The sequence below is a fragment of the Eumetopias jubatus genome, unplaced genomic scaffold (genome assembly GCF_037043125.1).
Source record: "Eumetopias jubatus isolate StellerSeaLion01/CBP00866 unplaced genomic scaffold, mEumJub1_p1.0 scaffold_10, whole genome shotgun sequence".
Classification (NCBI taxonomy): domain Eukaryota; kingdom Metazoa; phylum Chordata; class Mammalia; order Carnivora; family Otariidae; genus Eumetopias; species Eumetopias jubatus.
In genome coordinates, this window is record NW_028274816.1 from 58,991,900 (window position 1) to 59,043,793 (window position 51,894).

At 50.3% G+C, this 51,894-nt stretch overlaps 3 protein-coding genes across 6 annotated transcripts; 1 reads left to right on the plus strand and 2 right to left on the minus strand.

Annotated features, from left to right (window-relative positions):
• Positions 1 to 3,302: 3,302 nt before the first annotated feature.
• Positions 3,303 to 7,735, minus strand: KLK14 (kallikrein related peptidase 14). The gene is made up of 5 exons (XM_028091557.2): positions 7,696 to 7,735; positions 6,701 to 6,872; positions 4,332 to 4,585; positions 4,058 to 4,194; positions 3,303 to 3,455 (listed from the first exon to the last, which is right to left on the minus strand). Exons 1-5 carry the CDS (start codon positions 7,733 to 7,735, stop codon positions 3,303 to 3,305), a joined length of 756 nt encoding a protein of 251 aa, XP_027947358.1.
• Positions 7,736 to 17,985: 10,250 nt separating this feature from the next.
• CTU1 (cytosolic thiouridylase subunit 1) lies at positions 17,986 to 24,926 on the minus strand. 4 transcript variants are annotated; one of them, XM_028091518.2, is made up of 4 exons: positions 24,872 to 24,926; positions 23,227 to 23,543; positions 21,203 to 21,747; positions 17,986 to 19,541 (listed from the first exon to the last, which is right to left on the minus strand). In XM_028091518.2, exons 3-4 carry the CDS (start codon positions 21,708 to 21,710, stop codon positions 18,976 to 18,978), a joined length of 1,074 nt encoding a protein of 357 aa, XP_027947319.1. In that variant the 5' UTR covers positions 21,711 to 21,747; positions 23,227 to 23,543; positions 24,872 to 24,926; the 3' UTR covers positions 17,986 to 18,975. The 4 variants fall into 4 exon arrangements, with proteins under 4 accessions (XP_027947319.1, XP_027947318.1, XP_027947321.1 ...); XM_028091517.2 differs by having other exon boundaries at positions 21,203 to 22,438; XM_028091520.2 differs by having other exon boundaries at positions 17,986 to 18,547; positions 18,996 to 19,541; positions 21,203 to 23,543.
• A 9,516-nt stretch (positions 24,927 to 34,442) lies between these two features.
• LOC114199562 (sialic acid-binding Ig-like lectin 8) lies at positions 34,443 to 44,024 on the plus strand. The gene is given in 8 exon segments (XM_088026956.1): positions 34,443 to 34,520; positions 34,523 to 34,886; positions 35,089 to 35,367; positions 35,595 to 35,642; positions 36,506 to 36,778; positions 37,415 to 37,511; positions 37,840 to 37,936; positions 43,848 to 44,024. Coding segments are annotated over 8 exon segments (1,413 nt in total).
• Positions 44,025 to 51,894: the final 7,870 nt, after the last annotated feature.

Genomic DNA, 51,894 nt, shown 5'->3' on the forward strand with positions numbered 1-51,894 from the left:
CTTCTCAAACTTTAATATAGATTGTGTCCCCCGAGGATCCTATTAAAATGCAGATTCTGGTTCATTTGGCCTGGGGTGGGGCCCAAGACTCTGACCTCTACTAAGCTCCAGGTAATTCCAATGCTGCTGTTCCCTAGACCGCACTTTGAGAAGCAAGGGTATAGACTAGAGTAGTGCTCGCCAATAGAACTTTGTGTGATGGTGGAAATATTCTATTTATCTGCACTGTCCAAAATGGCAGCCACTAGCCACATCAGTTATTGAGCACTGGGAATGTGGCGAGAGCAGCTAAGGAATGGAATCTTAACATGTATTAAATTTAGCTAATTTTAATTTAAAAATTAAAGGACCACGTGTGGCTAATGGCTACCATATTGGACAGCAACCATATTGGACAGCACAGATGGAGAACACTCTGTAGCAGTGAGAAGCAATAAACTAAATGAGCAAACAGCAACATGGAGAGAGTGTTTGGTGAAAGAAGATCCCGTATTTTATACCTCAACTTTGGGGCACCTGGCTGGCTTAGTCGGTAGAGCATGTGACTCTTGATCTCAGGGTTGTGAGTTCGAGCCCCATGTTGGCACAGAGCCAACTTACAAAAAAATACCTCAACCTGACTCCTCACCAGCACCCACCTTCCATGTACCCTATATCACCCAACTTAAGATGCTAGTGATTGTATTTGCACTATTATTTTGCATACCTCTGAGACAGAGAAAGAAGCTGTCAATCAAATTATGATATAATGCTGGGGCGCCTGGGTGGCTCAGTTGTTAAGCGTCTGCCTTCGGCTCAGGTCATGATCCCAGGGTCCTGGGATCCAGCCCCACATCCATCCGGCTCCCTGCTCCACGGGAAGGCTGCTTCTCCCTCTCCCAATCCCCCTGCTTGTGTTCCCTCTCCCTGCGTCTCTCTCTGTCAAATAAATAAATAAAATCTTAAAAAAAACCCTACTTTTATTAGCTTTATAGGATGCAGGCTAAGAATCACAGCATGGGCTGTATCTTCATCTTCCTGGGGGCCTGAATCTACCCCAATACACAGCTGCTCTCGTCCCCTTTCCTCCACAGAGCTTGTATGGCTGTTACATATGAGAGCCAAGGTGTGTCCGCTTCACCTGGACAGAAGGTGCAGCCTCATGTCCCAGCAATCTTTGGAGCTGCCGTGGGATCCCAGAACCAGCGCCTGAGAATTCTCGGATCCTGTGCTGCCCCACAAGAGAGCAAGTGAACCCTGGTGAGACTGCATTGCCTTCTACTCTAGCTGAGCTTCACAGTATCCCAGAGCAGAACCATGAAGAGACAACGCTACGATCATCGGGTCATTCCTAGGCAGACCTGTCATGTGCTGTGCTGGAAAGGATTTAACCAAAAAAGCTTTTGCCAATTTCTATGGTGTAATACTCCTGCTTGGACTGATATCAACCTACCGGTGCAATGTCACTGGGCACAGAGTTGGAAAGAGATGTGAAGAGCTCATGGTTATAGACATAATGCAACAGACAAACATAAATTCAAAACATAACCATTAGTGAAAATAATTAGGAATTGATGAATGTTGGGTACTTATTGACCTTCTTTTTAATATTCATTATTTAATTGTAAGTTTATGTAATTTAATTTTTAATAATGGTTGTGTTTACCACCTGGCTCTCACAATTCCTAAAAATTGGCCAATCGGCTCTTTGGGGCTGGTACTGAGCTGGTTCTGGCACTCTCTTCTTTACTTTACTTTTATTTTATTTTTTAGAGGTTTTATTTTTAAGTAATCTCTACACCCAATGTGGGGCTTGAGCCTACAACCTCCAGATGAAGAGCAGCATGCTCCACCGACTGAGCCAGCCAGGTGCCCCTCTACTTTATTCTTAAATTGTGTTTGTTGTTTCTTGTCTGTCACCTCCTGCTGGAGCCTAAGCTCTGTGAGGGGAAGCATTTAGATTCATCTGGCTTCTTCACAGCTCAATTCCCAGCACCTAGAACAATGCCTGGTGCACTGTAGGAGCCTAATAAATAGTCTTGATGAATGAAAGTAAGAAAGAGAATGAGATTCATAACACAATGGCTTCATGTAAATTAGAAGCAACAGCTTGTGATGAGGCGTGTTTTGCAAGGATGCACGGTATTCAAGGCCATTTGTGTTGGTGCCTGTGGGGAGGGAGGGGACTGGAGCCAGGGATGACAGATGGAATAAAGAAATAAAATGAGAGCAGGTCTCTGCCAGGACTTGAATTCCAGAGGGTGATTGACTCAACTCTCCTCACCTGAGATCTGATTAGGAAAAAGAGGACCTTTTTATTTGCATAGGGTTTTCCAAGAAACAAGGTGAGTCTTTGCCTTCCCTGCCCTGGACCTCAGCAGTCCCTGCTCACAGGAACCGGAGCTGAGCTGAGGCTCAGGGAGGGCAGTCTGGCTCAGGGTCAGGCTGCAAGGCTGGGTGTTTTCTTCTGTCACACCAGACAATGTGGCTGGGGAGTGCCCCCAGGGAGCAGCATGCACCCCACTCAGCCACTTGTCAAGAACAATTTAGCCACGGTAGGCATATCCGTAGGATGAATTAAATGAACTGACGAATGGAATTTAGGATTCTCCGGGTTTTGTTTTTATTTTATTTGTTTATTTATTTTTAAAGATTTTATTTATTTATTTGACAGAGAGCGAGAGAGAGCACAAGCAGGGGGAGAGGCAGAGGGAGGGAGAAGCAGACTCCCTGCTGAGCAGGGAGCCCGATGTGGGGCTCCATCCCAGCATCCCTATTTATCTGTTTTTGTTTTTTTAAAGATTTTATTTATTTATTTGACACAGAGAGACACAGTGAGGGAGGGAACACAAGCAGGGGGAGTGGGAGAGGGAGAAGCAGGCCTCTTGCTGAGCAGGGAGCCCAATGAGGAGCTCGATCCCAGGACCCTGGGACCATGACCCGAGCCGAGGCAGACGCCCAACGACTGAGCCACCCAGGAGCCCCTATTTATCTGGTTTTTAGAGACACTAAGAGTTTTGAAAAATGTCTTCTTTGGGCTATGATGCCAGTTTTGCGCTTTCATGTTCCTGTTCCGTACCTAAGGGGCCTTGAATAATGATGTTGTAGGGGTGTGGAGAAAAATCCTGAAGGAACATCTCTGAGAAAGGAGAGTTCGGGGCCAGGGGTCCGGATCAAGAGGCTGGGGGCCAGGACTCCTGGGTCTGAGGGAGGAGGGGGCTGGGCGCTTGGAGGGGGCTGGGGGCTGGGACCCCTGGTTCTTGAGTGGAGAGAGCAAGGTCTGGGGAAGCAGGTGGGCAGCTGATACTCAGTTACACCAGCAATCATTTGCTCCGTATGGTTTTCTGGATCCAGGTTTGGTACTTGCACAGGTTGGTGTAGACTCCGGGATAGCCGGGCAGGGCACAACGTTCCATCCCCCAGGACACAAGACCTTGGAGCTGTCCTTTGCACACCAGGGGTCCCCCTGAGTCACCCTGAAGGGAAGAGGCAGAGATGGAAACACCCATGGACAGATGGTCAGAGCCACGGGTGTGGAAAACCCAAGAGGCAAAGATGAAGAAGGAGGTGGGCTGAGACCACCCCCCCCGCCCCACAGGGCTCTGGAGATATCAGCCCGAAGAGTTGGGGTCACTGCCTTCCCTCTTCACAGTTTCCTGCTGTCTCTGCCTCTTGGGCCTCACTGCGCCGCTCTAGAAAACTGTGTATGCCTCTTTATCTCCCCGTCTCTCGGGTCACCTCTCAGGAAAGGTCTCTAGAGTCCCTTAGCACAGATTTCCCAGTGCCCATATGTAATAGCAGCAACGAGAGCCACGCTCTGCACTCTTTCCATGGACTACCATCTCATTCCACTACCTGCCCTAAGAGGTGCTACCCCCATCTGACAGATGAGAAAACTTAGGCACAGAGGGATTAGGTCTGTTATCCAAGGGTGGACAGCAAGGAGGCAGCCCAGCCATTACAATCTCTCTCAGTCTCTGGGGAGGCCTCCGCTGATTTTCATGCTCCTGAGATCCTTTGATACCCAAGTTCCAGCCCCAAACAATCCCCCTCCTCCAGCTCTGCCCCTGGGCCTCACCTGACAGGAGTCCTTCCCACCTTGGGGGACACCTGCACAGACCATGCCAGCAGTGATAGCTTGGGAATAAGCCTGCCGACACTCCTGATCCGAGGAGATGTTGATGTTCACACATTGCAGGGAGTTGGGGTACCTGGCTGGAGGGCACAGAAGGGTTACAAGTGGGGGTCTACATTCCAGCAGGACCAGGAGTCTGGGGGCCCACCTCCTCCTCCCTCAGACCCAGGAGTCCAGGCCCTCCAACCCTTCCTTCCCAGGATGCAGGAGTACTCACCAATGGGGCTAGATGTGGTGCCCCAGCCTGACACATGACAAGGAGTCCCTGGGCTGGCACAGGAACTGGCTATGGTGATGGGCCTCACCGCCCTCCCCAGCCGAACAGGCCGCTCCAGCTGCAGCAGCATCAGGTCGTTATTGTGGGTCCGGGAGTTGTACTGGGGGTGTGGCACCTGGCGAACCACACGCAGCACCTGCTGGGTGGCCTCCCAATTCCTCAGGTTGTGCTTGCCCAGGGCTACGTGAAGGATCCTGGCCCATAACCCCCAAAAGTAGCACTGCTCAGGATCTGACCTGGAGACCCCTCTCCACCCTCTGGCCCCATTCCCTTACCTGGTGATGAATTTTCCACAAGTCTGAACTGCTTATGGAGCATTCAATGGACTCCTGTGCTCTTTCCCATGGCCTGGGCATTCTCTCTTGGGCCAATCCCACCATCCACCCCTTCCTCTCTTGAGCTATGCTCTGGTTTCTGGCTTGGGTGTAAGGTGATAGTTGGGAGCTCTTGGCTCAGTGCTGGGTTCTAGGCTCTGAGTTCCAAGTGAGACTCTGGGCTATGGCTGTAGGCTCTAAATAAGGATTGATATCCTGGAGTAGGCTCCAGGGAGGCTACATCCTGGTTCCAGCCTGGCCCCTGGGTTCTAGATATTTTGAACGTTTGAGTCTAAGCTAGGATCTGGGCTCTCTAGTTTGAGCTTGGATCACGGCATACTTTCTAGATATGAGTGTGAGATTCTGGTGTTAGGATAGGCTGCAGGTTCTATTTTGAGCTCTGTGTTATGGTTTGAGTCTGGGTTCTAGATGTTGGTTTGAGCTTTTAGTCTTAGTGTAGTCTCAATTCTATATTGAGCAATAGATTCTGGACATGGATACGAGCTTCAGTTTCTAGGTTGAATTCTGGGTTCTTGCTTAAGTTCTGATTTATGACCTGGGTTTTAGACAATGGTTTGAGCTCCGTGTTTGAGCTTAGGGTCCTAAACATCAGTCTGAGTTCTTAATTCTTGGCTAGGCTCAGTTTCATATTGAATTACAGTTATGATCTGGGCTCTTGCTTCTAGACTCTGGTCTGAGCCCTTGACCTCAGACTGAGCTCTGGGTTCTAGATGGAGCTCCAGGTTATGGCTTGGATCCAAGTTTCTAGATGTTGGCTTGCATTCTGAGCTTTGCATTCTAGACTCTGGGCTGAGTTCTGGGCTCTAGGTTCTACATCAAACTTTAGTTTATGGCATTAGATCTGATTTATAGGCTCTGGGTGGGCTCTTGTCTGGGATCTGGGTTCTAGGTTTAGGTCTAGACTCTTGGAGGGGTTCTGAGTTCTGTATGGGACTTCAGATTATGGTCTGCATTCTGGGATTTAGACACTGGGTTGAAGGTTGGGTTCCAGACTGCTAAAAAAGGAGCTGTAGACCAGACTCTGAATTGAACATTGCATCTAGAATAGGTTCTGGTTCTGTCTATCCTACACTCTGAACTATATGTTCTAGCTGTAAGCAGGGTTCTGGATTTATGGTTGGACTACAGGTCTGGACTAGACTTTGAATTCTAAGTTTTGAGAGGGGTCCTGAGTTTCTGAATATAGACTGTACCCTAAACTGAACCACCAATCTGGAATGGGCTCCTAAATCTTAGTCTCTATGTAGAGCTTGGCCTCTAGATAGATCTCCAGATTATGTTAGGTTCTAGGTTTTGTGTGGGACTCTAAGCTGGCATATGGGTTCTAAACTGCCAATCTGCTTTCAGAATCTAAACTGAGGGGCACCTGGGTGGCTCATTCAGTTGAGCATCAGATTCTTGATTTTGCCTGGGGTTGTGGGATTGTGGAGTCCAGCCCCACATTGGGCTCTGCTCCTCAGCTTGGAGTCTGCTGGAGATTCTGTCTTTCCCTCTGCCCCTCCCCCTACTCATGCTCAATCTCTCTCTAGATAAATAAATAAATAAAATCTTTTTTTTTAAAGATTTTATTCATTTATTTGACACAGGGAGAGAGACAGCTAGAGAGGGAACACAAGCAGGGGGAGCGGGAGAGGGAGAAGCAGGCTCCTGGCCGAGCAGGGAGCCCGATGTGGGGCTTGATCCCAGGACCCTGGGATCATGACCCGAGCAGAAGGCAGATGCCTAATGACTGAGCCACCCAGGCACCCCAAAAAATAAATCTTAAAAAAAAAAAGAATCTAAACTGAGCTCAAGATTTATGGCTGGATTCCATATTCTGAGCTGTGTTGGTAATTCTAGGCTATTATCTAGACCCCAAACCAGGACCCAGCTACTACATCAGGTTCAACACAATGCTCCAGGTTCTTAGCTGAGCTCTGGGGCTCTAGACTCTGGAATCCATTTGGCACAAGAATAGGGGAGGGGGGTACTCACGGGCGTGCACAGTGAGCAGCAGTGATGGCCCACTGGCCTGACAGCAGGGCCCCTCCACAGAGGAAACGACGAAAGGGACCTGCCAGTAGGGCCGCCTGCCATGGCTGGGAGTTCTGGATGCATGTATAACCACCAATTATCTTGTTCTCATCCTCTTGGCTCTGTGCCATGGCTAGGAACAGGCAGGGGTGGGGTGGGGAAAGCAGATGAACAGATGTTCTCCACCCTTCAACTCTCTAGGATGTCTGGGACCCACAAATCACCTTTCTTTACCTACCCCCTAAACCACCCACCTCTATCTGCCCCACGCAGTATGAGATATGCCCAGTGTTGCCCCCATTATTACCCCAACACGATCAGGGAGTTTTCTGACAATCCCCCCATCACCTCCATAGTATATTACTGGATCCCACGGCCACCTCATCCAGGGCACTGACATATCTACTACCCTTGACTTTACTCTCCCACTTCTCATCAACATCACTTCTCACAACATACCACAATCCCCCCCATTAATCCTTCTCCAACACATTCAAGGAGCTCCCTGTTCTTTTTCCAACCTTCCCACCCCTATGGCCCCCCAGGACCCACCGTCTCGCCCCACACCCACTGCATCTGCCAATCCACGCCCCTCCCCATGAGCCTCCCTCCCTACATCGCACCCACCCCCCTTCACCGCCAACAACATGCTGTCTTTCCATTAGTTCTGCAGCCCTCCTTTTAAATAAAACCCAGACAGGCCTGGACACTTCTCCACAATTCCTCACTTATTTCTCCCCATCTCCTTCAACTCCTGTACCCTGATATCTCCTGATATCTCCACAACTCAGAACCCAGGCCCCCTCCTAAGGGCTCCTCAGCCACGACCCCCAAAACCACACCCATGCCTTCTCACCAGGTCACCCTTGAGCACACTGGGTCCCTGGGAACCCTCCCTGTCTCTTCTCAGCATCTCCAGGGGACTGTCCATACCCCGGACCCCACTGCTGTCTTACCTAGAGCCACGATCTGGAGTGTTGTTAGCAGGAGGAACATTCTGGGGGCTGGGGTTGGGTTCTGGCAAATGCAGAGAGAAAGTGAGAGAGAAGCAGGCTGCAAGAGACCCAGAGTTTGAGGGACAGAGACAGAGAGGGCTTTAAACAGAGACCAAGACCCTTAGAAACGTGGATGTGCCTCTGTGTGTAGAGGAGGTGGGGGTGGTGTCTTGCCTCCCTGTCACTCCATGGAGGCCTTTTATCCTTGGTCTGGGCAACTGGCCCTGCCCCCGCCCTTCTCCTGACATTTTTTTTTTATAGTCCAGTTCTCATTCCAGGGCTCCCTGGTCCTATCTCCTCCCTCCCCTCTCTGGCCAGAGAAGCAGCCACCACATTAATGAGAACCCGCCCAGTGAAGGTGTTTAATCTGGGAGGAACCCAGGGAGGGGGGACCCCAGGGCAGGGTGGACAAAGTGGGGGGCTCAGGAGAAGGTGCTGGGAGGGGTGGGGTGAGGGTGGGGAGCAGAGACACAGAGAAGGCTGGGAAGTGAAAAAGAAGTCACATATGTAGGTGGAGAGCTAGAGACAGGGTCAGAGAAAAACAGGCTGGAGACACAAGAGTCAGAGGGAGAGAGACTAGAGAAAGATGGGGAAGGGAAGGAAGATGAATGTGGACATGGGGACAGAGGAGGCAGATGGGGGGAAAGACAAGGGAACAGGGGAGGCCCAGAGACAGAGATTCATGGAGAGGGCAGGGTGGGGAAGCCAAGGGGGCGGGGCGGAACCGAGGGAATAGGCTGGGGGTGGGGGAGCAGGGATGGCCCCGACGAAATGCTGATACACTGGAGAGGACCGGGAGGAAGATGCCGGACGAGACAGAGGAGGGGGAGACAGAGGGAGCGACATGTACACAGGTGATGGGGACACAGAGGAGACCGGGAGGCGGGAGGCAGACGTGGAAGGTGCCAGCCGCCAGGAAGAGGGCGGCAGGGGGAGGGGCTGGGAACTGGCAGGAGACAGGAGGGGCAGGAGGCACCTGGGACAGTCTTGTCCCCTAGGCTTTCTCACTTTGTGGCTCTCACAGTCCTGGGATTTGGGGGAGCAAGGGCCCCAGCAGGGAGGAGGAGGGTCAGTGCAGAACTGGGGTGCCCCAGCTGGGGCTTTGCAGAAGGGCGGGGGCAGAGTGGGGGACAGAGACAGAGACGGAGACCCAGAGAGAGGGAGAGAGACAGCGGTGAGGTGGGGAGGGGCTCCAGGCGGCCGAGAAGGGGCCCTGGGTTCAAGGGACCCCTCCTAACTTGGGCCAGGGCCCGGGCCCTCAGCACCTCCCCAGCCTCTTAAATTCCCTAATGACTGCAATTTGTCCCTGGGCCTGAGCAGGGAACAGTGACTCAGGAGGCAGCCTCAGCACTCTCCCTCTCCCAACACCCCAGCACCGCCCCCCACCCTCCACCCAATCTGGCTCCCAAACCACTTTCCTCCCTGTCTGCCTGGGCTGCTGCTTAGCCCTGTCTCTGTCCCTGGGGACTCATTCTGCGCGTTTGAATCCACATGCCCACCTCCCTGTGTGCACTTCTGTTTCCTGTGACCCGGCTCTGAGGGGCTGAAGGCCTCAGCTCTGGCCCTGGCAAACCAGAAGGGTGGGATGCTGAACAGAAGGAAAGACCTCCCCGTCCCCCCCAACCCCCACCCGGGGCCACAGGGGGACTGGGAAGGGGCTGCTCTGCGTCTGGGGGCCCCTTGTGGTGACACAGATCTACAGATGAGGTAACATTACATGGAAACACCTGTGCAGGAGCATCTAGGTGGCTCAGTTGGTTAAGAGTCGGCCTTTGGCTCAGGGCTCAGATCGTGATCCCAGGACCTCGGGGAGCCTGCTTCTCCCTCTCCCTTTGCCTGCCACTCCCCCTGCTTGTGCTCTCTCTCTCTCTCTCTCTCTGTCAAATAAATAAATAAAAATCTTAAAAAAAAAAAAAGAAACACCTGTGCATACACACACATAGGCAAACAGATGCACAGAGATGCGGAACTAGACCTGTAGTCTAGCTAATGGCCCTCGGGGATTTCCTGGGGGCAGATACGTCCTGCGATTATTTATCTATGACAACATTACCACCAGGGGAAGCTGAGGGAAGGAGCCCATTTGAGCAACTTCTTAGAGTCCATAAGTATTTCTTTTTTTTTCTTCATAATTTATTTCAAAATAAACAGCAACAAAACAGAATTTCCTGGTAAAGACAAACCCACCGCCTCCATCTGAGCATAAACCTTGATTTGATGGACTCAGGGGGACCCTCCGCTGAGCTGGAAGACTCTGGTAAGCATGAGGCCTCCCTCCGCCTAAAAAGAAGGCTCTGAGGGGCGCCTGGGTGGCTCAGTCGGCTGGGTATCTACCTTCGGCTCAGGTCATGATCCTGGGGTCCTGGGATCAAGGCCTGGGTCGGGCTCCGTGCTCAGCGTGGAGTCTGCTTCTCCCTTCCCCTCAGCCCCTCCCTCTGTTCATACTCTTTCTCTCTCAAATAAATAAAATCTTAAAAAAAAAATTAAAAAATATAAAAAGAAGGCTCTGCTTATGCAGAAGGCTTCAGTGAATCCAAGGGAGCCCTAGTGAAAGGCTGGCCATGCACCACAAATATGCTCCTTTCACCTCCTTCTTGCTCCCCAGCCCAGCCCCCAGCCCCTGCAGGCTCCCACCAGGTTACTCAGTGCCTTCTGCCAGAATCCAAAACCTGGGCCACCTGCTCACCCCTCCACCCACCACCTTAGCAGTGTTGTTTGCCCTGACATGGGTGTGCAAAAGATATTTAATGAATAAGTGAATGAATGAATGAACAGATGGCCAGAGTCCTTGCTTTCAAGGAGCTCATGGTCTGGTGGGAAACATCAATGGGGCAATAGGAAACTCGGTCCGGGGTGATGTGCCCTCTGACAAGGAATGTGGAACAGCCTGATGGAACCCCAGGAGTGGGGAAGGGTTCCCAAAGGGCGGGCTGTCTAAGCTGGGGCCTGCGGTGGATGAGTAGGAGTTCGCCAGGGGGATGGAGGGAGTGTAGGGTTGGGCGGGGGGTGGGAAGAGGGAAGGGGCCTGAGTAGGGACCTTCAGGCAGGACGATGGTGACAGAGCTCAGGGGGCAGGAGGAAAAAGTGGCTGGGAGAAGCAGAAGCCCAGGGTGATTCTGAGCAGGGGAGAGAAGAGCCCTTAGGGTCCTCAGTGGAGACCTAGGTCCGGAGCTTAGGACAGCTGCCTGGTTAGAGACAGAGGTGGGGCCCCTGCGGCCCACGCGGGGAGACTATATCTAGTGAGAGGACCAAGGACATCTGCCCAGGACCCTAAGGAAGACCCCGGTTTAGGGGGCAGGGGGCTGAGAAGGAGCAAACAGAGAGCTAGAAAGAAGGTCAGGGAAGGGTGGTAGCGTGGAAGTTGAGATAACTTTTTAGGAAGGAAGAGACATGAGGGTGGGACACAGCTGGGTGGCCACTGGGAAAAAGGACAGAGGGGAGACTGGAACGTTTCTGTGGCCGGTGGGACCGGAAGCAGGGGAGGAGGTGGTGAGTGCAGACAGCTCTTAGATGTGGTGGGGCGAGAGGTTGTGACCAGCTGAAGTTGGTGAGGAGAGAGGGAAGGACAAAAGCAGCTCCCATGTACTGAGGGCTTGGCACAGCCAGGTGTGGTGCTGTGTTCTTTTATTTTGTGCTTTAATGTTCAAAACTTTAAAGATAAATTGATTTGCAGGATCACAGCTATCTGGCTTAGTCGGTGGAACAAGGGACTCTAGATGTTGGGGTAGTAAGTTCGAGCCCCGTGTTGGGTGTAGAGATTACCTAAAAATAAAATCTTTTTTTAAAAAAAGACTTTATTTATTTATCTGACAGAGTGAGAGACAGCAGGAGAGGGAACACAAGCAGGGGGAGTGGGAGAGGGAGAAGCAGGCTTCCCGCGGAGCAGGGAGCCCGATGCGGGGCTCGATCCCAGGACCTGGGATCATGACCAGAGCCGAAGGCAGAGGCTTAACTACTGAGCCACCCAGGCGCCTCCAAAATAAAATCTTTAAAAATAAAAAAATTGAGGTGGCTCGGTCAGTTAAGCAGCCGGCTCTTGATTTCAGCTCAGGTCATGATCTCAGGGTCCTGCGACCTGGCTCTGTGCTCCCTCCCTCCCTCTCTCCCTCCTGCTTTCCTTCACTCTCCCTCCTTCCATTCAACAACACAGAGCACCCACTATGCTTGAGTCACAGTTCCAAGCACTGAGGATATAGCCATGAACAAAACGGGCAGAAATCCCTGCCCTGCTGAAGCTTACATTCTGGAATCAGGAGCAATCAAGAGAAAATTAAGTAAGTACAACACATAATATTACAATTTATCCGTGCTATGAAAAATAGTAAGAAAGTAGGGAATGGAGTAGGGTCAGGGAAGTCCCAACCAAGGTGACCTTCAGGCAAAGACCTAAAGGTAGACAGGGATCTCTGGGGGAAGACTATTCCAGACAGGAGGAGCAACAGTGCCAAAGCCCTGAGGTGTGTCTGGGGACCAGTGAGGAGGCCAGCATGGCTGGAGCAGAGTGAGTCATGGAAAATGTGGACCCTATGGGATAGGTACTATCTTGTCCCCATTTTACAGGCTGAGAAACTGAGGCTGAGGGGACGTGGCTGGTCCAAGGTCACCTAGCTGGTCAGCGCAAGAGGAAACGTACAAACTCCAGGACTATAGGAATCTCCGCTCCACTACCAGAATCTTCTATTGTCTCCCAAGGCGATTTGAGGGTCAATTCCATTTACACACGGATTTGGGTGTCCAGCACTGTTTTAGTGCATTTTTCATAAATTAACACACCAAACCCTTCCCATGGTTTCGTGAGAAAGATGCTCTTATTATCTTCAATGTACAGACGAGGAAGAGAAGTCGCCCGCCCAAGTTTACACAACGCTGAGTGGTGGCACCATGATTCCATGATTTGAACCCAGGCGGAGAGCTCTTAACAACCGCAGGGAGCGAGATGCCCAAGAACAAAGGGGCGGATGGTGCAACCGCCAGAGTGGTGGGATTAGCTCCAGACAGGAGGAAAAACGCCTCTTCCATTGTTCCAGGAAGGAAGAAGGAAAGGGCGGGTGAGGTTTCGGGTGGGGTGTGAGTCCTGTGGTAGGAAGAGGAGGGAGGGCGCTTGGGTTGGCTTCTGTTTCCTCCCGGAAGATCGATGCCAGCTCACCTCAAGGGGCACCTGGGTGGGTGGGGTTGGGGAGGTGAGGGTGGTGGAGGAGGTGCCCAGGTGAAGTTGGTGATCAGGAATTTAAAGGGGCATCATTTGAGCAGTTGGACAGTTTTGTTTTGTTTTTTTCCAGCGAAGAGCAGGCAGTGTAGGGCTGGGTGGTGGTGAGAGGGATGCTAAGACAAGGGAGCTGAGGATTCTAGGGAGGGAAAGGGGTGGACTGTGGGGTGTAGGAAGTGCAGACAGAAGTGGCTTGGCAGGAGGCTGCATGAGGGGGTCAGGGTGCCTTTGAGGTGGAAGAACAGGTATGGCAGAGCCACCCACAGCTCTGGAAGCATGGGAGGCTGTGGTCAGGGAGTGGGATGTGGGTTTCGTGGCTTCAGAGGTGGAGCCTTTCTGGATGGAGATAGGGAGCTACCGTGGGAATGGGTGACAGGGGAGGTCTCAGACCATGTGGAGGCTGGGGGACTGCAAAACCAGGGGGTCCTCTCTCTTCAATGCTCCTGGGTCCTTGTTGTCAGGGAATGCCTGTCTCTGTCTTCGCTTATAATAAACATCAAGCTGGTTGCCAAAGACCTCATAAACATCATCACATTTAATCCCCATAGCAGCTTTATGAGGCTTAGATACTCTTATTAGTACCATGTTGCAGGTGAGGAAATGGGGTCTCAGACAAAAGTCACTGGTAAAAGTGGCAGAGCCAGGATTGGAACCTGGGTCATTCAGCCCCTGGGACAACCTAGCATGCAATGAATGCTTGTGGGGTGAGCACACAGACCCTTACCTCTGCCTTGTTGGGCCCCTGACCGGCTCTTGGTTGGCAATTTTTCTAGTACCTCCATGTGCCACACCTCTCTGAATCTCCCCACTGGTTTTTCGTGGTGCACACATAATTGCTCCCATTCTATAGATGGAGAAAACCCAGAGAAATGAGGTTAGTTGCCCAACATTGCATCGTGAGCGAGTGGTGTCGCTGGGGTTCAAACCTCAGCCTGTCTGACTCGATGCCCCTCTGCTGCTGATCTCACGTGTCTCTTTGATTACCCAAACTTTCTGGGTAATCTGTCCGATGTCTCTGACTCAGCACCTGTATCTGCTACGTGCCAGGCAGCCTCTGGATGCACACCTGGGCACCCCTGATGCCAGGTCAACAGGCAGCAAACATTTCTGCCCCACCTCCTTCCATCTTTATTATCTCCCACTTATTTCTGTTTAAAAAGTGGGAGAATATGGGTCCACCCCCACCACCCCCTTCGTGTTCCCCTTATTAGTAAATGACACCATCATTTTCCCTGTTGCTCAGGTCAAAAGCTGGGAATGGTCTTTGATCCCTCCCTCACTCCCACCTCCCACTTTGGCAATTCCTATAACCTTAGCGCCAAAATAGTCATGGAATCCACCCACTTTTTTTTAAAGATTTTATTTATTTCTTTTGATATATAGAGAGAGACAGCGAGAGAGGGAACACAAGCGGGGGAGGGGGGTGGGAAAGGGAGAAGCAGGCTTCCCGCAGAGCAGGGAGCCCGATGTGGAACTCGATCCCAGGACCCTGGGATCGTGACTTGAGCGAAGGCAGACGCTTAACGACTGAGCCACCCAGGCGCCCCGGAATCCACCTACTTCTTTCCTCTCATACCAAGCCACATTTATTTCTCACCTGGACAGGTGCAGTAGCATCCTAACTAGTCTCACTGCTTCCACATTTGACCCCTGTTCCCACCTTCCCTCACCCCATGCCAAGTTCAAGTCCAGCAGCCAACGTGTTCCTAAAATATAAAACAGATTCATGTTAAAAACTGCTTAAAACCCATCTATGATTCCCCACTGCAAATAGAATAAAACCCAAATGCCTCCAAGGCATTCTGTCTGGCTTATGTCCATCCCTCCAACCATATCACTCCATCATGCACTGTGCCTCAGCTCCCCTGGACTTCTTTGATTTTCTCAGCATGGTAGTTGCCTTCCCAATTTAGGGTCTTTGTCTTTGCTGTTCCCTTTGCCTGGGACACCCCTTCACTATGCCTATGATCACCTTGTCTGGAGCAGACATCCCCCTTTAGTTTCTATCTCAGACCTTTGTTGGTTTCCTTTCTATGCCTTATTTCAAACTACAATTGCTTTATGTGTTTGCTTCCTTGTTTATTGTCTTTTTTTCCCCCTCTATGGCATTTATCACCGTCAGATGTCCCTCATGTTTTATTTACTTGCTTTCTTGTGGATTCTGTTCCCATAACTTGAGTGTCATCTCTGACAGTGCGGGGGTTTTTGCCTTCTTTATCCGATCTGTGCCCTGGCACATAGTAGGTACACAGTAAACATTTGTGGAATGAAGTAACATCTCTCTCATTTGAACTGAAGCTTCATGGGGGCCGGGACCAGGTTCACTGCTGAATCCCGAGACTAGTCTGCTACCTGACATGCAGTGAGGTTCTGTATAAACAGGCCGAAAGGGTGAGATGATCTCAAAGCCTCCTTCTCTCCAGAATCTCTGCTTCTATCAAAAAATCCACTTCCCTCCAGAATTCCTGATTCCCTCCAGAATCTCTGCTTCTCTCCAGAAATCTGATTTCCTCCAGAATCTCTCTACCCAATGCTTCTACCTCTTCAGACCTGACACCAATCTCCAACACACAGGGGGAAGATGGGAAAGCCCATCTTTCTGAGACTGGGTTTGAAATCCCTAAGGGGAAGAAAGCTTCTGACTCTGGGGGATGAGGTTTCTGCATTATCAGCCTTGATCCTTTCACAGATCCACTGCCATACTCAACAAGAATTAAGGATCCCTTGTGTTTATGTAGGGGCTGCAGTTTACCAAGGCCAAAGACCACAGCAAAAGTCCCCCTCCACAATGACTAGGGCTTCTGTCTCAGCAACACCCCTACTCTGCCCTCCATGCTTACTATGGCTTTCTCCCTCAGCAAAAGACTGTCCCGTGTTTACTATGGCCATCTGCCTAATTGGCAAACATCTTTATTTCTGTTCAGTCTGTTTAGGACAGACTTCTCTTGTACTGGGGTTCATGTGGGAACTCTCACACTTACAAAACACACCCTAGAGTTTGGTAGGATTTCCAGCCCTTGGTGAGTGCTTCTTAAATAGCCCTCACATCCATTCCCACCATCCCACCCCCTTGCTGCTGCTCTGTTTTGGCTTCTCCCTGCAGTCTTCCGGGACATGGCCCCAGAAGGAGCTTTCTGATACCCAGAGCTAGTCCTGTCTGCTCTGAACCCTTCCTAAGGCCCCCATTACCTCCAGCAGGCAGCCCTCAGTGTGCAGCAGCTTTTCACTCTTCTCAGGGGCCCAGCCTCCTGGGCTAGCTCTTCCCCAGCCATCTTGCCCAGGGAGCAGCCATTCCACACAGCTTCTAGGTGCTTCGTTACCTGCAGACCCCTGCACCTGCTGCTGTTCTCTCAGCTTTGTCTCCCTCCCACCGCTTTCTCGCGCTCGTTCTTCTTCTTCTTCTTCTTCTTTTTAAGATTTTATTTATTTGAGAGAGAGAGAGAAGGAGTGGGGGCAGGGGCAGAGGGAGAAGCAGACTCCCAGCTGAGCAGGGAGCCCGATGCGGGACTCGATCCCAGGACTCCGGGATCATGACCTGGGCCAAAGGCAGACACTTAACCGACTGAGCCACCCAGGGGCCCCATCTCATGCTCATTCTTACTCACCTTCTGGGGCCCGGTTGAAACACTACCTCCTTCAGAAGGCATTCTATGACACCTCATGCTGAGCTGGGCTCCCCACCTCTAGGCTCCCCTGTGTCCTTGCTAACTCCCCACTGTGGCATGTATCCTCTGTGTCCATGCCTGCCTTCCCACCAGATGGGAAGCCCACTGAGGGCAGGGACTGAGGCTGACTCAGCTATTTCTCCACTGCTCCCTGCAGGGCCTGGCTCCTGGGAGGTGCCAGCAAATGTTTGCTGTGTGAATAAAGGGATGATCGTTATCATTCCTCTGCTCTTCTCACAAATCTGCAGAGCTCGCTGCCTCACCTTGGATAGGTCTTTGCTCCATTGTCACCTCCTCGAGGCCTGTTTTGTGTGTGTCTCAGCCTATCGATAACCAACGTTGTATGTGGACCGGCCCTTGTGGTTCTCATGATTGCAAGATGCCCTCAACAATAACCATCAGGAAATTAAAAAAAAAAAATTTTTTTTAATTGGGGGCCATAAAGCGAGGTCACGGTGGATGGTGGGTGCATGGGTCTCTGGGGTTTTCTTTTACTGGGGCCCAGGGGGGTACCTAGGGTTTCACAGGCTCACTCTGTGAATTTAAAACACGAGTGGGGGAATTTAAAGCATGGGAAGAGGGAAAACAAGCTGCGGGGTGATTTTGATTTACAGAAATCAACTAAGGTCTTTAAAACAAAGGAGCCTGGGAGACGGGAAGGCGGCCTGGCTCTTTATCTAGTCGTGTGCCTGGCATCCTGTTTACTGAGATACCCATCTTTGAAGTGGATGCTTTGGCAAGCAAAGCTCAAGTCAGGCACTTGCATTACAAAAAAGAGAAAACCCAACGTCAGGGCTTCCACTACACCTACTTAAATGTTGGCCTGTTTCCATCCCCTGATTTATTGCCACCTGACATACTACATATTCAACTTATTTTTCTCCTTTCTTTTTTGGCCTTTCCCATTCGGGCAGGTGTTTGTTCACTGCTGTCACGGATGAAGTGCTCAATAAATATTTGCGGAATGAATGGATGCATGAATACACGAGTCTTGAGGTCAAGGAAGGTTTCCAGTGGGGCCTTAATCTTTCTGCCAGACTGTGCCTGTGCCTCTCGCCCTTGCGCCTGGCTCAGACCAGGGAGGCCCGGGAGGAGGTGGCTGCGGAGAGCAGAGCTCCCACCTGGGCGGCAGAGAGAAACAATTGCCCCCTGATGCACAAGTGTGGGTACAGTGACCTCTTGTGGCCAAGGCCTAGGATAGCATCTTCCTAGTTCCCCTGTGGGGCCCTCAGTTCCCGTGTGAGGTCTGAACAGTGGTTGAATCCGAATGGAGATGGGCTGTAAGCACAACATACATACTGTATTTCAAAGGCTTAATACAAAAAAAAAAAAGATTGTAAAATCTTTTAAAGTTTTAAAACTTTTTTAGTTTTTTTTTTTTTTTAAGATTTTATTTATTCATTTGACAGAGACACAGCCAGAGAGGGAACACAAGCAGAGGGAGCGGGAGAGGGAGAAGCAGGCTTCCCGGAGCAGGGAGCCCGATGCGGGGCTGGATCCCAGGACTCTGGGATCATGACCTGAGCCAAAGGCAGACGCTTAATGACTGAGTCACCCAGGCGCCCCTAAAACTTTTTTAGTTTTAAAATAACAACATGTTAAAACTGTAATATGTGGGGTATTTAGGTCAAATATATTTATTTGGGTCAAGTAAAATATATTATTAAAAGTTCACCTGTTCCCTCCCCCTTTAAAAAATATGGCTCTTAGAAAACTTAAAATTACACATTTGACTCACATTATATTTCTATAGGATAATGCTGAACCACGGGCGAACTCTAACCATCCACCCACCGCCTGGTGTGGAGGGACAAACTCCAGCTAGGTGACCTCAGGCCAGTTATCGAGCCTCAGGCTACAGCCAATGGGACCGTGGTGTGGATGAAATCAGATGGTGCAGCCTCCGCGGTATGCACAGCACTCGATGAGAAGCATGCTGATTCTGTAAATGAGAGAGCCCATCGAATGAAGCGGTTTTGCTTATCCTGCTACCGGCAAACATGACACATAGTAGGTCCTAAAGAAGGGTTAGGACTCTCCCGAGCATGCCCAGAACCCGGCAGAGTACTAGGCAGGCAGCCCCCTAGTTTCTACTGGCTCTGGAAAGGAAAGTTGTCCAGTTCTTTCCTTTCTGACACCAGAGTTCTGGTCTCCAGACCCTCCTTCCTCAGACCCTGGAGTCCTGGCCCCAGTTCCTCCTTCTCCAGCCCCCCAACCCTCCTCCCTCAGACCTCGGAGTCCTGGCCCACAGCCCCCCAGGCCCTCCTCCCTCAAACCCAGGAGTCCAGGCCTCAGCTTCTGCGGGGTCACGGGTAACCGGTCCCGTCCGTCCCCCTCCCAACCTCACACCGAAGCCCGGGCGGAGGGGGTTTATTCGCAGCGCTCCTTACAGGCCGCCCCGCACTCCCCGTCGGCGGGGCCCGGCGCAGAACCGGGGTCGCTGGGCGGCGGGGGTGGCGGCCCCTCCTCGTCGCGCGCCCCGCCGCCCTTGCCGATGGCCAGGCGGGGCCGGCCGCGCTGCAGGCCGTCCAGGAGGGCGCAGGCCTGGCAGAGCGCGCGGCTGGCCAGCGCCCCGCAGCGGGAGCAGGCGCCGGGGGGCGGCGGCCGCGCGGCCGGGGCCAGGGCCAGGCGCTCGGCCGAGTGCACCAGGTCCAGCGCCGCCGACGGCCGCGCCGCCTCCAGGAGCTTGAGCAGGTGGCGCGCGTGGCCGCGGAAGGCCTCGGGCGCGTAGACGCACTCCTCCGAGAAGTAGTCGAGGCGGCGGAAGTGCGCGTACAGCACCACCTCCTTCTGCGAGGCCAGCTGCAGGGGGCGGCAGCGCGGCAGTGCGCCCCCCTCGCCCCGCGAGCCCAGGCCCCCGCCCCGGGCCAGCCGCCCCGCGTCGCCCCGCAGGAAGTTCATGAGCACGGTCTCTGCCATGTCGTCGGCGTTGTGGCCTGGGGGAGAGGGGAGAGAGGGAGAGCAGGTGAGGTGGGGGCGCCACCGTGGGGCAGCCAGGACCCAGCCAGACGGGGAGGGGCCTGCAGAGTGGCACGGAGTGTGCCACCCGGCCAGGGAGACCCCACCCCCAGGACCCAGAGAGAGATGGGGAGGGGATGGAAAGTGGCAGAAGGTGACCAGGCCCTGGAGGCCTCACACCCCAGACCCTGTGGGGCAGCCAGGACCCAGAGAGATGCAGAGGGGTGTGGGGAACAGCACGGAGGGCCACACAGGGCCATGGAGACCCCTGGGCACCATGGCACAGCCAGGTGGAGGCTGGAGGTGGTCACAGTGAGAAACAAGAGGAGAACACACACAGACTTCCGGGGAGCAACTCGGGGTGCCCTCCTTTGCCACCCACTTATGGCCAACCAGGCCCTGTGCTAGTTGCCTTCTCACGAAGGTAGTAAAAGTGCTTTACGCTACAAGTACCATTTCAGTCTCAGAAGTGTGCTTCCTACTGCACAGAAGTCAAAATGGCATTTAACCGTTAATGGAGATTCTCAAGCGAGCCCTTGTCTCAGTGCCTCTGGGAATGCAGATCGCGGAATTTAGAAAGACCAGGGAGGAAGTAAGGGAATATTTACACAACAATCACCATAAAAACATAAGCTAAATCTCTACTTATTCTGCATCTTGTCATCTTATACTTGAGTCTGTATAGTCCAGACAGTAAAACACTGGTCTTCTTAGGGCTTCTCCAACTGGCCATACTAACCCTCCTCAGGGCCTTTGTATAAGCTGTTTCCTCTGCTCAGAACCCGACCCTCTGTCCGACCTTCACTGGTTACTTGGGTGGCCTTCAGGTCTTCGCTCACTCTGGAAATGCTTCCTAACCCCTACTCTTCTCCCTTCACTGGGTGCTCCGGCTATAACCTGGCAAAGTGTGATTTTCTTTAGTAGCACTTCTCAGGTTATAATTATGCATGTGACAGAAGAGCAGGAACAGAGACTGTCTTGTGTGTCATCACGATGGCAAACATTTCTGTAATGCCTCCTGTTTCCAGTCTCTGGTCTAAGTGCCTACACATAACTCATCTAATTCCCAACAACCCTGGGACCTCGATATTATTAATAAGCCCATTTTACAGAAGAGGTAACTGCGGTTAGGTAATGCTCTGGGCTACGTAGCTTGTATCTGGTACGCAGTAAATGGTCAAGGATTATGTGTGGAAGTAATGACCGGGAGAGAATAAGGGTTAGCAGAGAGGAGAGGCCGACAGAGAAAAGCAGTTCAAAGATAGTTGCGTTTCAGACTACAGTTGGCTTCCGATGGGTGGTACCACTTCACTCGCCTCCTTTTGTGAGGGGAGACACAAAGAATGCCATTTTTTAAAATGCAGGGAACCACAGCCCCCAGAGAGTACCCCTCCACCCTTCTAGCTGCCAATGTGATGGCAGTGACTCAAAAGCATGCAGCGCCCATCCCAGGCATGCACGCGTACTGTGCCCGTACTTCACTTCACACACCTTCAGCGGGCATGCATATCCCCTTCACCTCGTGGACAGCCTCCACCCAGGGCACACCCAGCGTCTCCTTCACCACTTCTTGGACCCGGGCCCAGGCCCTTTTTTAGGTGCCGGCCCCTCGCCCCTCGGCTGCAGTGCCTGCGCTCACCCGTCACGATGTGCGTGGCTCCCACGAGGCGCGCCCCTTCCTCCAGCGCGCGGCGCCGCAGCACCCCGCAGAAGGTGCAGCAGGCGCGGCTGCGGCCGGAGCCGGCCGTGCTGCGGGCCACGGCGTCCATCGTCCAGCCCCCGAAGAGGTCTGCGTAGGCCACGACGGTGAGCGGGAGGTCCCAGCGCGCCGCCTGGCGTCGCACGGCCGCCAGCGCCGCGTCGCGGTAGCCGCTGATGCCCTCGTCCACGGCCACCAGGCGCAGCGAGACGCCCAGGCGCGGCGCTAGTTCGCGCAGCACGTGCGCCAGCACCGTGGAGTCCTTGCCGCCGGAGGCCCCCACGGCCACCACCGCGCCGGGCGGCAGCAGGCGGCCCGCCAGCACCGTGTGCAGCACCTCGGCCTCGAAGGCGGTGCAGAAGCAGGCCCCGCACAGCGCTTGACCGGAGCGCGGGCGGCGGAGGGCAGCGCGCGCCGCGTGGCAGGAGGCGCACTGCGGGGCGGGCATCGCGGGTTCCGGGCGGGCCGGGAGGAGTTGGCTTCTCCTGGACAGGGAGAGAGGGGAGGCAGGTTACGTACGGATTCTGGTTTGCGGGGGTCGTAGCCTCCGGGGAGGCTGCCAGCTACCTCTCCTGCCCAAATTGATCCAGGGCCACGTGCAGGTAGAATATGCTTTTTCTGGATGTTCTGGCTTCAGGAGGCTTCTCGTAATGCACCCCATTGTGCACCAAGTAGAGAAGGAGCCTGAGTTGGTATGGGGGTGGGGTGGGAAAGACAAGCAAGTTACACTCAGAATTAGGTTGTGTCCTGTTTGAGGTGTTGAGGCTGCATATTAAGAAGCAGTGTCACAGTCTCCAGGAAGGCTGTCCCTGTTACAGCCCAAATCAGAGGGACAGGGTGGAGATCTTTGACCTGGACCTCCAGAGCTGTTTAGAGAGCCTGGGAGGGTCAGCAACTCTAAGGAAAGAGAAGGGGTAGGGGACTGCAGCTTTATTCAGGGGAAGGGGGAGAAAGGGAAACACCAACTGGATTTCACTTTGGGTGGGGGTGGGATACTGTCTCCCGATTGCATCCTCTGCAGAGCAGGGTGATCACCAACTCCAGGGAGACACAGAGGCAGCGTGGATCACATCTCCAAGGACACCAACTGGGGCTGCTTCTGTTTCCCAGGCAGGGTGGATGGGCCGCCAGGATTGGACTCGATTCTGCTCTGGTATCAGAATCTCCCACAAGTTTCTGTGGACTTACAAAACGTGGATTAGCCCATCCTCGACCCCTTTCTGTCCTCCCTCCTCCTACCTTGTTCCTTCCCAGCAGAAACTCCAATCCTCCAGCCACATGCCTGGTAAACCCATAAAAATCCACCAGGCTCAGTACCGCCTCCCCAAGCCACCATTGCCTCCAGCCTGGCCTAGTCCAGGAGCCTCTGGGCAGGTCACCCTGCTTCTAGGATTTGCCACAATACGTGGAGTCATCTTATGTGACTTTGTTTACTGTCTGTGACTTTCTGAGGCAGGGCCCATGCCATTCAAATGTCTAATAGGCATCTCAAAACCCAGATTCCTGATTGTTCTTCCCACACTTGCTTCTCCTGCAGTGAAGAGCAGCTCCATCCTTTCAGCTGCTCAGGCCAGAAGCCTTGGGGTCCAGGACCCCAGCCTGCTCTTCCTCCACCACCCTTCTCACTCTCCCCGTGGGTGACTCCAAATTGCAACGTCGAGTCGCAGCCATTCCTCCACATGTCCCACTGAGGATGCCCCAGAGACATTCTCAGACCTCAAACCCCAAATGCCCAAATGGAAGACAGCAAATCCTGTTTGACTAGCTTCTACGCAGACCCAGAAGCCAACACTTCTCACCATCTGCACGGCTGCCACCCTAGTCTGACCCACCATTTGTTCTCATTTTAGGAAAAGCCAGTGGTCTCCGAGGCTCTCTGTGACCTGGCTCCCTTTTTCTCTGACCTTGTCTGCCTCCTCCTCGCTCATGCTGGTCTGTACTCTCAAACACTGCAGGACACACACCTACTGCAAGGTATTCGCACTGGCTCTTCCCTCTGCTCAGAGTACTCTTCCCTGTCACTGGGCCAGCAAGTAGCCCTTAGGAGCCATCAGGCATGACCATCAGGTGCATCTGTCAAGCTGAGCAACGGCCCCTTGAAGTGTTTTCTCTTTTGAGTTGATCTTCCCTCTGCTCTTGTGGTTTATCTCCTGCAGAGTCTCCAATCTCCTTTGGAGAGTCCTCTTCATGGTCCTCAGGTCCTGCCCAGCCCATTCTCCTTGTGGGTGACTCTGCTTGTGATGTCCATCCGGCTGGTCCTCCAAATGCCCCACTGAGGATCCTGTCGAGGCCCTCTCTCAGATCCCAAGTGCCCACACTGGCCAGCCTCCAATCCGCCCCGCCCCCCAGGCAGAAATCTGTTCTTATCCAGCTGTTTCCTGTCTCCTGAGGGCACCACCACCTTCCGCCCAGCTCCTCCACAGGACAGGACATAGTCACCCTGGATTCATCCCTCCTCTTGCCCTAAATCTAGTCACCCAGTTCCGGGGGTCTGCCTCCTGAAGGAGGAAGACCCTGGCAGGTGTTGAGTCTGTGCAGGTTGTCAGAGACTCATAGGCCAGGATATGGAGTTTGAATTTTATTCAGAGAGGGTTTTGAGCAGGAAAGGGATATGATCTGACTTATGTTTTAAAAGGATCCCATTGACTGCTGTGCGGGGAACATACTTGAGCGGGCAAGAGCAGAGGCAGGGAGCCCAGGGAGGAGGCTATGGCAATAGCCAGTGATGGTCACAAATGGCCTGGTTGGGGGTGGTGGCAGTGGAGGGGGGAAGGAAGGGTGCAGCTCTTCTGGAGGACTCGAGCTGTTTTGAAGGTAGAGTCCATAGGACTTGCACGAGACTTGGATTGTGGTGGGGGCTCAGCTGATGAGAAAAGATGAATGGAGACTGACTTGGAGGTTTTGGCCAGAGCTCCCAGGAAGATGATGGGGCCATTTCATAAGGAAGGCCACAAGGAATTCCATTTGGACATATCAGGTTTGAAATGCCTGCTGAGCATCTTCCTGCAGAAGACTTTATGGATCCGGCCTGGGTCAGGTGCCCCCTCCAGGCTCACAGATCCGCTAGTATGCCTCCATCCCCGCCTGACCACGACTCTACCTGTCAGTGGCAGACCTGTCCCCTTTGGGGTACTAAAGGCAGGGACTGGGTCTGCCTTGTCCACTGCCGTCTCCCCCCAGCCTCGCATAGGGCTTGGCCCAGTGCCCGCGCTCAGTAAATAACGTAGAATGTGGGAATAATAAGTGCCCCCCAGAAGAAGAGACGCGGACCTCCGGATTGCAGCCTTGTCAGAGGGATGATAGTGTGTGACATCCTTCTATCAGAGCAGAGGTTCGAGGACACACTAGGGGCCTCTTGAATGTACCCGATGCCGTGGGGGTGGGCAGAGAGATGGTGGAATCCCTACCTGGCGGAAAGGGTGGGTGGGAAAGAGACAGGATGGACCACAGTGTCCAACGTGGGGATCCTGGCCAGAAGGCCTCTGGGGCACAGCCGTTAGGGAATCCAGGGGGCTAGCGTCACCACTTCCCGAGCCTCTCGACTTCACATGGCATCGCAGTTAAGAACAGGGACCCACGGGCCCATCCGCTGCAGGAGGAACAACTCACCTGGACAGAACGCGGTACTAGAACGTCCAAAGTGCCCCACACGCGGAAGTCTGGCACGGAAGTGGCTCCGGAGACTACAACTCCCACAAGGCTTTGGGGGCCGTCTTGCCTACTGCTCCCAGAACCCCATGCGGCAACTTCGAAGCACCTGAGGCTACTGGGCCTGCTGGGCCTACAGCTCCCAACAACCCTTGCGGCCCCTTCTACCGTGTACAGCCCGGTTTCCTTTATGCGCCTGCGCACGAGCTTGGCACTCGGCAGTGCTGCGTGGTTTTTGTTTTTTTGTTTTTTTGTTTTGTTTTTTTTCCTGTGGCAGTATACTGTCACGTCACCGTGCAGGACACTTAAAAGGCGACGCAGCTGTGTTCGGATTATCTGCTTTTGTGGAATTATTATAGGCTTTATTTTTATTTTATTTTATTTTATTTATTTGTCATAGAGAGCATAAGCAGGGGCAGTGGCAGGCAGAGGGAGAGGGAGAAGCAGGCTCCTCGCTGAGCAAGGAGTCAGAGTGGGACTGGATCCCAGGACCCTGGGATCATGACCTGAGCGAAAGGCAGATGTTTAACCGACTGAGCCACCCAGGCGCCCCTTATTATAGGCTTTATTTTTTTAATTTTTAAAAAAATTATAGGCTTGTAGGGCATTGATTTCTAACCTCGGAGGTGGTCTTGCAGGAAGGAATTGAATGTGGGAGGGCAGTGGCTGCTCTCCAGTGTGAAAGGAAGAGGTTGCGCATGCACAGGGCAGAGAGTCCGAGGGTCGGGGCTGGGAGTGGATTTGTGCGTGCCCTGGGCGGGTGCTCATGAGCATGTCGAATGGGGAGAAGGAGCGGTGTGTGTGAGCCGAGGTCTCTGCGTGCTTCAGCTGTTGGTGATTTGGTGGTGGGTGGGCGTGTGTGTGTTGGGGGGTGGGTGTCTCTGGACGTGGCTCCTGGCTCTGGATAGTGGGTGACACTGAGATCCACTGTGCAGGTTCCAGCCCGTGAACCGGGTAGTACACACTTCCTTTCACGAGGAGGTGGAGCTGGAGGGTGGAGAGCTGGTAAGAAAGGACGTGGCGGGACCAGGAGACCCCAGAGACTCCGACTTCCGATCCAGAGGCTCAGACCCCAGACATCCAGTAGTCCTTAGGGCCAGGGCCATGGAGAATTAGAGTCCCAGTAACTCAGAGGCCTGAGACTCAGACCCTCTAGATTTATTACTGAGAAATGCCACACTAAAAAATATACCCAACAAAAGTAGCAGCACTCTTCCTAATCGTTCCAGACTGGAAATAACCCGAATATCCCTCTACTGTAGGAGGTCCGTGTAGTGTATGGCATATGCACACCATGAAATTCTTTCAGGAGTGAGAATAAATGAATTGCTCTTATGTGTGTGGGTGACTCTCACAATAAAATGTCAAGCATAAGAAGCCACGCACTGGAAGATCCCAACTACATAAAAGTCAAAAACAGAGAAAACTAATCAGTGGTGATAGAAGTCATTATAGCGGTTACTTTCCTGGAGGGGAGTAACTAGGACTGGGTGCTGGTGGGGCTTCTTGATCTAGGTGGTTGTTCCAAGAATGTCACCATCATATGAAAATTGATCAAGCTTATCTTTATAATCTGAACTGTTTTCTCTGTATGTTTTGCCTCAATGTCTTTTGCTTTAAGAACAAAATAAGGGCAGGGGCGCCTGGGTGAGTCAGTGGGTTAAGCGTGAGACTCTTGGTTTCAGCTCAGGTCATGATCTCATGGGTCCATGGGATCAAGCGCCATGTTGGCCTCCGTGCTCAACAGGGAGTCTTCTCGAAAGATTCTCACCCTCTCTCTAAAAATAAATAAATCTTTTTTAAAGTAACAATGTAAGTGGATATTTCACTCGGATATATGCTAATTAATTTTAAAATTCAGATGACATATAAAAATTATAAGAAAAATATAATTTACTGAAACAGTCTCAAGAAGAAATGAAAACCCCAAATAGCCATGTATCCATAAAGAAATTGATTCAGTAGGAAACATCTTTTTCCGGGGGGGGGGAGGGGAAATTCACTGGCAGGTTCTGAATGTGCAAGGCAGAAATAATACCAACTTTTCATTAACCTTTCCAATATGAAAGACACATCAGCCAGTATGACTTTTGGAAGTCTTTTGCTTTCTCCAGGCTTCATTGAGTCCTGCGGAGTTGGGAAGTGGTACTGACTGGTCTCCAAGAAGCTCTCCACCCTGGCAACTGTGGGTCTGAAGTTGCACTAATGCATACAATTACTATCCTTTTCATAACCACTGGCTTCCTCTTGGGGTTCACCGTTTTTTTGTTTTGTTTTTTTTTTTTTTAAATCATTCTTGCCATACCGAGAGACCCTGGTGACCAGACTGTCCCAGGACAGTGCCTGGCGTTTATGGTTCGAGATAAGTCTCTGCTGCTGGTAGTGCTGCTATAGTCCATGCTGTAGGAAGGTGAATGGACCAGGAGCCAGAGGAGTCTAGGGCAGGGAGTGAGGGTAGAGCCTGAGTCTCTCTTGAGTGGCTTTGGTGCAGGGTCCAGAACATGACTTTGAAGTGCAGAAATTGGGGATATGGATCTCCATCCCCCCAAGTTACCTGGGTCAGGACTCCTTGACTTACTCCATATACCTTCTTTTCTCCACCCCACAACCCCAAGTCAGTGAGTCCTGTAAGCTTCACCTCCTGAAAATGTCCCAAATTGCTCCCTTCCTCAACCCCTCTTCATCCCATCCTCTCTCCTCCACCCATATGGCCGTGACCATTGCTCCTTCTTCGTCCCCACCTTCCTGGTCTCCAGTGGCTCCCCTCAAGTCTGTGTCCCACAAAGCACAGGCCCAGAAAGGTTTCCCTGCCCCCAGAGCCCACCCCACCTTTTCCCTGCTCAGAGCCCTGAGTCGCTCCCTTGCACCTCAGGGTAAGTTCCTCAGCTCATCCGGTGCAGAAACTTCCCCGCCCTCCCCAGCAGGCTCCAGAGATATTTGCCATTCCTTTCACCTACAAGGCTCAGTGCCTTTGCTTGTCACTCCTCCAACTGAGGAGCCTCCCTCCACATGTTAATATGACAGTTCTTCTCCTTCCAGGCTCAGCTCAGCCTCTTTCCCTCCAGGGTCTTTCAGCCACTCTGGACTCCTGGATGTGTGTGTATATGAGCATGGGTCAAATAGTCATGCATCCTTTGCGTCTGAGTGGGAGGTAGGAGAGACACACCTCTCAGCTCCACTATCCCTGTCTACCCCCCAATGGGTCCTGGTCTTTGTGGCCGATAACAAACCCCTGCCAGGGCGCCTGGGTGGCTCAGTTGGTTAAGCGACTGCCTTCGGCTCAGGTCATGATCCTGGAGTCCCGGGATCAAGTCCCGCATCGGGCTCCCTGCTCAGCGAGGAGCCTGCTTCTCCCTCTAACCCCCCCCCCCCTCATGTACTCTCTCTCTCTCTCTCTCTCTCATTCTCACTCTCTCAAAATAAATAAATAAATCTTAAAAAAAAAAAACAACAAACCTCTGCCATGCTGAGTTTGTTCTGGGAGGAAAAAACCCTGAGCCCCTCCCAGCCCTCAGCACCTGGGGTCCTGGAGCTGCCCCATGTAGGGGTTGAGGATGAAGGGGAGTTCACCTGCCAGGCTCAGCACCCACTGGGCTCCCAGCACGTTTCCTTCAGCCTCTCTGTGCAGAGTGAGTTGTAATACAGTTTTGGGGGGTGGTCAGTCTGGTCAGGTGTTTGGGATATAGAAGGGCCTGGGGCCTGGGGACAGAACTTCATCCTCTGGACCCCCTTCCGCAGGAACCCCCTCTTCTTGCAACTGTGTGACTGAGAAGCAGGAGGTCTCCTGGCCACTGGTCCTCACCCTGATCAGAGGGGCCCTCATGGGGGCTGGCTTCCTCCTCACCTATGGCCTCACCTGGATCTACTACACCAGGTGAGCGGGCCTGTCCCTCTCCAAGGAAGTCTGCTGATTGGCTCCTGAGCTCCAGCTGGTGCTGAGCTGTCCCACCCTGCCTGGAGTTAGAACTAAAGTGGTAGCTCTCCGATCTGAGACCCATGTTGGTTCTGCAGGTGTGGAGACCCCCCAGGGAGCGGGGCTGAGAGGCCTGACTGAGCCTCCTTCCTTTTCAAGACAGGACTGAGGTGTGGACCTGGAGCCCAGGGGGACAGATATGGGACATCATGTCAGCTTCCTGGAAACACTTGGCCCACACACCCTGTGATGGCTCCTTTGTGTTCTGTCTGCCCCACTCCCCATTTACCCACCCCCCCTCCCAGCCTTGTTCCCTCCTGTCCCAGTCTCAGTCCTCTGATGGAGGGACTAGCCTTTGGGGTCTTGTCTTCCCACCACTCAAGAGTCCCCTTGTTAACACTATACAGTGTTTAACTCAAAATTTGGTTTCTATTTTACACCAGATTTGTCACCTTCCCCCCTAAATTTGTACCTTTAATGGTCTGCATTCCACAAGCATTTATTTATCACCCACTGTAGGCAGAGTAAAGCCCAACATTCTCAGAGGTTACAACTGTGAATGAGGGCCGTGCTGCATTTCATGACAGGAACCCTTATCAACAGCAGTACTAGATGATCAGTGGCCCCAGGCTGTCAACTCCACTCCAGCTGTCCTTCCAACCCAACGTCCCCAGGGCAGCCGGAGAGAACACCTGAAAACACAAATCTGACCATTTCACTCCCTGACTCTCTAGCTTTAGACCCTTCAGTGGCTTCTATTTCTCATGGAAAGAATGAGAAAGTAGGAAGTATGGCTCATGAGATCTGGCTTAGTCTGCCTGTCCCCCTTTTGACTGTATGAGGCAGGGTTCTCCAGAGAAACAGAACCAAACAGAGATTTACTATGAAGAACTACCTCCATTTTGGAGGCTGAGAGCTCCCACAATATGCCACCTGAAAGCTGGGGACCCAGGAAAACCAGGGGTGTAATTCCAGTCTGAGTCCCAAGGCCTGAGAACCAGGGGAGACGATGCTGCAAATCCCAGTCCAAGGGCAGGAGAAGACCAATGTCGCAGCTCACAAGCAGGCAGGAAGGGAATGAGTCTGCTCTTCCGCTGCTTTTTGTTCCTTTCAGGCCCTTAGAGGATTGGATGGTGCCCACTGGCATCGGGGAGGGTTAGCTACTTTACCGAGTCCACTGATTCAAATTCTAATCTCATGTGGAAATACCCTCACGGACACACCTGGAAATAATGTTTAATCTGGGCATCCCATGGCCCATGGCAAGCTGACACATAAAATTAATCATCACCCTGGCCTCGGAAACCAATGTTCACCATATACACACAGACAGACAGACAGACCCAGCTGGGCATTGGTCATTCTGAGTCTTGAGATGGTGGGCCATATCCTGTCCATTGCTCAGGGAAGATGGGGTCATGTGAGTAGGCAAATGGCCCCAGTTGTCAGGTCAAAGAGATCCTGGGACAATGTCTTAGTAGGAGAGAAATGCTAGGGACACAGTTTTCCTGGATCCTTTGCATGTCACTGTAAACTTCTCTCTGGGCCACCCGTGTCTGGTGACATGAAGGAGCAAATCTACAAACTGGCCAAGAAGGGCCTGACTCCCCCCCAAATCGGCATGATCCTGAGTGACGCCCGTGGTGTTGCACAGGTATGTTCTGTGACAGGCAATAAAATCTTGAGAATTCTTAAGTTCAAAGGACTTGCTCCTGATCTTCCTGAGGATCTCTACCATTTGATTAAGAAGGCTGTTGTTGTTCAAAAGCATCTTGAGAGGAAGAGAAAGGATGAAGATGCTAAATTCTGACTGATTCTGATGGAGAGCCATATTCACCGCTTGGCTCGATATTATGGGACCAAATGAGTCCCCCCTCCCCTCAATTGGAAATATGAGTCATCCACAGCCTCTGCCCTGGTTGAATAAGTTTCACTATGTACTCAAACAATAAAATCATTGTCTAACTAGGAAAAAATAACTGGAAGCAAAAGGGGAAGGGGATTCTCGGAAATGTAGTCCTCAGGTCAAATGAAGGCCTCAGATCACCACTTAAGAACCATCCTTGAAATACAGTAAGTAGAAAAATTCATCAGCCCAGTAAACCTCCCGTTATCTTTTCCCTGTTAGCTATGACTTGTGTGGGCTACTGTTTGGGTGATCTATTGCTGCACATCAAACCACCCTATGACCTGGTAGCCTGAACTTTTATTCTGTTTCACAGTGCTGGTGCTATAAATTGGCCAGGGCCCAGCTGGGCAGTTGCATTGCTAGCTTGCTTTTGGCTCTTTCAGGCAGTCGTGTTGAGGTTGAGATGGTGGCTGAGATTTTGGGGCTGGGTGTCTGACCCTCAGGGTTCCTCTATGTAGCCTTTCTCTCCATCAGGTCCCCAGATTGCTTACACAGATGCCCAGGAATCTGCAAGGCAGGAGTGGAAACTACCAGGCCTTCTTAATGTATGAGTCTTGGAACAACTTGTCCTCCACATTCTGTTGATCAAAGCAGTCGTGGGCCCAATCTTGATTCAAGAGGAGGAGATAGTAATGAACTTTATCTCCTAATGAGAGGAGCTTCATGTTTGTATAAAGGAGGGGTGGGGTTGTTTGGGGGTTGTCTTTGGAGGCTAGTTCCTACAGCTACTCATCTGTCTTAAGTGTTGGCTGCCTCCTCTAGGAGGATTACCCCTCTCTGTCAGGGATGTTCAGAAAATGAAATGGAACCAGGTATGTAAAAGGGCAACACAGAACCTTCATTTTTCCCTGCGCTTGGACCAGTGACAATAGCCTGGCATTATCCGTAGGACACTTCTGAAGGTGGATAGAAGGATAAGGAAGAGAGACTCAGGTCTTCTCTTTCCCCTGTGTTTCCCCTCCCAGGTAGAGCTGAGCCCTCCCCAGCACATCAGACATGCTGACTGCCCTGACTCCAGACGTAGGATCCCTGTTCTGTGTGATCAGGCCTCTCCACAGAGCTGTGGACATGCCCGACGTCAGCCTTGCCCTCTGAATCAGCACCACGGACAGCACCATCGCGTTTTCGGAGGGATCCTGCGCAGAGAAAGCGCCCCCTATGGGTGGTGGCCCCACCTCTGCTGGGGCAGAGGTGATGTTGGTCACAGAGCACAAAACTTGGTACCTGGAGAAAGATTTCCAGCACAGTGGAAGACTGAGTGGGGTTGAGAACACAATACCTGAGAGTCCAGAAATTCTCAGGGTACCAAGATCACCTGTGGAATTCACATCCCTTGAGTTGCCTGAAACTCCCTACCATGTCTTCTTGTCCCTGAGAACTCACCTTGCAGAACTCACCTTGCAGTCCAGAAGAGCAAGAAGCCCCACGCATCTCCAGCCTGTGCCTCTCCCCTCCCAAGCATCTACCCTATGGCATTGGAATTGTCAGATAATCTGTCTCTCAACCAGATATTGCTCCCCTCAAAGAAAAGGGCTAGATCTCTCATACTCACCCCCTTACTGGAAAGCTGAAGACACAATGTAGACGGTTGTTGAATGAATGAATGAAATCTCCTCTCTCACCCCATGGGAAGAGTTAATAATTCTTCCTTGTCAGATTAACAAAAGCTACCCATCTCCCAGCTCAATGAATCCTGGACTGACAAAGATTGATGAAGGGGGTCCCTGTGTAGACAGTGGTGCATAAGACAGGGCACCTGTATGATTTGGGCAATTCATTTGCCCACTCTGGACCTCAGTGTCTTCTGAAAGTCGGAGAAGTGGGGCTAGAAGACCTCCCAGCTCTGATGGCCTGTGGGTTATGTTTCTCTTTTGCGTACAGCTAGATTCTCTGTAGCTTCCCTGTGTCTCTCCTTCTCATTCTGCCTTTTTTTTTTTTTTTTTTTTTGCAAACTGGGGACCACGGAAACAGACTCTGCATGGTTCAGCCCTTTTGACCCCAGAGATGCTGCAATTGACCCTGGTGGGAGAGAATGGGTTTTCCAGGACAGGGGGCCGGGGGGGGGATGGGGCTGCAGGGGGGACTGCAAACGCAGGACTTGTTGATAGTGTGGGAGTGCATATGCATTCTCAAATCCTGCCCCTTCCCTTATCAGTGACCCCAGCGCTTACTGTACCCTTCATTATGGGTAATGGTTCTGGGAAGGAATAATATGTGATGGGCAGATTCATGAAGTTAAATGGAAGAAAACATAGTGTAATTTTTTCTATGCATACAAAGTCTTAAGAAAAACAAGGCCATAGTATAAAAGGCAGCATGCTTGGGTGACAAAACTATGAAGGAAAGCAAGGGAACAATTAGCATTAAAGTGACTCTCGGGGCTCCTTTGGGGGGGTGGGGTGTGCAATAGGGATGGGGACCCAGGGGGGAGGTCCAAGATGCCTGCAATGCTCTATTTCTATATTGTGATGAATCACTGAGTTGTTTTTGTGGGCATCCTTCTTTGTATCTTATATTTCCCCCCAAAAAATGTGTCAAAAGAACCAACATCGGTAGAAGGGGGTGCCACCTACCAGGATTCCCAGAGCCTTCTCCCAACCCCCAGACACATAGTTAAAACTAACCTTCTGTGAATTCAAGGGCACATCTCTTCTCTCACAAAATCCCTACCATCTTGAGGGTGAATGACACCTAGCTGGTGTTCCTCACTCTGTGTCCCCCGCACACCCGACTCCTGGGAGCAGACCCTGCATTGGCAAAACCCCAGAGGTCGCCAGACCCTGCATGCTCTGGAGCAATGAAGGGGAGCATGGCCCCGTGAGATACCAGCGGTGAAGAAATCACCCTGGTGCCAGACAGCCACAGCGAAGGGGGAAAGCCGACACTTCTATCCCTTTCAAAATCCGCCCCTTCTCTTCTGCACTTCTCCTCATACCAACCCCGCTTACAATAACAGCCCCAGGTTCCCTCTCCTTTGAGTTGGGTTCCCCTCAACATCCTTGGAGTCTTTGTTTGCACTGCCTGAGTGTCCCCTCTGCCCAAGCTTTCTGTAACGCAACCTCCAACCTGGGGGGACAGCAGCCCCTCACTCTGCCTCTGGCCCCCTGTCACAGGGAGCTCCAGGTGCTGGACACTTGCTGTCTCCCCACTGGACAGTGACTCTTGGGTCAATGGCCGGGGCTAGTGTGTGACCTCATGAGCAGGGAGGGGATGCCCACTGTGTGGATGCCAAGGGAGGGAGAACAGTCGGCCTCCTCACACTCCCAGCCCCGGCCTCCCCCATCCCTTGTATCCCTGTGACTTCCACAGACATGTACAGCCTGCGATTCAGGGGGTCTGGCCAGAAGGGACCCGTTTTCACTTTGCAGAAAACAACTCCAGAGGGAGGCTGTGTCGGCAGGGAGACGGGAGATGGGGCTCGAGCCCTGCACAGGAGGTGAATTTAGCTCCCTGAGGGCTCTCACCCTCTCTGGCCTCTAGGTCCAGGGTCCCCAGGAGTGGACATGTGGTGGCAGATGGCTGATTCCCAATGGCTGTCCTGGCCCTGACAGCATCTGGGTGTGAAGTTCCTCCTCTGAGGAGGGTCACTGTTCTGACATCACCTGCATTTTCCCGTCGGGGCTTCCTCTGAATCTTGCAACTTTTAGTTCCTGAGAGACCAACCCTGAGAAACAGACACCCTGGGGACCCTGGCACTGCCAAGCCCAGACATGCTCCTGCGGCTGTTGGCCCTGCTCTGGAGGAGGGAGGGGGCTGATGGCCAGAGGCGGCCCGAGAGGAAGGTCCAGGGGATTACAGGCTGCAAGTGCACGGCTCAGTGGCCATGCAGGAGCGTCTATGTGTGCTCATGCCCTGCAGCTTCTTGCACCCCCAGGACCAAGGGTCTGACTTTACCTCAGCTCTCGGCTACTGGTTCCAGGAAGGGGCCAGTGCAGACCAGGATGCTCCAGTGGCCACAAACAACCCAAGTCGTAAAGTGCAGGAGGAGACCCAGGGCCGATTCCACCTCCTCAGGGACCTCCGGGACTACAACTGCTCCCTGGACATCAGAGATGCACAGAGAAGGGACTCGGGGACATACTTCTTTAGGGTGGAGAGAAGGCCTTATGTGCAATATAGTTACCTACAGAACCAGCTCTCCGTTCAAGTGACAGGTAAGGAGAAGATTCCAGGAGAGGCCACAGGGGAAGGACAGGGGTCCCAGCGCAGGGCTGGGATGGAACTCCTCTCCTGGGAGGGACTGGGGGTAACCCATGTCAGGACTCAGAGGCAGGAGCTGAACCAAACCCTGAGGCTTCTCTCAGGGCCTCCCCTTGACCCTCCTCCTGATTCCCATGTCTCCCCATCTCCTCACAGCCCTGACCCACACACCTGACATCCTCAAGCCAGGGACCCTGGAGTCTGGCCGCCCCGAGAACCTGACCTGCTCTGTGCCCTGGGTCTGTGAGCGGGGCACGCCCCCCATCTTCTCCTGGACGTCAGTGTCCCTCACTTCCTTGGGCCCCAGGACTCACCTCTCCTCGGTGCTCACCCTCACCCCACGGCCCCAGGACCATGGCAGTCCCCTCACCTGTCAAGTGATCTTGCCTGGGGCCAAAGTGACCACGATGAGGACCATCCACCTCGATGTGTCCTGTGAGAGCCAGGCCAGGACCCCCTGGGTCCCTGATGGGGTCCTGAGGGCTGTGGGGTAGGGGTCAGGGCCTGGGACATTGAATGCTGGTCCCAAAATCCAGGCTGGGAGAGGGTCAGGGGGCCACCTGTTTCCACGCTTTCCCCATTTATGCAGCTCCTGGGGACAGAAGGCCAATGTCCACCAGCCCTCCCCATCAACATGAATCCGCCATGTCTTTCTGTCCCAGACTCTCCGCAGAACTTGACAGCAACTGTCTCTCAAGGAAATGGCACAGGTAGAATGAGCTTCCTCCTGGGGTGTGCGGAGCAAGGGCAGGGCCGGTTCCCCACTGTGGGTGAACCCAAGGGTCATTCTCCTCCCCAGCCTCCATGGCTCTGTGAGCAGCAGTCCCCTTCAGCCGCCTCCTCCCCCACCTTCCGCACTCTCCCCCCTCCGTTATCAGGAGAAGAGAACAGGGCAACATGCACCCGGCAGATCTGCCCCTTATCATGCAACTTCTGATGACTCCTCCTGGCCCGTCTTTTATTCTCCCTAATAATTGCTTATTTATGTACTTCTGAACAGGTAATATATTCACATAGACAGACTTTCAAAATGCACAGCAGAATCTGTCCTCAGATACCCAGTCCTCTCCTGGAAAGTGACCCGTGTCTATGGACTGCTCTGAGCCTTAGTGTGTTTGCCTAGAGGATCTGAGGGTCCTCTGATATCAATAGTGCAGACTGCCCTCCATCTTCTCCTAGACTGTGGGGTTGATCCATCCCATGGATGGATTCTGATTCCATGCGTGTCTTCTCCTAATGGAAAATCACAGCATTCATTTTATTCTATTAGCCAAAAAGCTGCAATGACTAATCTTGTGTCTCCTTTCCCAACTGTGCATATGTATGTCTGTGGGATAAACTCCTAAAAGCAAAATGTAGCTTTTATATTCTTTCCAAGTTGAGGTATGTGGCCAGTTGTCCTGAATGGAGGGTGGACAAGTGTGCATTCCCACCAACAAGGGGAAAAAAGCATGCTTTTTCCTGCACTTCAACCTACTTCTGTTTGTCTGTCCCCTCATCCAGTCTGTTTTCAAGTCCTTCTGCTTTCTCTCCATCTTTTTGTCTCTCTGATCCTCTGTCTCTTTTTCTCCAGCACCCACAACCCTGGAGAATGGCTCATCTCTTCCAGTCCTGGAGGACCAGTCCCTGCTCCTGGTCTGTGTTGTCAATAGCAACCCCCCTGCCAGGCTGAGCTGGGCCCGGGGGAGCCTGACCCTGCACTCCTCAAATCCCTTGAACCCTGGGGTGGTAGAGCTGCCTCAAGTACAGGAGAAAGATGAAGGGGAGTTCACCTGCTGAGCTCAGAACCTGGTGGGCTCCCAGCATGTCTCCCTGAGGCTCTCCCTGCAGAATGAGTGCACCTGTGGTGGGGGGGGGGCTGGAGGAGAACAACAGCACCACCCCCAGGACCCCCAGGAGCCTCCGAGCCTTACAGGGGAGCTCAGTTCTGGTCTGTGCTCCCCTGTGAGTCCAAGATATTCCTTGCCACCTATAGTATCATTGTCTTTTTCCTGCCAGATCAGGGCGGTAGGGTGGGGTGAAAGCAGGGAGGGGAAGCCAGGGGGAAGGATGTGGGTCTTGAAGGAGAGGGGCCGGGGCCTGCACAGGTGTGTATGGGGACACAGATCCTTGATTTGTGGGGCAGGGAGGAGGGTGAGGCAAGTGAAGCGCTCACCATGAGCACAAAAATTTAAGGAGAAGCCAAAAAAACCTTACTAATGAGAAGTAATACTGCAATGCAGTGTTTTTTAAAAATATAAATGAATGCAAAATAAATATTACCATGAATGAAATTCCTGCATTTTAAATAAAGACAGGCTGCAATCCAAACCCCCCCCCCATATGCCTCCCTCACTGGGCCCTAATCGCTTCTCCAAGACCCAGGTGCCCCTGTTTGGAGTCTGGCGGAGGGGCTGGAAAACAGGAATCAGTGTCCTGGAGGGAGTGGGAGAAGGTACCGAGTTCTTGGAGAGGAATGACCAATAATCCAACCTGTCTGTAGGAAAAGCATGGCTTTTTTCAGAGAGGATGCTGGAGGCAGCTGGGGGAGCAGGTGTTATGGCTCTGTTTTTCCTGTTTCTCTCCATCATCGTCATCACGTGAGCATTGACCCTGCGGTTGGAGGGATTGTCCTGGGGTGGAAAGGGCAGGCGGGCACAGAGTGGAGGGACCTGGATGGGTTAAGACCCTGAAGCAAGGGCAGGAAGGAAGTCGATGGCACCTGGGTGAGTCTGTTACAGAACTCTGGCCCCACTGTCCAGGATGGGGAAGGCTGCGTTCTCAACACTGGGGTCTCCAGAATGGGACCACTGCTCTCCTACTTCCATCACCCTTCCAGCCCCTTAAGAGAGAACAGAGGAGGGAGTTAGTCTGCCTACAGCACCCTGAGCTGGCCAAACTGAAAGGCTCTCTGGTCTCTTCTCTCAGAGTGAGGTCCTGCAGGAAGAAAGCCACAAGGCCAGCAGTTGGCATCAGGAATATGGTCATGGAAGGTGCAAATGTTGTCACAAGGTCAGTGTCTCAGGTGAGTGACCTGGGCGTCTTACTTTTGAGCATCCTTTCTGGACACCTCCCCCCAGGATGGCCCCCAGGATTGCTCCTCTCTGCATGGCCAAATTTGCTCTCCTTATCTCCTCCTCCTCCTTAAGGATTCCCCATCTTTGTGACAGCACAACCACCCCCTCCTCTTTCTTTCAGGCCAGGCATGGAGGAGTCACCTTCTCTCTGCCCTCCCTTTCTTCTCCTACAGCCCCAAATTCACCACGTCTTGTCTATTTTTCCTCTTAAGGAGAGCTAGCACCAGCCCCCCCCCCATTTGACTCCCATCATTGCCAAAGCTTCAGAATCTTTTCCCTGGACCCCCTCACCTCCTTGCCTCTCACTTCCCTTGTCCTACACTAAGCAGTCATTTAAAAACCAACACTATCCAGTCCTTCTGCATTTGAACTGCTTGCCTCCATTGTCTAGACCAGAGGTTGGCAACTTTTTCTAATCTAGGGCCAGATGGGTATTTTTGGCTTTGCAGGCATTACAGTCTATTGTAAGCACTCAACTCTGCTGTTGTCGAGTAAAAGCAGCCATAGACCATGTGTAAATGAACCAGCACAGATGTGTTCCAATAAAACTTTTTTACAGACACAGGCAGTGGGCCATATTTGATCCATGGGCTATGGTCTGTGGACCCCTCACCCAGAGTACAGAGTCCAAACTCTTTACCCTATAGCCCTGCATATTCCAACCTCTCAAGCACACCTATCTGTCTGGAAGGACTAGGATTAGGGTGGAGTGAGGGAGGAACTTGTCCCAGATGCAAAACTTAAGGTGGTGCTCAAAAATCTCAGTAATCCAGATGATGTTTTAATACACTATTTTAAAAATAAAAATTAAGGCAAAAAATCCATGATGAGGAAAGTACAAAAAACCTAAACAATGACAGGACCAGTAGACTAAGGTTAGTTAAAAATTATTTAAGATCATAATTGAGTCTACAGAAATTGTCAAACATGGCAGCATTCTCAAATAAAAATGAGAGAAGCAGAGAAGTTGATTTTAAAAAATGTCCTCTCTACGTTTGCTTCCAGTAAAACCAGAAAAGCAAAATTATCAAAAATTCTGGTTTGAGTATAAATAAAATCTTTAAACTGAAAGTAATGTTTTATTACACACGCTCTTTAAGTTTGCAATAATATTTCAATTATTTTAATGTTGTGAAAAAATAACCGTTAAAAATATACAAAAACATTTTTTAGGGGCACACGTGTTTTCTTCGGTCTCAATCTCCAAATGGTTCAGAAAGTCACTCTTACTTTCTACTCCATCCACTCCTCTGAACAAGGTTATTTGTGTCTCTGGGTCTTTGCATGGGCTTTTCCTTTCTCCTCAAATGCTTTTCCCTCCCATTTCCACGTCTTCATTCCTGTTCAGCCTTCATGCTCCAATGTAAATGTTACACTTTTCATCCATTTATATTCAGAGTGTGACCGGAAGCCTTTGGAGGATTTTGAGCAAAGTACCGTGCATGCTTTCATTCATTAATTCGTTCAGGAAATGTTACTGAGCACCTGCCAAGTGACAGGCATTTCAGCTGCCAAAGATTCATCTATTTTTGGGGTTCTTGGGTGGCTCAGAGGGTTAAGCATCTGCCTTCGGTTCAGGTCACGATCCCAGGGTCCTGGGATCAAGCCCCACATTGGGCTCCCTGCTTCTCCCTTTCCCTCTGCCATTCCCCCCACTTGTGCTCACTAGCTCTATCTGTCAAATAAACAAAATCCTAAAAACAAAAAAAGAAAAAAAATCATCTTGGGCTCAATAAGTTTTAGTCTAGACAGAGGGATACAACCAACCAATCAAACAAACAACCAAACAACAAATAAGTGGCTACAGTGTGAAGGATAGACATGTACTTTGGGGAAAATGCAGGGCACAGAGACTGGGAATGCTGGGGAGATGGCTCATATTTTTGTTGTTGTTGTTCTTTATGTATTGGGGTAAATTTACCACCTAGTCTTCTTTAAATGTACAGTTGTGCAACAGAGTTCCAGAACATTTTCATCTTGCAAAACAAATTCTATAAGTACCCATTGAACAACAACGACCCACTTCCCCTGCCACTCCAACCCCTGGCAACCACCATTCTATTTTCTGTTTCTGTAGGTTCAATGACTTTAGATACCTCACATAAGTGGAATCATGCAGTTCTTGTCTTTTTGTGACTGGCTTATTTCACTTAGCATTATGTCCTCTAAGTTTATCCATGTTGTAGCCTGTGACACGATGTCCTTCTTTCTAAAGATTTATTTATTTTTTATTTGAGAGAGAGAGCAAGAGAGCATGCAAGAGTGGGGAGGGACAGAGGAAGAGGGAGAGAGAGAATCTTAAGCATACTCCCCACTGAGCATGGAGCCCAACACGAGGTTCAACCCCATGACCCTGAGATCATGACCTGAGCTGAAATCAAGAGTCAGACACTCAACCAACTGAGCTACCCAGGTGCCCCAGGATGTCCTTCTTTCTGAAGATTGAATAATATCCTGTTGTTTGTATACAACACATTTTCTTTATCCATTCATCTACTGATGGATATTAAGGTTACTTCCATCTCTAGCTATTGTAAATAATGCTGCAATGTACATGGGTATATAAATATCTTTTTGAGAGCCTGCTTTCAAGTTTTTTTGATAAATGCTCATAAGTGGAATTGCTGGATCATGGGAGTTTTCATTTTTATTTTTTTGAGAAACCACCATACTGTCTTCCCCAGTGGCTGCACCATTTTACTTTCCCACCAACAATACACAAGGGTTCATTTTTTCTACAGCCTCACCAACACTTGGTTTGTTTGGGTTTTTTTTTTTTTTTTTGCCTTTTTAAAAAAGATTTTATTTATTTATTTGAGAGAGAGAGCACTAGTGGAAGAGGAGAAGCAGAGGGTGAGAGAGAGAGAAGCAGACTCCTGTTGAGTGCAGAGCCTGACACGGGGCTAGATCCCAGGATCCTGAGATCATGACCTGAGCCGAAGGCAGATGCTTAACTGACTGAGCCATCAGGTGCCCCTATTTCTTGCTTTTTATAGTGGACATCCTCATGGGTGTGAAATGATATCTCATTGTAGTTTTGATTTGCATTTCTCTAATGATTAGCAATGGAGAGTGTCTTGCATAGGCTTATTACCTATTTGTATATCTTCTTTGGAGAAATGTCTAATTCAAGGTTTTTTATGCACTTAAAAAACTGGGTTATTTGGGTTTTTTTGTTGTTGCTGTTGTTGAGTTGTCGAAGTTATTTTTTTTAAAGATTTTATTTATTTATCTGACAGAGACACAGCAAGAGAGGGAACACAAGCAGGGGGAGTGGGAGAGGGAGAAGCAGGCACCCTGCCAAGCAGGGAGCCTGTTGCGGGGCTCGATCCCAGGACCCTGGGACCACGACCTGAGCCGAAGGCAGATGCTTAACCGTCTGAGCCACCCAGGTGCCCCGAGTTGTAGAAGTTCTTTATACATTCTGGATATTAACATCTTTTCAGATATATGATTTGCAAACATTCTCTGCCATTACATAGGTTGGTTTGTAGTTTTTGTTAGTGATGATTAAGCAAAGACATGAAGGAGCCTCAAGACTTCGCAATCTATTGTGACCAAAGAGCACTCTGGGCAGAAGAAATAGCAGGTACAAATGCTCAGAAACAGGATGCAGACCAGTGAGTGGAGGACCAGAGGAAGTCTCTGTAATTAGACAGAGGGAGGCAAGTGCCAACAGGCAGGAAATGAGTTTGGAGAAGTCAGGGTATGTGTAAATCATGTCTGCACACGTAGTCCACTGTGGGCATCTGGAGATATTTGAGCAGAAGAAGGACATGATCCAGCTTTCATTTTCACAGATCCCTCTGCCTGCTGTGTGTAAGAAGAGACTGTGTGTAGCATGGAAGTTAGAAAGGTGGCTGGAGGAACATTCCGGGCAGGAGATGATGGTGACCAGAACCAGGATGGCATGAGGGTGGGGCATGATTGCATTCCAGATGAAGTCTGAAGTTAAAACTAATGGGAATTGCTAATGGATTGAGGGTGGAATAGGAGTGACAGAAAGGGGTCCAGGATGACTCCTAGATTTTTGCACTGAGCAGCTAGAAGAATGGAGGCATCAATCATTGTGCTTGAGAAGATTGTAGGAGGAAGACATCTGGGGGAGAAAAGGAGAAGTTCAGTTTGAATATGTTTGGTGTGCGTTTTGGGCACAAAAGAAAACAGCGATTTTAACTACACCATCAGATCAAAGTCCACGGTTCAAGAAAGGGAATGGAGAATCATGGAACACTGCACCAAAAAACTAATGATGTAATATATGGTGATTAACATAACAATAAAAAATTAAAAAAAAAAAGAAAGGGAATGGACTGGTGGGTAAGGCTTTGGGAACCACTAGCCTATAGATGACATGAAGCCGATAGAGTGAATAAGGTCACAAAGTGAAGTTGAAGAAGCAGAGTCTGGGGCCCCTCTCATACTTAGGGGTCAGGAAATGGAGAGCAACTAGCAAAGTGGCTGCCAGGGCAGTTGATGAATATCTTGTGTTTAAGAAAAGAAAGGCTTTTATTTAGGGAAGACATGCAACAGGGTCACCTGCTGTTGCAAAGTCCAGAAAGGCAGGGAATGAAAAGGAACCATTTAGATTTCACTAAGCAGAGGTCTCTATAACTACAGTGTCAGGAAGTGGTTGTGTGTGTGTGTGTGTGAATCTTACGTTGAATAATCAAGAGAGAACAGGAGGAGCAAAAACATGAACTGTTTTGTTAAAGTGTTCTCTTTTTGAGGGGGCAGCAGAAACAGATGGCCCCACCCCCCCAGCTGCTCTGCAGTAATGAGCTCCTACACATTTAGTGGCATCCAACAGCATAATTTTATCATCTTACAGCTCCAGAGATGCCAAGTCCAAAATGGGTTTCACTGGGTTAAAGTCAAGGTATTGGTGGCAGGGCTGAATTCCGTGTGGACGCTCCAGGGGAGAATGCATTTCTTGCCTTTTCCAGCTTCTGGAGGCAGCTGGATGGCCTTGGTCTCTATCTTCAAGGCCAGAAGCATCTTCAAATCCCTCTCTGCCTCCTTTCATTTTTAAAGAGAAAAACCCCCGTGATTACATTGACCACACCCAAATAATCCAGGGCAATCTCCCCATCTCAATATCCTTAATTTAATTCCATCCCCAAAGTCCCTTTTGCCATATAAGGTAACATATTCATAGGTCCCTGGGGATTAGGGCATGGGCACTTTTGAGGGGCTGTTTTTCTGCCTGTATCACAGGGACATAATTTCTTTGACTGACTGTCCTTCCACGAAACTGCGAGCTTCCTAAAGACAGGTGCTGTACCCGAATCAAGGCTTTGTAATTCTCTCTCCCTCACCCAGTTCCCGTCCATTATATAATAATTCACAATTAGATATTTATTTGTTTAACTCACTCCTTGCCTCCTCCCTGGGTTAAAAAGTAAGCTGCGAGGGGGAAAAAAAAGAGTAAGTTGCCAGAGATCAGGGGCTACATCTGTTGTAGCCATTATAGCACATGCAGTGTCTAGCTCAGGGCCTCATGCACAGAGGGCCTCAGTAGGACACCAGGCTTTGGGGTCAGAAAGAACTTGGACTGGACCCTGGTTTCACCAGGGATTTTGAGCATGCTACTTCCTTGGTTCACCCTCCATTTTCATAGTGATAAAATGAGGACAATAATAATATCTTCCTTATGGGGTTGTTTTGGGAAGTTAATGAGATTCACAAGCGCCAAATAAAGTGCTACGTATTAAATATTTGAGGACAGTATGAATGGAGGAGATTCAACAAAAATGTGTGCGGGATGAATGGATGAATGAATTCATGGGCTTGCCTCCCAGGTACTCTCTGCCTCCCCACCGATCTGCTCTGACTCCCTTTTCTCTCCCTCCACTCCAGGGTCCCCTGATTGAATCCTGGGCAGGCAGCCTTCCCCCAGATGCAGCTGCCCCCTCCTCAGGGGAGGAAGAAGGGCTCCATTATGCACCCCTCAGCTTTCATGGGACAGAGCCTTGGGGCTGGCAGGAACAGGTGGCTACTGGTATCGAGTGCTTGGAGATCAAGATTCACAAGTAAGAGCGTGCTGAGACCCAGCCCTGGATTGAGGGATCTTGGCCCCGGAGGGGCAAAGAAAAGGCCACAGGCTGATTCCTGTAGGATTAAAAGGCCTGCAGGTGATGAGCTGTAAGTACAGTGGAAAGAACATAGGCTTTGGAAACAGAGAGTTTCAAGTGCAAAGTCACACGCCCCCCCTTTACTAAGTAAGCGACAGACCAATCCCTACCTTTCCATGCCTCAGTTTCTTGCTCTGTGAAACAGGGATGAGAAGCCCTAACTGCAAGTTTGTGGTGAGAATTATAGTAGGAAAATCCTGTCAGAGCTCTTGGCACAAAGCGTATGCTGACCACATGCTGGATCCCTGTGCTTTGAGCAGAAAAGTCTCCCTGACTCAGGAGGGTTCCAGCAGCAGCCCTCACTCTGGCCTGCTGACATGCCTCCTCCTGGAACACGCTTCCACCAGGCCTTCCTCTGCCTCTGTTCTTGAAAGCCAAGCTCAGGAGGTAGACTTCTGGGTTCAGAAGGAAATCAAACAGTGGGACATGATCTCTGCCTATAGAGACAATCTCCCTATAGAGACAAACCAAACATATGAGGAAGTTTCCCAAACGTGTAAGTACATACATATGGATACACACATAAATTGGCAAGTTGGTTCCAAAGTTTACATAGGAATGTGAGGGACCTAGGACAGCAAAAACAGTCTGATAAAAGAGCCCAGTTGGAGAAATAAGACTTTACTATAAAGCTAGAGTAATGAAGACACTGTGGTAAGGGACAGAATAGAGTCCATAAATAGAGTGTGTATATATAGTTAATTGAACAGGTCCAAGTCTATTCAATTGGGAAAGGAGGGACTTTTTATTTTTATTTTTTTAAAAGATTTTAAAATGTATTCATTTGAGACACAGAGATACAGAGAGAGAGAGAGAGAGAGAGAGAACATGAGCAGGGGGAGAAGCAGAAGGAGGGGGAGAAGCAGGCTCCCTGCTCAGCAGGGAGCCCGATGTGGGGCTCGATCCCAGGACCCCAGGATCATGACCTGAGCCGAAGGCAGACACTTAACCATCTGAGCCACCCAGGCATCCCAAGGAGGGACTTTTTAACACATGGCAGTAGAACAAGTGGGTCAAGGTTTGGAAACAATGAACCTTGACCCCTTTCTCATGTCACATGCAAAAAAATTAGTCTGAGAGGAATCATAAATATAAAAGTGAAAACTATAAAGGTTTTATAATTGTGCTGCCCAGTGTGGTAGCTACTAGCCACGCATGACATTTAAGACATGCTACACTAGGGACACCTGGGTGGCTCAGTCATTTAGAGCAACCGACTCTTGGTTTCGGCTAGGATTGTGATCTCAGGGTCCTGGGATAGAGCCCTGCGTCTGGCTCGCTCAGTAGGGAGTCTGCTTGTCCCTCTCCCTCTGCTCCTTCCCCGCTGCTTGCGCTCTCGCTCTCTCTCTCTCAAATAGATAAGTTCTTTTTTTTTTTAAATATGTGCTACATGTACTGTGCAAAAAAGAAGAGATAAAAGATCTCATTAATAATTTTTAATATTGATTACCTGCTGGAATGATAATATTTTAGATATATTGGGTTAAATACACTATCATTCAAAGTAATTTCACCAGTTTCTTTTCACTTTTTTTATTATAGCTACTAGATTTTTGAAATTACATATTTGGCTTGCACTATTTTTCTATCAGACAGAACTGCTCTAGAAGAAAATTTAGGAGAATATCTATGGGTATGCAAAGATTTCTCATAGGACATCCACAACAGTAAGCAGTATATATATATTTTTCATTAAAAAGTTCTGTTCATCAAAAAACACGATTAAGAAAATGAAAAGGCAAGCCATAAACTGGAAGAAATATATATATATTCTATGTATATAATATATATATCCCTGAAAAGGGGCTTGAACTTAGAATATATAAAGAATTATCACCAGTTAATAACACAATAACCTAATTTTTAAAATGGGAAAAAAGACTCAATCATATATTTCACAAAAGAAGAGATCCAAATGGCCAGTAGGTACATGAAAGGTGGTCAACACCACTGGACATCAAGGAAATGAAAATTCATCACAATGAGATGCCTTATCACATCTGTTAGAAAGGCTAAAATCAAAAAGCCTGAGCACACCAAATGTTGAGAGGGTGTGGAGGAATTGGAACACTTGAATATTTCTGGTGGGATGTAAATAGTACCATTGTGTGTTCTGTACAACAGTGTGGTGGTTTTTTATACAGTTAAACATAATATACCCACTCTATGACCCAGAAATTCCACCCCTAATTTTTACTCAAGAAGAATGAAAGTAAAGGTCCACACAAACATTTGCATGTATTTATAGCAGCATTATTCATAATAACCAAAGGTAGAAACAACTCAAATGCCCATCAACAACAACAATAACAATAACAACAACAACAAAATGTCCATCAACAAGTGAGTGGATAACCAAAGTATTATAGCCAAACAACAGAATACTATTCATCAAAATAAAAGAATGAACAGTTGGCACATGTAAGAACACGAATGAATTTCAAAAACATGTTGAGTGAAAGAAGCCAGATACAAAAGAATATACTCTATAATTCCACTTAGATGAAGTTCAAGAACAGATGAAACTAATCTATTGGGACAGAAATTCACAAAAGCAGCTGCCTCTGTTTGGGGGTGTGTGGCTGCAGAATAACTTTAAGTGGTGCACAAGGAAACTTTCTGGGGTGCAGAAAACATCCTATATCTCGATTGGGATAGTAGTTATATGAGCGTACGTATTTATCAAACCTCACTGAATTATACATGTAAGATTTGTGCATTTTACTGTATGTAAACCTACCTTCGACAAAAAAATAATAAAAAATTTTTAACAATAATGAAAAGGCTTTGGGTAAAATTCAACAGCCATATCTACTTAAGACTCTAAGGTGGGGAGATACAGGTTTAAATATAGAAATAGTATAATGTCCACCTCTGTCGATGGGTATATGCAGTGGTTAACTCAGGATGTGCTTGGCTTTCTGTCATTCAAATGAGGTGGCTTGGAAATATCTGTGAACCTGCATTTTGACACATAGATATAGTGGTTAAATAAGTGAGCACAGAGACCACGCAAAAAGTCAAATTCGTGGGCAGAGCATATAGAAATGGCACCGAGATGCATAAGCACGCACACACCTATTTTCAATCTGCCTGGACACGTTGAAGATGATTCAGAAGACAGCGCTGGTCAGCCCCGGGCTCAGACTTAGCTGGGGGACGTGGGGCAGGAGGTGCTAAAAACCCTAGCTGGTTCTTCCTGCTGGTGGTGTTTTAACTTCATTGGGTTTTAGTCGAGCAGAACAGCACAATGAAGCCTGCTGGGCCCATAACTTTTTTTTTCCTGATTATAAAAACAGTTCACACATTTTGTGAGGGGGAAAAAAAAACACTTTAGAACATACAGTAAAGTGCAAAAAAGGAAATTAAGAGATAAGACTGTTAATAGTTGACATTTTCCATATTTTCATACATGCTGTACATATTATATCAGCTAGTTAATCTCCCCTCTTCATAACGATGGTCCTACCAGGAGCTGCTTTACATTATGCGTTTCTAACCATGAGTCGTAAGCATTTCCTGCATCAGTGAGCACCTTTCTCCAGCGTGGTTTCTAACCATCACAGACTAGCTCAGCCTGTGCTGTGTCCATTTAAGCCATTCCTGGTTGTTGGGCACTTATAGGTTGTTCTGTTTCCCCGTCACTGGCAATGGTCATCTTTGCATCTTCTCTGGTGGTGCCGTGAGCATCGAGCTAAGGAAAAGGAGAAGTCAGAAGCGCATTTCCTAGTGGAGAAGAGGCCTCGCAATTAGAGCACAGGGCTCCACATATGACCCACCCCAGCCTACTTCCCATTGGCTGGCTGTGATTGACAGATGTTGCAGCCAATGGCCACTCTGCCCTTGATGTCACCCTGCACCGCCCCCACCCCCACCCAGTCCTAGGTGAGGACTCCAGACTTCCTCCAGGAGCGTCCGTCTCTCAACCTCAGTGTGACTGGGCTGGTTCCTTCTCTTGACTGTCTCTTCCAGCTAGACCCTGGACTCTCTGCAGCCTAGCCCATCTCTTTGGGGACTCTCAGCCCTTCTCCCTCGCTCCCACCTCACCTTTTTGCCCACCTGGTCTTGTCCTCATGGTCTAAGGTGGACACTCGTGTAACTGGGGCTGCCTATGGGGAGAAGTCAGGGAAGATGTCACATTTCAGGTCCTTAGGAAACAGAGAATGCAGGAGAATCCTGGAGAAATGAGGGGGTCAGCTTCTTATTTCCAAGCCCTCCTTGTGAAGGACCTCAGGAATAGCAGGGGATGAATCTGGGAGCTTAACCTCTACACTGAGAGTCCTCCACATTCCCCATATGTTTTAGCATTTCTGATGTCTTAAGGGCATTGGAGGAAGGTGCCATGGGGTAGCAGATGTGGGGAGGGAAAAGAGGCTGGGTGTACCTGGGAAAGAAGCTGGCACTACCTGGCTTAATTACTAGTGATAATAATAGTAAGTTATTTCACACCTATTATATGCCAGACACTAGAGTAGATGATTTATAGAAATTATATTGAACCCTCTCAACAGTCACACAAAGTAGAAACTTCAACCCTGTTTTGTGAATGAAGAAGCCGGAGTTCGGAGAGTTGAAGATACTTGCCTAAAGTCACACAGCTAGAAAATGACAGAGGCTAATTCTGAATCTGGCCTCTCTGACTCCCAGCCCCCTGCTCTCATGCATACCAGACTGGAGAGCTGAGACCAAGGAGAACGTGACACCTCTAAGGAGAATGGGGCAGTGGAAGATGTTCAGTTCACTCCTGGTTGTGAGGAGGGGTTTATGCCTGGCTAGATAGCTTCTTTCAGGCTGTAGAAGAAAAAGTAACCTAGATATCCTGGAACCACTCTTAAACTCCCTAGAGTTTATCATGACTAGTTTGGAAAAGTACATTGAGTGACGATGCTATCAATAATAATACTTAAGATTTTATTGAGTGCTTACTATGTGCCAAGCTTTGTTCCAAGCTATTTGTCAGTGATACCTTACTTTATCCCCATAGCAGACATCCCTGTGAGGTCAATACCAGTATTACTCCCATTTTATGCATGGCAAACTAAAGCACAAATGGGCTAACTGTCACACTGATGGTCAATACTGTAAGCTTCTTGATAGACCATGCAATGACCACAGGTAGGCTCCACACCAAAATACTAAAATGATTTGAAAAAAGAATGTGTCTTCTAAAATCTCCACTGTCGTCACCACAATCAATACTACCACCACCACCACCACCACCATCATCACCATCACTACCACAATCACCACCACCATCACCACCATCACCACCACAATCACCACCATCACCACCACCACCACCATAATCACCATCATCACCACAATCACCATCACCACCAGTACCACCACCATCACCACCACCACCATCACCACCAGTACCACCATCACCACCATCACCATCACCATCATCATCACCATTATCACAATCACCACCACCATCACCATCAACACCGCCACCACCATCACCACCATCACCACCACCACCATCGCCACCAGTACCACCACCATCACCACCAGTACCACCATCACCACCACTATCACTACATCACCACCACCACCACCATCATCACCACCACCATCACCACATCACCACCACCATCACCACTATTTTAGCATCACCAACATCATCAGCACCAGCATCACCATCATTTCCATCATCACTGCTTTCTTTAACAGCTACTGCAGTGGTTCTCAACCAACACAATTTTGCCCTTGGGACAATTCTAACGCCTAGAGTCATTTTTGGTGGTCTAAACTTAGAGTGATGGAGGTTATTGCTACAGGTATCAAGTGGGTAGAGGCCAGGGATGCTGCTAAACATGCTACAGTGTGCAGGATAACCTTACCCCTCCACCCCTGAAATAATTATCTGGCCCCAAATATTGATAGTGCTAAGCTTGAGAAATTCTGATCTACTCTGTACTGAGAACGCTGTTAATTGCTTCATCCTCCAAGAACTGTGTCTAGCCCCCATATCTCCCTTCAGGGCAGATATTACCCCTCACATCCTCCAGGTGGGTGAAGAGGACCTGAGGGGATTGTGATCTACTTAAGACCACCCAGACAGCCAGAGGCAGAGCTGAGATTGAAACCCAGATTAGAATCTTCCCTCTGACCAATCTCTTCCCCTGCAGTTGACTGTACTAGGAAACATCCACTCCTTCCTGCTCACCAGGCCTGGAGACCACAGGAAATGCTAACCTGGTATCTTTGTGGAACTGTAAGCCAGGCGGAACCCTGACGACCCCCAGCCTTGTCCCTGGGGCCCTGTGTGGGCAAACCTATCACCCCAAGTGCATCAGACCACCGGGGGGAGCCATGAAATTGTCAATCACAGCAACCCTGATCTTGGTCTACATCCTCATGGGGGTGCCATGAGAACTGGTAGAGAGGATAGGAGGCAGCCCCCCGCCCGCCATCAGCTCCCAGAGAAGAAGGGCGTGGAATGGGAAAATAACATTAACAGTAACGTGGGTAATAACAACAGTGATAATAGTAATAATTCTTTGCCTTTTATCATTCCTGTGCAGCGAGACTGTCAGAGAGATTGGCTTCAGAGTAGCAGGGTGGGAGCTGGGTGTCAGGGCGCAGCTGGCGTGGAAGCGGATGGGTTGAAATAGAGGAATGAAGGGAGGATGCGGCTGGTGCAGGGATCCGCGTAACTCTCTGGGTGAGCCGCAGAGGGCGCCCTAACGGGGCAAGGAACGTTGAGAGAGATGCGCCGCCGCCAGGGGGCGCCGTGGGGGCAGTGGAGAAGTGCACAGACCCGTTTCTGCCAGAAAATTACCTGATCTCTGTCGGCTTCAGTGTCCTCATGTGCCGAGTGGACATCACAGCTCTGACCTTTGTGAATTTGAAAACAAAAGCCAGGCTGAGTAAAATCAGCAACCACACGACCAAAAAAAAAAAAAAAAAAGCGAGGGGAGTATAGGGCCTCTGTCATATGAACCCTGGAACCAGCCACACCTGAAGCCAGGTAAAATTATGTCCTGAATAAGAAAGGGGACTCAGAGGGGCTCCTGGGTGGCTCAGTCAGTTAAGTGTCTGACTCTTGATTTCATCTCAGGTCATGATCTCTGGGTTGTGAGATTGAGCCCAGAGTTGGGCTCTGCACTCAGTAGGGAGTCTGCTTGAGATTCTCTCTCTCCTTCCCCCTCTGCCCCTCCCCCAGCTCGCACTCTAAATTAATTAATTAATTAAATCTTTGGGAAAAACGTGGGGGGACTCAGAGGCAGAGACATAAAAGACAGGAGCCTCAGACCTGGTGGTCAAGTCAATAATTACTCCACGTTAGGGGCGCCTGGGTGGCTCAGTTGTTAAACGACTGCCTTCGGCTCAGGTCATGATCTCAGGGTCCCGGGATCAAGCCCCACATCGGGCTCCCTGCTCCACGGGAAGCCGGCTTCTGCCTCTCCCACTCCCCATGCTTGTGTTTCCTCTCTCGCCGTGTCTCTCTCTGTCAAATAAATAAATAATTACTCCACATTAAATAATCCACATTGTGTCCCTCACTATATATTTTCCATTTGCAGGTTTGGAATGTACAGTTAAAAAGAGATGCTTTAGTGACAGGAAGATGAGATTTAAATCTGGCTCCAGCAGGAGCTTGATCTGCTCTCCAGAAAGTGACAACATGAAATATCTCAATTTTGTAACAGTCTATCATAACCTATTCCCAACTTAATCGCATACAAAACTCTACACTTCAATCCCTCAACACTTTGTATTTTTGATGTCACAATTTATATCTTTTCTAAGTATCCATTAACAAA

Coding starts and splice junctions, on each gene's coding strand:
- KLK14 (XM_028091557.2), bottom strand. CDS start 7,735: ATGTTCCTCCTGCTAACAACACTCCAGATCGTGGCTCTAG. Junction 4,586..6,700: donor GCTGCTCACTGTGCACGCCC/GTGAGTACCCCC, acceptor GTTATGGGCCAG/GATCCTTCACGTAGCCCTGG. Junction 4,195..4,331: donor CACCACATCTAGCCCCATTG/GTGAGTACTCCT, acceptor TGTGCCCTCCAG/CCAGGTACCCCAACTCCCTG.
- CTU1 (XM_028091516.2), bottom strand. CDS start 21,710: ATGCCCGCCCCGCAGTGCGCCTCCTGCCACGCGGCGCGCGCTGCCCTC. Junction 19,542..21,202: donor AGCCACGCACATCGTGACGG/GTGAGCGCAGGC, acceptor CCTCTCCCCCAG/GCCACAACGCCGACGACATG.